This window comes from Coenobita brevimanus, chromosome 44, assembly GCF_032717465.1.
Source record: "Coenobita brevimanus isolate Jiangsu-jjx chromosome 44, ASM3271746v2, whole genome shotgun sequence".
Classification (NCBI taxonomy): Eukaryota; Metazoa; Arthropoda; class Malacostraca; order Decapoda; family Coenobitidae; genus Coenobita; species Coenobita brevimanus.
In genome coordinates this window covers 49,568,026-49,640,114 of record NC_136997.1, presented here as the reverse complement: position 1 = coordinate 49,640,114, position 72,089 = coordinate 49,568,026, and the positions used below count along the sequence as shown (strand labels likewise).

The window sequence follows — 72,089 nt, the reverse complement described above, 5'->3', positions numbered from 1 at the left end:
GTAACTGCAGGCTCAGCTGGATGTGAACCTGAGGATGACAGAACTCTGCCACTTCAATCAGTTGCTCCAAAAGACAATGCTGAGGCTATGGTGGAAGATTGTCTGTGTTGTGATCCGTGTGATGTGTATCCTAAACTCCACCAATGAACATATCAGAACTTACAAGCAATGCAGCCAGGTAAACTGTGAATAATCCTGACCTTTAAAAAAATAATAATAATAAAAAAATAAAAGCATATTCTGAAAAAAATAAAAAAATCCACACATCTAAAAACTCACCCCCCCTCAAACCCCTGAAATCTTAATGAACAATGAACACCATCTCTGGCATGAAGGAAAAGGCAAACAATTAACTAAAAATATGCTGTAACACCAATCTTAAAAAAAAAATAATAAAAAATAAAAATAATACAGGTAACACACAAATACCCTCCCCATTAACCTCAAAACAATTCCAGGAAAAAATATGGTTGAAAAAAAATTCCAAACAGAACCAGACCACATCACAACAATCCATCTAAAACACAGCAGCCCCTGACTTGTAAATACCCTCAATGATATTTTCAACTTTTCCTAAACTCATTTAACCTTGTGACTCAAAAAGACGCAATCATTCCCATACTTAAACCATGCAAAATTCCTCACTACTGTAGTCCATCACTGTGAAGACCAATAACTCTGCTTCATATGCTATTTCAAATCATGGAAAGACTGACCTTCCTATCACCCTCCCCCCACATTCCTGTCCTATTTAATTTCCAACAAGGACTTTGACACAAGCACTCAACCACTACACACCTTTTTAAAGCTGATAAACTAATTTTAAATGGTTTAAACAGAAAAAAAAAAAATGTAAACAAAGATATCACTACAGTAGCAAGCCATACCCAGACAGCCAAAATCTCATATGGGGAAGAATGACAAGATGTGACTCTCTCTAGCCAACAGCCCCAAAGTACTTTACCAAATTCTATCAATCATCAACAGCCAGATGCCCAAAGCCCGGAAAAGGTGGTCACAAATAATCACCTCTATGCAGCCCTGTCCTCCACCATCAAACTGCTCTCCCTCCAACTCACACCATCTATAATAATGTACATGTCCATCCCAACCCCTTCTTTCATCCCTGGTCTTCCCCTCACCATCAACCCCTTCCATCCCATTCATATACATACTCCTATGCATTTTTTCTCATCGAGTAAGAAGGCTCCCTAACACAACTTCCTAACAGATTTATTTGTTTATTGCACTGTATTACACTTTTCTGTGTTACATCCTTTTAATATATCCATAATTTTCATAAATAATGTACAAAAGTTTATTAACCATACCCAAAAATAAATCACCATTGCAGAGGTACTAGGGAACTTCCTTAATGAGAGAGAATATGGGCCCTAGTCTATCTCATTCTCCATTTTCTCCGTACAAGGTACTTCTTACACTTTTTGAGCAGATCCATATGAACACTGCAATGATCTTTTTTATTTTTCCCATCTCTCTCTCACCACAAACTCTTCTCATTTCCACTCGTGTCCTTCCAAAATAATCCAGGCTTTTCTGCCATCACAAAACTCTCATACAACAGCTACCTTACTTCCATGCTCACTTCCCTATTCCTTTTCACTGCCCTCAATGTGCCTGCAACCTTCTCTGCTACACATTTTCTTGCATTTCATCCTCATTATTTCCATTCCTGATCATCAAACTGCCTAAACATTTGAAGACTGTCATTCTCCACTTCTTGAACATTCAGCCTCTATACACTCTTAGGCTTCATGTAATTCAAAGACCATTACTGTACTCTTTGAGATATTCACCTGCATATTCCACTTCTCAAACACACTTCCAAACTCATTAACCAAACCTTGCAACGCTCACTCTTCTTAACACGCACAGTGCCACCAGCAAAGAACAGTAAAGGCAAATTCCAAATTCTACCCTCTCACAAAAGGCACTCCATCATCCCTGTCCTACCTTTTATTATCTTTCATAACACCATCCACATACCACACATACTGAACATGCACAATGACAAAAACCAAAGCAACAAATTCAGGACACTACCCAAGTGTCCAAGGCCCCTGCTTTTCAACATTTTCCAGCACAACCTACCAACCTCCCCACCTTAATGACAGCACAGTTCTATGCTGACAACCAAGCACTAACTTCACAACACTGTAAAACCCAACTAGCAGTGGGTGCAGTTCAACATCACCTATATTCACTAGAAAACTGGACATCTAAATCAACTACTGCTGTTCACTCTAGACATGAATCTCGATTACATCTTCAAGTCTCCCTATTAACCCTTTGGGATTTTCAGCTATCTGCGATTGTGTTCGTGCCAGATTCAGCCAGGCGCACATACATAATCGGCCATTGTACACTAACTTTTTATGGTAGATTAATGAATGTTGTACCGCTTTAAAGCTAAATAGTTCTCTTTATCGTAGCATGGTTGAAAATGGTAAGTATGACAGCTAAAGGGCCAATAGGACGCGCAGAAGCTGAAAAGGAAAAATTGCACACTTCCGCAGAAAAATATTTCTTAAAAAAAAAAAAAAAAAAAAAAAAAAAAAAAAAAGTATTAGAGTTACATGAAATCTGATAACACCACGTCAATCTACAGTAAATTCCACTTCTATCGATATACAGGTTATGGCAATTTATGTTAGTTTTCACAGATAAAAGTGAAAGCTCTCGCTGTCATGCTGGCAAATATCCATGCTGGTAATAACAATATTATTCACGGTAAAAACCTATTTATTATGCATATCTATCCGATGTACTCGTCACTGTAAAAACAAATAGTTGGAAAAGGATAAACAGGATAGTGTATGTGGAACACAGTCATATAGGAGATGGAAAACATGCAAAAAAAGATATATATAATATATAAGGTTTCATATGACTAGAATTTGTGTCATCAGAATCTCAACGGTTGGATTTATGATGATGCAAAATTGCGTCGTTGGAATCTCAAAGGGCTAAACCAATCAGTCTTTGGAGAGAAAGAGAAAGAGAGAGAGAGAGAGAGAGAGAGAGAGAGAGAATCCCTCAATTCTTTCAGGATACTTTGGATACACACATGACTCAACATACAAGTAACCTTAACATAAAGGCATCCCTTATGTCTGACATCAAGAGAACACTTACAGAAATTACACAGACCTGTTGTTTTATTTGATGTAGGATATTTTTATTTTCTACTTCAGCAGATAATGTGCTTTTAATATCACATGACTCTGTTCACTCTCATTTCCCTACATGACACCAATATCATTCCACACAGTACATCTGTCTGATTACATTACTGGTAAGTGGTGCCAACTATCATCCACTCACTTGGCGTGCTGCCTACTTCCTGAAGTGACCCTCCACAGAGAGACAATATAATGGTAACCTGTAACCTAGGAAACCACTTATATAGCTGGGTGGTAAACATACAACCACATAATGGGGTGATGTTCAAGATGCCTCTGTTATCTGGGTGGAGACACAAATATGCCATTCTTCCAGTTACCAAACCTTTACAATCTTCCTTGCACTTCACTGTGGCAAAGTGCTGTCCACCACAAAGGAACATCAGTACATTGCATGGGACAGCCATGAAGGGTCAATTGTTTGCCCGTGGTTGATGGATCTGTTCTGCCAGACAGACCAGTTACTCTACTACTACTATATCACTGCCACACCTGTCTTTACCCAGCCACCATTTTTCTTCCAGTCTTACTCATGCAGTGGTGATGAGTGGAAATGTGGATTACTGTACCACTATGCCACAAACTTATAGTGTTTAACTACAAGTATAAAAGTAAAAAGACTTTGGTTTTAATTTGTGTAGTTTGTTTGACCTTGAGGCTTGTGTCTGCACGTCAAAGAGAAGTTCCTTTCAATTGGTTAGATGTTCGGATGTGGTTTTACTGACGAGAAATGTATCCCCTACAACACAATAAATACAAAGCTCCAACAAGCTTGCACTCATCAGCCTTGGCCATTCAACAGCAACTCTCCACACTGCTCAATCTCTAGCATTCTCTCTATTCAGACGCTTAGAAAATCCATCAATCCATTAAATTCTGCATTTACTGTAGCCTGAAATACACTAGGTGCATGAAGTATTCTCTTAAACTGCCACTGACTGATTGGAATGCTGAACAAGTTCCTGGTGAGGAATTTTCCTCAGTTACAACCTGCCAATATCAACTTAGAAGGTCCAAAGAAAATACACAATTGTTCTGTCCTAACACCTCAAGCAATTCAGGGAACAGGTTATGAATAAGTCAAGTACACATAGTGCATTAACTTGCTGATAACTGACCACTTGTCTAAATTCGCTTTCTAAAAAACGAGAAACACTGAGGAGCTACAGAAAGTCAATGATTCAATTACATCCTGCTCTGTCATATCAGCTATAAGTCTATTAGCAATGGTGCACAGACAAATGGGAAGTCATTACATGTATGATGGGATATAAAATGGTTAAGCATTCAGAACTAGTGAAATGCTGAAGCTAAAATAGTCCCTTCTGTTGGCTCTCCTGACCAAGCAAGAGCATTACAGCGGCAACATGGTAGTGTCTCCTGGGACAATGTTAGTCGCTGGATACATATAATATACACTGCTGTACATACTTCATTGCTTTTTAAGATGGAAAGTTATCAGAGCCAAAATTGCTCATTTAAGTTTTACACAATTTTCTAAGCCAAATACTCAGTTCCATTAATCTGCAGATACAGCTGCACCAAAAAAGTTGATATTTTAGAAAAAACTGTCAATAACTAACAAGGGCTTACTATACCACAAAATCACACACTTTTGTTCTCATATGAGCTTGACAGGGCACTAGTATTGTTAAGAACACAAATAAATGTCATGCCTCCGTCACCGATAGAACATGCAACTGACTCAAAGATGACACCAATTACGCAAAGATTCACACAGGGTTAGTGCATCCACACCTTCAGTTGCATCTATAACACAAACTGAGACATCTGTGAATTCATGCTGCTGTAAATGTGCGCATCACTTACAACAGCACCACACATCTCAGTGTGTGCCAATGAAAAATGGGAGTCAGAATGTGTATGCTCAAAGAGGGAGGTGACAGATGGATTGTTTGTGGTTTCAAAATGACCAGCAAGCTATCACTCAGTCCCAGATGTCACCTACAACATAAATAATCAGGATCATGGCCTGCTCAAGAGGTACTCTATTTATGGCTGATATGAAGCGAGTATTAAAAGTGATGTCATTCTGGGTATGTAACGATCACACAGTTATTCTCAGCTATTGCGTAGAAGCCCATTAACACGTCCCTGGGAAAGCAAAACATTGGATTCTTGTATCCCTATGTTATGATTGCAAAATGTTCACTTGTTGGTCCATGTAGGCTTACAGTGACTGAAAAACTCCAGCTAATTGCACTCCTAGAAGGGTATAAGCAGTGGCAGTAGACACAAAAACATTTACGCAGGAGTGGACCTACTTGTATTTTCAGAGGAAGGGTAGTTAACAGTATACAATACCTTCTGATCTGGAATGAGAGACTCAGTAGGGAAGGGGCTCAAGACTACAACACACTGAGAGATGCCATAAAGAGAAAAAAACCTACACATACTAGCATGGGTCAACAGTGTCTAAGCATAGTGTACTATGTTTCATCTTTTTGTTAACTAAATTTTCTGGTTATGCTAATGCCTAAGCAATTTGAGAAGGCCAAAAAAAATCCCCTTCAGAACTGAAAGACTAAACAATCTTACTACAATTAAAGAATTAGCCATACTGAATCAGTAAGTTTAAATAATAAGGTCATCTTTACTGTAGAATTCTATCCCATAAGTACAGTGGTTACACCTCAAGGTCAAATGTAAGAGTGCCTATTTAAAAAAAAAAAAAAAAAAAAAAAAAAAAAAAAAAAAAGTCATTTCAATTATTAGCCTCCCAATAATGGCACCAGTATAAATGCTTATAAGTCACTCTAACTAATAAGCAATTACTTCACACAGCAGTAAAGTTACAGGCCACATGTCCACTGCCAACCACCATCAATCTCATTCACAGCTACACATCCATACTTGTACTCCACAAACACAAACACAACCTCTCCCTCTCAGTACTGTTTGTCACTCAGCCCCCCCCACTTTTTCTATACCCTACAACATAACTGCACCACTCCCCAGATTCGGGTACTGTGTCTGTATACCTCTAACAATCATATGCTATCTCCTGCTCATCCTGGAGAAACTGAGGGTACAAGGCAAATCACTGATTCTTTAAGTCACAACTAGAAAATTCTCATAATCACTCTAACAACCCTTCCCAATTTCCTACCATCAATTTTTACAGCAAATGAGACATCCTGGAAGTTATGCAGACTATTGTGTCCTTGCATGGAAATGTTCAGGCTAAATCATACATAAATTCACTATACTTATGCCTGCAAAATTTTAACAGCCACACCACCTCAATCACCATCCAAAATTCATGAAACGTTAGTGTGATATTTATAAATATGAATATGCTGCATGATGTACATCACCATTATATCAATAGGAAGAAAATTATTTTAGTCATTACCAGGTGACTGTTAGAAGGCATAACTCTACAGACAAGTTGGCAGGAATGGAGCAATACAAGCAAGTCAGATGCAATTAGATAATTATACTGTCTGCATTAAAGTTTTGACCTACTGCTGGTAAGCATAAACTCTATATGCTGAAGTTAACAATTGTATACAGATCAGTCCGCTGCCACATCTGACATACCACTGGCCAGAATACACTCATTTGGCTGGACTCTTTAACTGTATGTACAAGCAAGTCCACCTAACTGCTGATCAGTAAGAACTCAGAAGTCTAGATTCAAGATCCTGAACTCTGTAGGCAGAACTCAAGGTGTGTGGCTTAGTTAATCTTCATAGATACTGATTCACTTCTATTAAATCACATCATAAAAGCTGAAGCTCCAAATGAAACATATGGACTGCGGATTTACCATTTCAGTACTAGAGATGGATTCAGATAATAAAATTAATATTCCATCCATCCATCATCCAATCCTACGTTGCCAAACGAGGACCGTAGAAGCCCGGGGCTAGGGCAGTCGGTCCTGACATTTAAGATGAGACGGACCAGCCTGACTCATCCCTGAGTGGCATTACGTGAACCATAAACCCCAACCACCCCTTGGATATAAACCTTCACTGGCTCAATCCAACTAGAACACCAGAATTACCCACTAAACCACCACGTGCCATAATTTGGTTATATAGTTAACACCCAGCGTAGTAAATGGTTTTCTGGCGTACAGGAAACCATTTGACTTGCAATTCAATGTAGAGTCATCCATGGGCAGATGGAAGAGGAAAGAAAAAAGGAAATATAGAAGAGGGAGTGTAAAGTCACCCGTAGGCTGAAGGACAAGAAAAGAATGAAGTAAAGAAAGACAGAGGAGGAAGGAAAGAAAGAAGGTAGGAGGAAAGGAAAATGCAATACTGTAGCAAAAGGAATCACTGAAAAGTCCATAACCATTTCATTCTAACAACAATGAATTCCGGGCGGATTATGTCTGTGCTTGAGTTAGCTGCTCTCGCGCTGACCCACATCTTCACACTGCAATATTTTTCTCTTGATCACTGTGTAAAAACACTTTTAATGATAGAATGATGGTTTTGGTGTCATTTTAAAGCTGAATAGTTGAACTTTATCATACTTGGTGTCATTTTAAAGCTGAATAGTTGAACTTTATCATACTATGTTAAAAAAAGAACAAAAAAATGAAATGTCAAAATGACACATTAAAGTTAGGCAAAAACCAAAAATTTTATACCTTGACAGAAAAAAAAAAAAAAAAAAAAAAAAAAAAAAAATCTGGTTTAAACCATGCAAAACTACAATTACCTTTATAATGATATACAGATTATGGTTGTTTCGGCATTTTACAGTGCATTAATGCAAAAGGCAAAAGATGCACAGTTTTTTGAGAGTCTTGGCCGCATATTCGCTTCGGTCTTTTTTTTTTTTCTTTTTTTTTTGATCAGTGTAAATAAATTTTTTATGATGTGATGCTGGTTGTGGTGTTATTTTGAAGCTGAACAGTTGTACTTTATCATAATATGTTCAAAAAGAAAAACAAAGAAAATAAAAAAATGACGAGTTGAAGTTAGGGAAAACCTGAAAATTTTACACCTTGCTAGGAAAAAAAAAAAAAACTAATTGATATACAGTATAGGTCTGGTTTAAACCATGCAAAACTACTGTCCGTTATGCACAGAGCAAGCATTTCATGACATCATGCCCGAGTCTCTTTGTTATGACACGTAAACGTGATTTACGTTGAATATTTTACAAAATAATGATGCATTAATATGTCATCGGAATCTCCAAAGTTGGACTTGAAACGACGCGAAAGCACGTTACTGGAATCTCAAAGGGTTAATCATGTTCAAACTGGATCCCCACCTTGACCACAAACATGAAAATGTCTTGTTGTCATCATCCTGCACCTTTCCCAACCAAAAATGGAGTGAGGTGGATCAGATGGCAAGGAGAGAGAGAGAGAGAGAGAGAGAGAGAGAGAATGTGGAAAACTAATTAACAACATGCCAAATGAAATGGGCCAATCACACATTCATTCACCATTCAGGCCCCGAGAATCCTCTACCTCGCAGCAACACCTTTCTACACACATGCTTCATAGTTACTTACCAGACAATAAAAGGCCAAAAACACTTGTCAAGCAGCCCACACAAAATTCATCCAACCAGCTTGATCCCTTGTCAGTTCCCTGGCCTCATCAATCCCCACACCTTGCTTCTCACACACATTTCCCAAAATTTAGCCATCTTCTTAGTCTCCCATACCCTCTCAAACCTTCAAATCCTTCAAATCCCCACATACACTCTTTTCGCCACTTCATACCCATTCTCACCATAACACCACGCATGCATTCCTACTCCATCCACTGACTTCCTTAATCTACATCTTTCAAGAATAACTCCTTCCCCACTGCTCTAATTGTTGACTTTTTGTTTATATACCATACCGAAATCTCACACCGATGTTAAAATGGGCACAACTCCTTCACACAATCCTCTTGCAGCAGACACACTCAAAACCTGCTTTGAATCAAGGCCTTCATAACACCAGCCTCCTTTCTTCCCTGTGCCATTCATTTTTTTTTTTTTTAAATATAACTACACCCAGGTACTTAGATACTCATTAATTTAAGACTTTCACTATTAACTAGAACACCACACCAAAGAGTCACCTTCTCAACAACCACCAACTTACTCCTAGCGACATTTACTTACAATGCATGATGCTCAGAGACATCAACAAAACTCTGTACGTCTACAAAAGTTCTTGTTCATGAGCCGCAAGTAGCAACGCATCATCTGCATTCAAGAGATATGAAATACTTCATCCTTCACCATTCATTATTACTCTCATCCCCTCTCCAAAACTATCAGTACATAAAAAAAAAGTTAATAACAGGGCGAACAGACTCTAAGGTTGAAATGGAGGGATGAGGTGAGAGGTATGAGTGAAGGTGGTGTGAACTGGAGGGAGGGCAGTTTGCTGGTGAAGGCCAGGGTTAGATGGAGTAAATCTGTCTGTGGCCATTCCTTCAAAGATTACAGCATCTGACTGCAGATATATAACAAGATAAATACCACAAATACAGATCATCTGCACCAATAAAGAAAAGTACTCCCAATCAAGGACCCCATGAACCTGAGAAACTACATTGCACCACCCACCATGAAGAAGAAAGAAATAACAGGTAACTTCGAAGATTAAGAAAGAATTCAACATTTCTCCTATTTCCATCCAACACTACACTGCATAAACACAGCCACCAAAGCTATCCAAACCGTCAAACCAAACTACATTCTTTATTAGCACAGACATTCATCCTTCAAAAACTAAACTATCTTTCCCACAAACGTGCTACCATCTGGCCAGACAACAAAATGGCCACTGCCCTTCCTGGCTGCACTATCAACACAAAGTATAATAAAAACAATCAACCATGCCCTCTCTATAATGCAGCCCTTCACATCTCAAAATTCATGCACCTCACTAACAACAATCCTCCACCATAAGCTCAATAAAAGATTTCTGAGAACGATAGACAGGGGTGGCTGAGTTCCTGCAATCCACTGAGTTCATGTCCAGATGAGCCTGAGATAACAAGAACAAAATGCACCAGTGAATTTTGCTTAACTGCAGTAGGGCTTCTGGTAGTGATGAAGTTACTGACTGATTAAAACAAGATATTAAACAATGATTATATATATATATATATATATATATATATATATATATATATATATATATATATCACAAAATTAAACAAGCAAAAACATTCCTTATGAAGGCTTTACCAACAACTTCCAGTACAAAAACTCCTAAGCTAAATCAAACTGTCAATAGGTAGCAAGACTAAATTAAAGTCATCAGATGGAAGGGGTTAAACATATCACACGTGTAGATCACAAGTGTCCTTGCTGGTGAGTGGCTGAGGTGGATACAGGTACTTTACAGGTACCAACACTGTCATCCTGTAATAACAAAGGTCAATATATAGACAAAATGTGCACATCATATAGTGTAACGACACCCATTGGACAACTTTTTCACCTTTTCCAGACATGCAGTTCTGCCTTCTGTCTATTATTAAAGATGATACATAATTTCACTCCTTCCCTTACCTCCACTCCAAGTTCATCACTGCTCCATATATCTCAGCAATGGTAGAATGTCACACAGAGCATTTACCACACCAAGCAGCATCACAAGTACCAACACAGCATGCAGCACCACACCAGGCAAGAACACAGCAAGCTGCACCACACCAGGCAGGAATACAGCACACCACACTGCAAGACAATCATGCTTAAGATGTCCAAGTACTGTATGTCAAAAGAAATCATCACCTGTATCTTAGTCTTGCTATTACCAATTTTATTCTGCCTAGGAGGGGACCCTAGAAATGAAGGAGTTAATGAAGGCTATATTTAACAGTACATGTATTTTACAGCTGTTGCAACCAGACAAGTATGAGGTTAAGTTATTCAGCTCAGGCAAGATCCCTGGTAGTAAAATGGTTAATGAAGGGAGCAACACTATCTATATATCTATTGCCAGATGCCATAATCAACACACTGGAGATATTTCAAATCCTTTCTCTTAGCAGGATGCCTATCCTCAAAGCTCTCCTTCTGCTACCTCTTAATCAACGGACGTCCTTACACGACACTTAAACAGAATCCACATTCTTTACCCTATTCCTTCAGAGTTCAAATTCCTCTGTTCTTTCTCTAGTTTTGAACTCGTCTAATGAGGGCACAAATACACACATACAGCAACATCTGAAGGAATTTGACCTATGTGCGAGGTTCACATCTCATGAAATTTATCTTCTGGATAAAGTGAAATGTTACTATGGTATTGTACATGAGTGGATATAACAGGCAGGAGTACAGGATACCTAAATATATTACAGTACTGTATGTGACAAAGTAAACTAACCTTGCCTACCCCATTCTTCCCTATGCTTCATCAATATTTGTACCAAGTTACATGTAAAAATCTACTCTATTCCAGTAAAACCTTACTTTGTCAAAACCGTAACAAAGTACCAGTACAGTACCAGCATTAAGTTTCCAAAAGGCAACTGAAGTTTTTTCTGTCACAATGCCACCAAGCCTTGAGTTACTAAACTTTATTCATTTTTTTTTTTAATTTTTATTTATATGGCAGCTTGCTGATGGCTGAGTTGGCATCACCATCTGCAATTACCATTCACACTGAACTGTGGGACATCATATCACCCTCACATAACTACCTTAATACGGTACCGTATTTCTAAAATGAAAAGCCACAGAGAAATTCCCAACAGAAAGGCTGTGTCAAATTCTTAACAAGTCCCTACCAACCTGGCACTTTCACAGGATTTAACTTTGCATCACTTTCCTTTAACTATCCTAATATCTCAAAATGGAATGTAACTGAGGAAATTTTGTACAGTAAGAGAAGTGAAGTTACCAATAGGACTAAACCAACCTGACAGCTTCATAAGAACTCGTCTAAATGTCAACTGATGTGGGTTTCACTGAACGACTGTAAACAGGTGACAATGGCTGCTTCAGGATGGGTGAGTTGGCATCATCATCATTAGTGGACATTTAAACTAGCCTGTTGGATGATAGCAAAGATTAAGTGCCATTGATGAAATTTCTCAAATTCTGTGGATATAATTAATATGATGACAATAATATTTTGTGCATATAACTAACATGATTCTGCAGTTGGAACCAATGAATGCTGCTTTCATGGTTAAGTTAGGTTATGTCAGGCTTGGTTTACAAGTAAAATTGATAGTCCTTAATTTCAAAATTAGCACATTCATAACCCAAACCATACCAAACTGTTGTAAGACTGGGAGTTCTCTTGTTTTCTTCATACTGTACTTTCAGTCAACTCATATTGTGTATTATTTCATTATCAAAGCCGGAAACTCTATGTGAATAAAGCTTTGTGTGTGTGTTTCTGTCTGTCTGTCTGTGTCCACATTTGACATCCTCGGATTTCAAAGTGTCATACATAAAAAGATGCAGAACAATGAGCTGACAAAGATGGTGTAATTTATAACTGCAAGCAGTTGGTTGTGCGCAAGCCATGCGCAATCTGTGCCCAATTTTTCACCAGACATTGGTACCATCCCTGACTACAGGTTATACTGCTAAATGGAATGAGTTGAAACTTTGCATGGGCATGCCCGGTATGTCAGAGAAGGGCCATGTCAAGTTTGGTGTCAGTGCGTGTTTCGGGCTGGGTGGCAGGTATGAATATGTGGAGTATCTACAAGCGTAAATATTCGGCAGCGTGAAAATGACTGGCCGCAAAGACCCTGTCATTTTCAAATAATCTAATGACATGAGAGCCAGCTGATGTTGCTCAATTTCCCAAGATGAGTGCTTTCATTTGACTGAGGTATACATGGCACTGTAAGCCTGGCTGGGAGATTGTGAAATCCTGTTGAAGGTACTGTCTGGCATGAAACTGTGCCAGCACTGAGGTCAGCATTCAAAATGTGCCAAGAATAGTCAGTCAGTAGCTACCTGGTACTCCAAACCCCACATGTGCCGTTAAATCATCAAGACTACTATGTACTGAACCCAAAGCCTAGGGGATTTGTTCTTCTTTACAACTGAACGGGCAATAACCAGGACCCTACACTCAGTGGCACTGTGCACCCTGGGTGGAACAGCCTCAGCATCCACCCAAGAGCCAAACCACCTCATATTTTTGCACCTTGCCATAGGTGGGACCCTGATTTGACCCTGGTGAGGCACTACCTACCACATGGGGGCACCCGATCCCTAAAGCGTTATGTACTGCATGGTACCTATAAAACGGCCCCACAGAACCACTTGCTAACCGACATCAATGGGCATGCTAGGCCGGAATGAACAGGATTAAGCAATAATAAAATTGGCCTGAATTTCTTTCAGTTTTTAAAAATCAATCCTGTACTCTGCAAACTGCAGTGAGCAGTCATGAGAGGATTTGGCTTTTGTGTGATTCAAAGTACTGCATCTAAACCATCATTCTGCATAAAAAAAAAAATAAATAAGATAAAGAAACTGCAAGTATACATAGGCCCCTCAGCTCCAGGTAAGGGATGAAATATTTACCATAACACCATAAAGAAGAGTATGTAACTGATGGAGTTCAATACCAGTACTTAAGTTTAGGCATAGGCTACCACTTTAACACCCTGCTTTCAAACTCTTAACACTAACTTTTACTTGTGCTTCCTGTACTTCAGAACAACATTAAACTAACAAATTTTTCATGAAACTGGAGTAAAAAAAAAAAAAAAAGTAATGATGGAGCAATTAAATGCCTTCCCTGGCTGAATCTCCGTCGTCACCCCAGTTACTCTTCCTCCCTGTACATACATGATACTGAAATTATACATCTTAATAAATTTGGCAAGTATTCGGATGAAAAATGGGAGGAAGTATGCAACTGGAGGTGCATAACGTAAAGAACATACCCATCGACTCCTTACGTAACTACGGGGCTGAGAAGCACTCATTTCTCATCCCTCTCGCCTCCTTCTAGTTCTATACTGTACATAAATCTCACTCTAAGATACTCCAACTAAATACCTCTTCACCTGCCCAGAGAATCGATGAGACGCTGGAGAATAAGATGGAAAATCCAGGAACAAAAGGTTAAACATTCATCCTCCACGCATCAAAGAGTTAAAGGGACCGTCATGGCGGCTACAGGTGACGCTGCTGGCCTTTAAATTTCACTAATATCCTTAATTTGGCTATTAAAAATATCTAGTATATTCCAAAATATAAATAACTCTATGAAATCCCTAGGAAAATAGATAATTCCTCGAATGGCAGTAAATCTTTTTTTAACACACCAGCCAAATTGACACCTCTCCAGCTCACACTTTGGTAAATTTTTACTTTTACTCCCGCACGCCATTTTTGCATGGAATTTTCATTTTCCTAGTATTTTCAGTGTAATTCATTTGAATTTGACCTTCATTTCTGTCGGAAATCACTCGTTTTTGAGTTACACCCCCCCACCCCCAATGTTTCACTGTTGAACAGGAGGTTCTGGCAGGTTGGATTACGCAAAAACGAGTGATTTCCGACAGAAATGAAGGTCAAATTCAAATGAATTACACTGAAAATACTGGGAAAATGAAAATTCCATGCAAAAGCCTAACCTTGCTGAAATAAACCTAACCTAACCATACTTAAACCGGTAAATTTTTACAAGTGGACAATACACCCCCTAGGTAGTGCAATATATTTTTCTGGCAGTTTTTGATGCGATATCGAATGTTTCTGACCTTCATTTTCGTCGGAAATGCCTCATTTCCCCTCTTTTCCAATCATGAACTTTGGACAAGTAGGTGAAATCAAGCATTTTCCCAAAAAAGTGAAGTAAAAAACAACTCAAATCGCATAAAAAACCACAGAAAAATATAATTTTAAGCTTCTTATCGAACTTGTTTCCTAACTGGGGGGCTCCGTCCCCCAGACCCCCCAGCCTGGCCGTTTCCTAACTGGGGGGCTCCGCCCCCCAGACCCCCCTGACATTAACCTAACCTAACCTATCCTAGGGGAGTGCTTACCTTGAGATACCATGGTCCAGGACGAGAGTCGTCCGTTTCTTGCGTCTTTTCTTGGTCTTATTCAAATAAAAAGTATGCCTGCACCGCCAGATCTTGTCTTTTTCTGTATTATGTTCTGAGCACTTTGGAACTGTAGATCTAATTACTTCATGGTCTTTCAAGAACGATATGGCACTATCTTCGTTTTCATAAAACGTTGCGAAAGCTTTCATGTAATTTAACTCGCACCAATTACAGACCGCCAGAGCGCAATGACTTAGTTCAGGGGACTGACGTAGTTTCAAAATTTGAAATTCGAGGGGAAATGAAAAGGATGCACTTGATTGGCTATTGTCTATTGAATGTGATTGGTTGAAGCCGACTTACATGCGCAGTTCAGCGGTAACGCACGTACTAACACACACCCTACCCTTGCTAACGCACGCACGAACACACATAATATCCTAGCCTCCACTCCGTCAACATGTCCGCCCGCCTCTGTCAGGTACATTAGTTAGTGGTTAATTAAACTAGTAAAATGAAATTTGTGACGGGTAGGACACACTCTGCGTTGCTAAGTATCATATTCAAAGTAAGATAATGGAAGAAAATGTGTCCGGTGCCGTACGGGAGTAATTATACAATAATACCCACACTTTAATGGCGCAATATTTAAAACGCTACGTGCGCTTGTTATGAAGGACATTTAAACCGCTGGGTATTTAACACCATGCGGATCAACCATGCGTTCGTTGGGCCGCCAGCGTTATCCTCTGTTTTTCGTGAGTCACCTATACTTCAGCGTTACCTTACGTTCTGCCTTTTACCCATACCCTGCTATTAGTTTCCCAGCCATTGATAACCAAGAATAAGTCTTACGTACCTTGGATTACCGTAGATACCATAGCACTAACCCGTACACTCCCACAACGTCATCACCGCCATCTGTAACTGAATTCGAAACTGAACCAATGTTTACACAAAAATATTTTTAAAATAATTGAATCGGTTATAAAATTTCCTTGTTTTTCTTGATTTGTTCATATATATCTTTATTAGAAAAGCCTTTTCCAAATAAAAACAAAATCTTAGATGCTTAAACGCTCATTATTTTATTCACTTCGTAACGAAACCATCCTCTGAGCTGATTAAAATCGTCTGTGAACTCCTATTTCAATATAATTGTAATGAAAGAAATACAACAGACTGTTTATAACTGAGTTAGTTTCTGCCATTCTCTCTGGTGCTATACTTAGATAGGGACGCCTTCACGTAGTGGCACAGCACAGATATGACTAAGCGGTGGAAGTGAACGGTTGCACAGACTTCTCTCAATCCCCTTTCGATCCCCAGAAAGGAAGATAAACTGCCAAAGAAGAGCTTTTTTTTGTCCTGCCGTCCACATGATTTGCGTTTAAATGAGCTTGTGGTACCACTGGAATGTATTTATTCTAACCTGACAAAGATTCCTAACACCTTTCAGCTCAAATGAGGGCTAAATGTAATAAGTCTGGAGGGTTGATATCAGTAGTAACCAAGGAGACTTATTCCTACCTCATTACAAAGGCACATTGAAAATACAATCACAATTTTTTTTAATTTATGTTGCACCCAGTTCCCCATAATTACAACAGGCTGACTAAATTACTACTACTACTACTACCGCTCTCTCTCTCCCATATACTTTCTCTTCTCTCCTCGGCCAAATTCAGTAAGTGAAATATGGAAGTGAACACCGTAGACTTTATTAAGATGTACTGGGTGCCGTAACAGCTTGTTGATAGGGCAATGTTCAGTTTAAGAATACAGTTTCGTTTGTCTATCTGTCTATCCATCTATCTATCTGTCATTATCTTTTATATGCTACCTGTCTGTCATCAGGTCAGCCACTGTTCTGCTGCTGGCACCATGTAATCAGCAGGAAAATTATAAGTCAAAAGATGATTAAAATGAAAAGCTTGCTGTTTCGTAGTCGCATCGTGAGCGACTAAAACTGAGGAGGGTGGTTAGGCATTCCACATGACGAAATACAAGACCTGTCGAAGGGCGGATGGGCTACCTTAGTTGAAGGTCTTAGAGTAGTGAGTTGATTTGACTAGTAACCAAGGAGACTTACCTTACATCGAAGGCTCAGAATTTCAATGCAACTACAGCAAGGCACTGAAGTTATGGAATTGGCCTAGTTGTCAGGTGAAATTAAATTGACAATAGAAAGGCTCCTAACTTCAAAATAAATCAACCACAAACGCTAAAAACGTTCCTTATATTCTTTACAGCACGATTTAACCTTACTTTTACGTTTTTGCTCTCATTACACTCACCACTGCTCTCATTATTATTTTCATCACTGCTGTCATCATTATTATCATCACTGTTTTCATCATTATTTTCATCAAAGCTGTCATCATTATTTTCATCACCGCTTTCATTATTACTTTCATTACTGGTATCATTATTAACATCACTGCTATCATCACTGTCATCATTACTTTCATTATCATCACTGCTATCATCATTACTTTCATCATTACTATCGTTATCATCACTGCTATCTTTATTACTTTCATCATTACTATAGTTATCATCACTGCCATCATCATCACTCATCATTACCATCATTATCATCACTGCCATCATCATCACTCATCATTACTATCATTATCATCACTGCCATCATTATCACCCATCATTACTATCATTATCATCACTACCATCATCATCACTCATCATTACTATCATTATCATCACTCATCATTACTATCATTATCATCACTGCTATCATCATCACTCATCATTACTATCACTATCATCACTACCATCATCATCACTCGTCATTACCATCATTATCATCACTACCATCATCATCACTCATCATTACCGTTATTATCATCACTGCTGTCCTCATTACTATCATCATTACTATCATTATCATCACTACCATCATCATCACTCATCATTACTATTATTATCATCAATGCCATCTTCATCACTTATCATTACTATCATTATCATCACTACTATCACTCATCATTACTATCATTATCATCACTACTATCACTCATCATTACTATCATTATCATCACTACTATCACTCGTCATTACTATCATTATCATCACTACTATCACTCATCATTACTATCATTATCATCACTACTATCACTCATCATTACTATCATTATCATCACTACTATCACTCATCATTACTATCATTATCATCACTACTATCACTCATCATTACTATCATTATCATCAATGCCATCCTCATCACTCATCATTACCATCACTGCCATCATCATTCATATTCCCTGTTCAATATGTTCCAGGTTTACTTAAATATACTATGGTTTAAACCTGTACCCACTGATCATTTACGCATCTATTCTCTGGGTCTCCTTTGTTAGGGATCTTAACATTCTAAAAAGGTAACTATAAAACACATTCAAGGTACTGTTCAAAAGACCATAAGTAGCGCAACAGTACTGTGTGATTTTGATCAATAAGTTACGCTTCATTCAGCGATGCACAATATTCGTAATAAATTACACAGTTTGGTGTGGTGGCTGGGGGTGGCGGTGGCGGTGGGCGTGGGTGTGGTTGTGGGTGTGACAATATGGTGGGTGTGGCTGACCCACCAACATGAAGCGATCGCTGCTCAGGTGGCGGAGTTGGAGGAAGCTGTGGCCTGGGAGAAGAAGTGGGGCGGCCTGCTGAGTGTGAGGTGTCTGAAGGGTGTGTTGCCGGCTCCGTCCACACCCTCGTTGCTGCCCTCAGTGGCCCAGGGATCTGGTGCCTTGCCATTCATTGGTTTGCCCATCAGGGTCATGCGTCTGCGTCATCTTAGGCAGCACCTGATGGAGCAACTGGTGCAGGAGCAGCACCGCCTCCATGCATCCGCCCTCCTGCCTCATCTAGTCTGTGTTGTTATGGCAGTGGAGCTGTTGCTGTTAGCTCGATATTGGACAAAAATAGTGGCTCAATGTTGGCTGCTGGCTTCGTGGGTGAAGCAGCTGGGGATGGTGGCTAAAATACACTTGGATTGTAACAGAATATTCCTACGACTGGTGTCTCATCACGCGGTGGAGGTGTGGTTAGGCAGGAGGGCGGACAGTGTGCAGGCTGGATGGCCGGGGCGGCCGGGGTATGTTGTGATAGAACGACATGACTTGCCATTGGGCCGTCCCCTGGGAATTAATGGCACATCCACCCTGGATCTGCCGGGTGCACCACCTCTGATGGTCAGATACATCCAATACTGGGGTGCTGGCCGCACTGAGGACGACATGTGGCAGAGAGTCCTCACCGAGGCACGGTTCAACAACCATCTGGCTGGACTGCCTGGAATCCCTCGGGTGTACGCTGTCATACGTCGTCCCAAAATTGCTGTCATCATGGATAGGGCAGGGCAAAACCCTTGGATGAGTGTGTGAGGTGGCATAAGTGCCTCAGACCATTCCTAAAAATTTGCAAGATTATGGAAAAGTTACTCTTGTGTGTCCTGTGGCAGAGAATCCAGTCAGACACGCCCAGTCCAGTAACCTAGGTCCAGTACGATTATGGAAAAGTTACTCTTGTGTGTCCTGTGGCAGAGAATCCAGTCAGACACGCCCAGTCCAGTAACCTAGGTCCAGTACGATTATGGAAAAGTTACTCTTGTGTGTCCTGTGACAGAGAGTCCAGTCAGACACGCCCAGTCCAGTAAGCTGCGTCCAGTACGATTATGGAAAAGTTACTCTTGTGTGTCCTGTGGCAGAGAGTCCAGTCAGACACGCCCAGTCCAGTAAGCTGCGTCCAGTACGATTATGGAAAAGTTACTCTTGTGTGTCCCGTGGCAGAGAGTCCAGTCAGACACGCCCAGTCCAGTAAGCTGAGTCCAGTACGATTATGGAAAAGTTACTCTTGTGTGTCCTGTGGCAGAGAATCCAGTCAGACACGCCCAGTCCAGTAACCTAGGTCCAGTACGATTATGGAAAAGTTACTCTTGTGTGTCCTGTGACAGAGAGTCCAGTCAGACACGCCCAGTCCAGTAAGCTGCGTCCAGTACGATTATGGAAAAGTTACTCTCGTGTGTCCTGTGGCAGAGAGTCCAGTCAGACACGCCCAGTCCAGTAAGCTGAGTCCAGTACGATTATGGAAAAGTTACTCTTGTGTGTCCTGTGGCAGAGAATCCAGTCAGTCACGCCCAGTCCAGTAAGCTGCGTCCAGTACGATTATGGAAAAGTTACTCTTGTGTGTCCTGTGGCAGAGAGTCCAGTCAGACACGCCCAGTCCAGTAAGCTGAGTCCAATACGATTATGGAAAAGTTACTCTTGTGTGTCCTGTGGCAGAGAGTCCAGTCAGACACGCCCAGTCCAGTAAGCTGCGTCCAGTACGATTATGGAAAAGTTACTCTTGTGTGTCCTGTGGCAGAGAATCCAGTCAGACACGCCCAGTCCAGTAAGCTGCGTCCAGTACGATTATGGAAAAGTTACTCTTGTGTGTCCTGTGGCAGAGAATCCAGTCAGACACGCCCAGTCCAGTAAGCTGCGTCCAGTACGATTATGGAAAAGTTACTCTTGTGTGTCCTGTGGCAGAGAATCCAGTCAGACAAGCCCAGTCCAGTACGCTAGGTCCAGTACGATTATGGAAGTTACTCTCGTAGGATTTAGATCCAATGCAAGAAATATTTGCTGCCCAAAATATGCCAGATCTTCAGACCATTAGTATGGGACTTTTCAAACAGAACAGTTTCAAGAATATTATTCGAAAGCAACTTATATCCATTAACAATTCTCCCCCGTGGCAGCCACCTTGTCGTGGTGGGGGAGCTTACGTATCCTAGTGGTCCTGGCAGGGTCTCCCATGCCAGACACCTTGCTAGTGAGGGCACAACCAAGAGCTGCCACCCCCCTGGGGAGGGGGGAAAGATTACTTCCCCAGATTCCCAGCTTGTCGTAAGGGGCGACTAAGAGGGACCTTTTCGTCTCCAACGTTTCTCTCCTTACTGTCCTTTTCTGCTCTTCTATTCCACCTCTCTTCTTGATATTCCGCGTCTCTTTAGGTCTTTATTTTCCCTCTACTCCTACAGTGTCATATAACCATATTGTGATTATATGACGTATTATAGCTATATGATATTATTCCTTCTCCCTGGGGAGGGAGGGGGAGAAAACATCCCCGGTATCCCTGCCGGTCATAAAGGGCGACTAAAGGGAATCAACAGCACAGTGACTATAGTTTATTAATTTTTACTAGGCGGAGATTTTCGTAATTTCGTGGCTAATTTCCCGCAGCTCAGTGGCAGAATAAGACAGTAAAACGGCTGTACCTCTTTCCCATAGGACTTCGTGACTCGCACCATAATATAGTGTTAATCCCATTACAACTAATCATTCAAAATCATTTTAGGAGTACAATTGCCCCTCTCTGTTTTCAGTTTAACATGGCCCAGAATTTAAACCTTTTGCAACTATTAATTTAATTTTAGGGATTAATCCCCGAGCTAGACCTCATCAGATCATATAGCCCTGCTAGGGTTACAGGAGAGCGCTACCCCTCCCAGCACGGCAGCCACCGGGCGGGGCGCGAACTCGCAACCTCGCGATATTTGCAACTATTAACACGCAGGTTAGGGAAAAAAAAGAAAAAATCTTTCCCATATAACTTCTTCATGCTTGGCACTGTATCCTAGTTTTATTTATCGTTGCAGTTTAACACTCAAGATAGAAAGATGGCAATTTTAGGCCAGGTTAAAGTAAACAAGGAATAGACAGCTCAAACTGAGTGGAAATAATTTGACGGGGAAATGTTTTAATCAGGAAAATTGCTCGTCAGGCCCGACTGGCCCGGGTAGGATGTAGTAAAACAGTCTTTACCCTGAGGAAGGTGCGATGAACCTCCACAATAACAGTGATAAGGCATTTTTTGATAAGGAAAAACCCATGGTGAGAATGTACAGTGGTCTGAAGGCTCACAACCAGGAAAACTGACACATAATCAGTGTATGACATTTCGTAAGTGGAGTGTAGTCAGCGCAAAGTGGAAAGGCATTTTGGTAATTTTCAAGGTTACATAAGACCACCCTTTAAAAATTATCACAAATTTTTACCTATCTTTGAATTGATGCTGTGACTTCGTAAAGGTGTACAAAAGTGCTGGTAATATTATAGTTTCAGCCAAAAACACAGTTACAAGATTTTGATTCATTTTTTTCGGTATTTTGACAGTTTTAAGACACTTCTTCAGTAGTAATACCGAGTGCTTTTTGTAATAGTGACAGTGTTTGCTGAAATCACTGTTTGGAAGAGTGAAAGATTTAATTGAAATAAAAAGCTACAGTTTATCAGTGTTCATTATTATTATTATTATTATTATTAATATTTTTTATTACCATACTGTAGGCTTCAGTGAATCTCTCCATTTATATTTTAAAGGCCTTAGCCATAGGCCACCCTACTATAGTTCTTTAGCTTTAACTTGTCCCAGTTTTCCTTTATCCCATTTGCATCTTTTTTCACATAGCTAAGTGACATAATAAGACAATACTGTGGCTCTGCATTCCATCCATAACACTGGTTCTGTATTCTTTCCATAGCACTTTTGAATTAACTAGCACCATAATCATATGTTAATCTCTTGTTGCAGTCCAGCATTCAGTAGCAGAGTTGGTAGTTTTAAGCCAAGTTAGAGTAAAAAGGATATGGCATGTGTAAGGCATAATCATTCAATGGGTACTCTTTAGGCTTAAGCAGCATCTCTTGGTTTTTGAAGTATTATAATATCAGTAATTCAGGAACTGCCAATACAGTCTAATACACTGTTATATTTAGAAAGGATTTTGTGTACTGTATATGATAAGTTGAAATATCATTACTGTATCTGTACCACAGACAGGAAAGAAAGTTAAAGAAAATAAAAAATGGTACATATTTTGTATAACTGAACAATTTGCAGCTTCACACAGGCAGATATTGTATGTTAGTGTTCGTAATATTCATTGTATGGTATATGTAAAATAAAATTGCTTTCTTTTCTGTACAGTTCTCCAACAGCTAAGCTTTAATTTCCCCCAATGTGCCTGTTTGTGTACACTGTTAGTGGTGATCTGCATAGAGACCATCACTGTACCATTGTTTTTGCCTCATTTTCAGCCCTTTGTAAAGGCCTTTGGTTCCTTCTTCCTCGCATAAAAAAAAAAAAAAAAAAAAAGGTACAAGATTAGGACTGTGAGATTGCCCCATCCATATTACCTTAATTGTATAACAGTTTGTGACAGAAATTATTACCGTATCAAAGTTGAATAAATCACACGGTAAACTAAGGTATATATACAGGTATACTGAGAAATCCTGAACTTCATTAGAAGAAAATCTCTTTGCAAAACTGCAAATTAAACATAACTTCACTTACCTAGTACATATTATATGTGAGGAGCCAACTAGCTCAGTTGTTAATTACAGTAAGTAATTGTATTTTTGACTACCAGTCCAATTTATAAATCTTTCTCTTTTGAATAGAGAAGCTAATAATGTAAAAATTGGTGCAATGTCACCGAGAAGAATGTAAATACCCACTGGCACAATAATCTCATTAAAGTTATCCACTTTTCAGATAAGTCTTCTTTAGTCAAGTCTCTGCTACTGTACATTCTTTAAGAAACAGTACCAGAACAAGACCCATAATAAAAGAACTAAGACCATCCAGAAGGCAGGTTGTGACAGCATCAGCTTACCATACACCAACAGAGATAGCAAGATGGCTAAAGCTTCTATTGCCTCCTTGTATGCCATCACACCCAAACATCTTGGTCCAGGTAATATTGCTGTGGAACCTGTGTTGTTCAGTGATAATTTGAATCTGTAGATATAGTTGTAGATAGCAAGAATTTTTTTTTTCATAATGTTACAGCAGTGTTAGTATCATTACCAGTTCCCTTGCTCTTTCCTGGGAATGCCTCGACATGAGATGACCATGGCAGAACCATCTCCAGGGTACCAGTACTCTGTCCCCCACATATCTCGCCCACTCTCGGACATTTCTCTTCCTTTTCTTTCACAAGTATACTACAGTACCGTACCCTCTTCTTCCGTACCACATAAGGTTTGCCTCTTCCTGCAGTACCCTCAGTCTCACTTTAAGGAACCATCTTTGGAACTATCTGTGTGCATTATTTTAATTTTTATATGCCCCATACCATCTCAGTGTATTTCATTTTAGTGCATCAGGGATTGATAAATCTTGCCAGGTACAGAGCTTTGTTTCAACCACAAAGATCTTAGGACATGAACATCCATTATGAAGTGTGCAGTACCACCAGGCTGCCACAGCACAGTCATACTTCAATAAAAAATGGTGTATAATTCCACATTCAAAATTACAGTTGTTATGTTAATTTTATGCTTTTAATTCCACTGTAAATTATGTTGATTGCTTATTAAATTTTCATTTCTGTTTTAAAGCTAATTTGCCAGTTTCCCCTATTTTACAGTACCATCTTCATTGAAAAAGCTTTAATGTCTTGGAATATATAAGGCAGTATGTTAAGCAACGTTGGGTCTGGTTAGTACTTGGATGGGTGACCGCCTGGGAACACCAGATGCTGTTGGCATCCCTACGTGTCAGGTGGGGTTGGTGGAGGATTAGTGCCCCTCCCTGTAAAACAATTAACTCTAAGCCATTGGCCACCCCGTCTGGGATACATGGCGTCTGGCAATGAATGAAAAAAAAAAGAATGTTCAGTGTATACCGGTATGGGTAGGAAGGTAGGCAAAGATCATAAGTAAGAATAGCCATGTGACTGGAAAAACCTCATGCCAAGTGGTTGTTGGAGGAATTGTTCTGTGTGACCAGATTATACCAGACTACTGTAGTCGTAAACAAAACATTAAAAGGAGGAGTTGGTTGTGTTCAGGCCCATAAGCTTTTAAGTGTGACTGTACATGGACCTAAGTCTTGCTTGAGATGTTACAGGAAGTGATGTTTTTAATCTTTGCAGTGCAATGACTTTTCTTGTTTTTGTCACCAGCAGATGATTACCGGTATATTCAGTTTTGGAGAGACCTTTTATAATGAAGAGATTAGATACATTCTCAGCCCCAGTATGATGACATATTTTATTCCTCCTACTGTCAATGGATGTATTTCAGTGTAGGTTAAACCCCTTGACCTGAATGGATTAAAAAATAGATATGTTGTGTAACTATCATGATAGTTTGTTACTTGTATTTTTCAGGGTCAGTATGTCCACCACTTACGGCAGGGGTAATGCGCTGCTACACCAACAAATACTGTCCCTTTGCTCAGCGGGCCCACCTTGTCCTTGCTGCTAAGCAAGTCAAGTAAGTATTTCTGCATGGCACAGTTATGGTCTCAGTGTCTAGGTATTACTAGTGGCCACAGTGACCCAGTCAGAGTGAACTCCAGATTGTGATGGATGTCTTTTTATCATGTAATGCCTCCAAGGGGAGTACACAGGTCATCTACCCTTCATTTTATCTTACTGGGTTTCATTTAACATATACTCAGGCCTGCACACTTCAAAGAAAGCATTATATGGTTGGCTGGTGTAATTTTTTGTACAGATTGGTTCTGTGTGTCCAAGTTTTCCTACTGTAAAAAATATTGTTTCATAGCCTATACTGCAAAAACTTTGTGTCCGTATTTTTTTAAAATTATCCTCTATAATGGCACACCACTTACCTCAGAGTCACTCAGATCTCAGATGGTTGACTCTCTTAGGGGAGGCAATTCTTTCTGCACAGCAAATTACATAACCATCGCTTCACACATGTATCTCCAGTTTGTTTCACTGACAGTAGGATCCACCAACCTAAGAGTTCTGTATCATCAGTATCGTCAGCCGGGGTCCAGTTTATGATCTCAGAGACACATCCATTCAAGGGTGGGTTACTATTTCTTCCAAGACAACACATGGAGAGTAGGTTGGCCTGTTGGAGATACATAAGAGTAACTCAAAAAAACCCACAGTTGCTGACCTCTTTATAACAGAGAATGCTGTTAAGTCCACCAGGATCTGCTTTGCAATATATATTACCTCTGGGGTTGCCTGGACAGTGATACATGGACTTGCTAAATATCATTGCTACTCTTCCAGGATCCTCAGAAAACCTGTACAGTATGCTTTAAGGCATGGTGATCTGACTGTTACACATTCCTCTTGCTGAAAATTTCTGTTTGGATGCTGTTTCTTTACATAAGAGTAACATGGTCCTGTGCACCATACATGCTTTGGAGAATCTCTTGAGTCACCAGTCTTGATAAACCCTCATGTTGAGAGTCTGTCCAGCCACAGACTTCATGTGGCAGAGTCTCACATTCACAGTAGTTATTCTGTCAGCATGGGAAATTTTTCATTGCTGCTGCACGAATAAAATAAAATGTGCATCGTCAGCTAGAGTAGTTCATTCTTTTGTTACAGACATGAATTTGTGCTTGTTAATCTGAAGGCCAAACCTGAGTGGCTGTTTGAGAAGAACCCGCGTGGAAAGGTGCCGGTGCTGGAGCACAATGGTCGCATTTTGTATGAATCTTTAGTTATCTGTGACTACCTGGAGGAAGCATACCCCAACCCTCCCCTCTACCCATCAGATCCTTGGGCACGGGCTCGTGAACGATTGCTGGCACATCTGTGGTCAAAGGTAGCACACATTTACAGTGTTCCAGGAGCTTGAATGAAATGTGATCTATTGATATGCCTGTGATAGTTCTCCCACTGTCATACTTCTCTTGCTGGTATATTTAAGAACAAAAGTAACAGTTACTTCTGGAATTACTATAATTTTTGTTTTTTCCTGTGTGTTTGACTCGGGTATAGACATAACACTCTCTCCCCTGTGGCCTAGCATTCCTCCTGTGTAGCTGCCCAACATTTTCACTTGTTACCACTTTTGCACTAATACCATACCCACAGTACCCACAGTTCTTACATGCAGTGGTGCAGTGGTAACGCTCTCGCCTAGCATCTGCTAAGACGGGGGTTCGCGCCTTGCTCGGGTTGTGAAAAAGTTTCACTGACAAAGCGGGTGGTTACTGTCCTCCTTGAGCAAGAGGATGGGTGTGTGCATGTGTGAAGGTCAAGGCTTTGCCCTTAGATCGGACTATATGAGCTCTCAGCTCTCTTCCGGGAGGGTAAAATGCCGATGATCACAAAAAAAAAACCACCACGTGATCCTGACCAACCCGATGCAAGTGCTGTCTTATTCACTTACTCGTCCACCCCTCTACTCATTGGTTTTATAGGCAGCTTACATGAACATGTACTGGCACACCTATTGTCAGAGGTGGCAGTCATTTTTCGTATTCCAAGGGCTTGCATGATGTGTAAGTGATTGTCTGGGTTTTCTGTCATTAATTCTCCCACTTTCAAACAGTTTCTTGTTAGTAATGCTCACTTACTCATTTTCCAGTATTCCAGTTTCTTGAATGATATGGGAAATGATTGTCTGGCTCATTCAGTTGGGTATAAATAGTTCTCCCACTTCCTTTCTCTTAGTGGTACAACTCTGCCTGAAGGTTGCACTCATTTCCAGGATTCCAAGTGCTTAAATGATGTGTGAATGATTGTGTGGCCCATATCAGTGATAATTCTCATATTTTCATACTTGCTCTTTCCTTGTCTCTGGATCCTGCCTTATTACATCCTTAATGGGTAAAATGCTCATGGATGATGATGATGATGATAAACTGATAATGATGTGAAGTGAAAGAACTTCCTTCCTTGACTCACCCATGATTGCCTTCACAGTTGTTAGTATAGGTACAGTACCAGCTATATAACCATTTCTCAGGTGATAGAAGTGACCAGCAAGCAAGTGAAAATGAATCATTATACAAATGTTTCCCTAATTTTTGATGTCCCTTTATTATATTGGGGTTTAATAAAATGTTGACATTATTATTTTCTGTACTATACTGTATATATGTGTGGTTTTGAGTAACTGTATAATACTGTAATATGCTTTTTCCAGTCTGACAATGATCCCTTTACTCCTTTCAGTTCAGTTTATGGTCAGATGTAGTCAGATTGGAGAGACAGTTGAACTAGTAACCGAGGAGATTCATTCCAACCTCTTAAGTAAGGCTAATTGAATTTCCTAACACCAAAGTGTTGTTGTTGGTGTGACTCAGTTCCATCACATAAAAAAACAAACTGACAGTAGCTAATGAAACTGTATTACACTTTTCGAGGGGAGTTTTGCCCTGCACAAACTACTTTTCGCCAATGGTGATGATGAGGTGGAGGCAGCAGCAGTTGCAGAGTTGCAGACTTCACTTGATGTGTACGAGAAAGAACTGAAGCAGCGAGGCACCACATTCTTTGGGGGTAATAAACCAGGTAAGATGTTGCATTTTTTTGGGGTAGTTTTCATGATAATAACCTCATTTTGTCCATGGATGTAATTTTTATTTATTTATGTATGTACTTATTTATTTATTGCTGCCATCAGATAATTTTATTCAGCTTAAGAGAGTGTCCTAGCAGCAGTAGTAGTAGTAATAGTAAGAGTACAAGTAGTAGTAACAGTATCAGTACAAGTAGTACTAACAGTAATAGTAGTAGTAATAGTAGTAGTAGTACAAGTAGTAGTAACAATAGCAGTAGTAACAGTAGTATTGTAGTAGTAGTGGTAGTAGTAGTAGTAGTAACAGTCTCGGGCTCATCTGAATGTGAACCCAGTGGACATAATGTGGCATAAGTTTTTGTTCTCCTTCAGTCCACCATCCTCATTCTGGGGGATAGGGACGTAACTGAGAGATATTTATCATGAGGTACTTGAGCCTCCTGGTTATATCACAGCCACCACATGAGGCTTTCCCTCTCCAGCACCAGCACTCTTGAAGGGAAGGGGATGAAGGCTGTACAGTATCTAATGCCATCTGTTTGAATATCTCCCTTAACCTGAATTAAGTTTTCTCTTCAGGGCAGCTCAATCTAGATTTTGAAGGCAAGGGCGATCAGACTCCCCCTGAGAACCAGTTTGTGAAATGCGAACTCCATCCACCCCCTTCGATGCGAACCATTATTATTATCCACTACAGATATATGAGATTTCTTTGTCATATTATATAGCTTAAGAGTGAGTAGTAGTGTCCAGTGACTTTTTTTTTATCAATAAAGTCTTTTACCATCTGATGATGTGTGGGAAGATTAAATGAGGGTGAAAATGGGGACTGTGCAATAATATGTGGAATGTTATGAAAAATGTATTCTGCCCCCCTCCCTCTTTTTTTTTTGTTGCATAGTGTCTTGTAAATTATTTCATGGGCACGCTGTTGGTACTTTTTCCATTTATGCTGTTTCTTTTCTTGCATCTGGATCCCTTCTCAAGCCATCCATAGCTGGGGAAAAAAGATGATGATGATGATGATATAAAACACTGTTGTCAGGTATGCTGGACTATATGGTGTGGCCGTGGGCAGAGAGGTTCCAACTAGCCAATCAGGTTGTGGGGGACGAGGGGCTGCTTCCTGCTAATCGCTTCCCAACCTTGGTAAACAAACACACTACCTTTTGTTTTACTCTAAACTGCAGAATAAATAATCATATTTTAATAGATATACAGTATATACACGGCACTTCAATAATCACACGTAACACCTCCTGTCTTACTGTAGATTGCTGACTAAACACTTGTGTCATGAAGAGCTTACCCCCAAACTTCATCCCAGAGCAGTTAAGTCCAGGTGTTACAGATTTTTTAATGAATGGAGGGCACCTGTATTCTGGTGTTTGGAGTTTTTTCTTCTTCATCTATTTGTCTTTTGTAAAGGGTAAAAAAAAGATATACAGTATTACAGAATACCTTAGTTACCTTTTTTTTTTTTCATTTCTTATAATCTCCAGTCATTTTAGATTCATGGTTGCCAGGGATCTCGAATTGAAATGATCTTGATCAACTTTCTTCGGAAGGATCAACTTCTGTTGGCTTCCACCCTTTTAAATTCCTTCATTTTGCAAAACTATCACAAGTATACTTGATATATGCTTTATATACACAGTACGTGAGTGTCCACGTTGGGCAAAATAGAGCTGGAATGCCAGGCTTTCACCAGTTTCGTAAGACTTTGAAAAGTCCTGAGATATAGATGAAAGGTTGGCAAGGAATTTAATTTTCTGCAATGTCCTGATCCTCCTTGATAGTTGAGATGACACATAATCTACTTCTTATAACCTCCCTTTTTTTTTTAAACTCTAAATTGGCCTAAAATTGCCATCTCTCCTTCAGTGCTTACTTGTAACAATTGGATGCTAGTCATAAGGACGTGATGTGGGAAGGATGTAGTGCAGCATTGTTCGGTTTATCTGCCACTGAGCTGTGTGAAGTTAGCTGCAAAAAGATGGAAATGTGGGCCAGGTTAGAGTTAAACCAGCATAGTGTATTTATCTATTCTTGTCACTGACAGATGCATTGGACAGCGGTCATGATGAGGGACCCAGTGGTATTGGCCACATATCTGCCGCCTGAGGAACATGCCAGGTTCTACAATTCATTTGAAGGCAACCGACTGACCATGAAGAGTGCACTTTAACACCTATAGCATGGTGATATACAGGATGGTCCATATATAACACTCCTCTTCCATTCTACGGGTGATTTCTCAGGCGTCAGGGGGATGGCCAAGTTGGTGGTACCTATGTTGAACCTGTATCATTTATTCATTTCCTGCTCCAACTGCCACACCTGTCCCCACATCAGCAGACTGAACCATCCTAATGCATAAGATACTGCCAGGTGAGTCTGTAATGGAGTGCTATTTATGAACTACCCTGTATGTACTGGATATATTTACCACATTTAGACAATACTGTTTTTGAATGGTGTAGAATAGTTATGGTCTTTTGAATAGTAGCTACCTTGATTGGTTGTTTTATAGTTACCTTTTTGAAATGTTAAGATCCCTAATGAATTAAACATAAGAGAGTAGATGCATATATGATTAGCAGATTCAGATTTAAATCCAACAGTACTAAAGTAGACCTGGAACAAATTGAACAGGGAAATATAGGCAGTGGATGGCAGTGGTGTGATGGGAAACACCTTTGCCTCTACCAAAACAACCAGTATACTCTACTGAATAAGTAAGAGTGGCTTTGTTGGGTTGAAGTGAAAGAAGATATATGTAAAATGGAAGTTAAGATGAGCTTAGAGTAGGTGAATGTACCCCATTATTGATGAGAGTAATGATGGTAATAGTGATGATAGGATGAGAAGGTGAATGTATTCCATTACTGATGATAGGAATGATGATAGGATGACAGCTGCTATGATGGGGATGATAGTGGTGATGATTGCAGTGTTGATAGGGATGCTAGTAATATTGACAGCAGTGGCTGTAGGATGATGATGATGATAAGAGCAATGATTATGATGACAACAGTGATGGTAGGGATGAGGAAAGTCTATCTATCTGTTGCCAGATGATGATAGAGAATATAGCTGTGATGATACAGTAAGTTTTAACAACTTCTAACTCTCACAGTTGATCTAGCTTCTGCACCAGCAAGCAACAGTTATGTCTTCCATGTAGCAAAATTCACTCATATGACGTATCCCCAGTGTTATTCTCATCTCTTCTTGACTAAATCACATGCTTTCAGGGCTCTTGTTTGGTGAGCCACAGCTCGCAAATGCGAGTATTTTTTCCCTTCGGCGAACAAATTTTACATGCAAGTCGCCTTTTGACAAGGAGAAAATACATCCATTTCAAAACCCAGTAAACTACAAAATAAGTAAATCTCACTTAAATGAACAAAAAGCAAGTTGTGATCGATTATTAAGTCTTTCCTTGTCGCCATTGTGAATGTTTAAAAATAGACAGTGTGTAAATAAATAAATAAATATATTTTTTGCTTGTAAAATATTTCGGCGTGTAGCCAGTTTGGCAACTAAAAATTTATTTGGCTTGTAAATCTGAAACCTTAGGAGCCAAATGACTCACAACCATCGGCAGTTAGCAGAGCCCTGGCTTTCCCTTGCACTTTTTATTGGTTATACAATATCTTGCAATTTACCTTTCATACCACTGTATCTGTTATGTACCAGTATGTCACACCTGACCTGGTACAGCCATCTGTGCATAGCAGATGTCTCAGCAGTTGGTATATCTTACAACTATAGTACTGTACTCAATTACATTTGTTGGTGGCAGAAGCAGGAATGATTGAGGATACCAATTATTAGCTGAAATGGCAAAGTATCTGTGATGCATGATTATCAGTAAGTGCTGCTGTGCCTTTCACCCTGATAGTGTCTCAGGCTCAAGTGTAGCATATTGTACCTAGTGGTGTAGTAAGAAGGAAGCCACCCCCAGCCACTTCTAAAGTATGCCTGGCCACCCCAAATTTCTGGGCAATATCCCTGGGCAGAATTGATGAAGGCACAAAGGGAGAGGTAAATAATAAAAATTATTTAGGTTAATGATCCTTGATTTAATAAAAAAATACCCAATTTGTCAACTGTCTTATACATGAAATTGGAACAATGTTCAGTACATGAGTCAAACCCACAAGTAAAGAACAAATTTCATGAAATCAGGAAGAATCTGAAATAATAATAATAATAAAAAAAATAAAAATAAAAGTGCTTAATCCTGTCAGGATCATCAGTAAATTTCTCAATGCTCTTCAGACTATAATACATGTTTTTTATATTTCATTATCATCATCTTTTTCTCACCTAAGGATGGGGTGAATGTGAACAGGAGAGCTCTGTATGATACAGTAAAACCCTAAATGTAAATTATAACTGATATTTCACTAAAAATGATAGGTGATTAGATGAATTATAAGCAACCTTGTAACATCTTGGTATACTAGTAGGTGAAGTAAGCTCTTGTTCAAAGAGATATGGCTTATTTTTATTTTTTGTTCTCTAACTTTTTTATAATTCTCCTTACAGATAAAATTCTTTTGTTCTTTTTTCCCTTTTGTTCAATCAACATTCTTATCAAGTAAAAGAAACAAACTTGCATCTCAGCACACCAAAAATCCATTTAATGCTGCATAATTATATACTAAATCTTTCATATAAACTAATTCTTGACATATAAATTTACTATCATCCTTGTACAGTAATACTTTTAACCCTTTCACTGCTATGTAGGAACAAATGCATAATGCCAGATTCTAAAATCTGATTAGTTGACAGAAAATGGAACTGCCTGTGAATGAAAAGAATAACATCATCATCTCTGGACCTCCTTTCCCACCCAAGGGCAGGGTGAGGAAAAGAATAACCAAACCAAAATTACACATAAGTACTGCGCTTACTCTGAACCCAAGACTAAAACCCTGAACAAGGTAGAGAGATGGCGTATGTGAGGAGGGTGGTGTGTACAGTATTGGGAAGGGGTTGTTACTGGGAAGGGATAAAATTCATTATCATCTTGACCCTCTCTCCAACTGGAAGAGGGGGCAGGGTGGCTCATGGTAGAGTGCTTGACTCGAGATCATGAGGTTGAGAGTTCGCACCACGCCTGGGTGGCTACTCAGTTGGGAGAGGTAGCGCTTTCCTGTCACCTAGCACGGCTATATGATCTATCAAGGTCTAGCTCGGGGAATTTATATTCGTACTGGAAGATGGGGCGAGGTAAGATCCAGAAACAGGGAAAGAAAGCACAACAGCAGGATAGCAATAACACACACACATGCACACAAATAGGTTCATGTATTAGGGAGGATGATGTGTTGTGGAAAGTGGATGTTACTGCATATGAACAGAAATGCCACACTTGTACTGTACTTCTGTAGAAAAAGATGGAGAGTAGACATGAATTTTTTGTAAAGGTGGTAGGGTTGTGAAGAAAGCATATTACTGAGTAGGGACAAAACAGCATAGAGGTCCTTCTGTTGAGGACGTCCCACAGAATCTGGCATCAGGCAACAGACAAGCAGACTGACCTAATGTATCAATGGAGTGAAAATTTTTGTTCCAGTTTTACCTATTATCTGTACATTTAAACCTTTCAGCTTAAGGACATAATTTTTCTTTCATTTCTGCCACCGGATGATTTGATCCAACTCAAGGGAGATTTTCAAGTTGGAGGGGTTAAATGTAGCCTTCATTAACCCCTCTTGTATAAGGTTTTTCTGTACTTAAATAAAATCATCCTGAGGTGGCACTGAATAAAACACATGACATCCTCATATCCAAACTGACAACAGATTAATCCCTTTTGCATAATGAATTCTTTGAAAAATGTTCTGGCACAAACCTGATAATTCTACTCAGCATAGGAAAGACAGTCTTGGGGCTGAAGTAGATGAACTGAACAAAACATGAGGAAATTGTACAAAGCAGTCTAAGTAAGGGGTGAGTTCAAGATCACACAGTATTTTCCACTCAATTGTTGCTGCATTTTGGGAGGGATTGGCAAATTAGCTTTCAAAGCAGCAACAGTGATCTGCAATGGGCAATTTTTCTGTTGTATAATGTGGACTTAGCCATACCTCCAGACAATTTAATTTAGCTTAGGAAAACCCACTCATATCTGAAGTTATAGCTTTAAGGTTATATGTAACCACCTCCTGAAAAAACAAATGAATAAAATAAAAATCCTAAGCTGAACAAAGTCATCTAATGGAAGCAGGAATAAAGATAATAATACATAAGTAAAAAAATTGGTATCAACAATAAACATCAAAAGATGCTGAAGATAATGTTTGGAGATACTTTTTAGTTTCCTTAAGATTTTGGCCCTGATATTACCTGTACTGTAGTGATATGGCAACAATTCAAAAGGGGATGACTTCTTAATTGTATATAAACTGATGGGATTCTGATAGACTTCTTTGACTAAAATTGTCTTCTATTGATTAAAGTGGTACAAACAGGCATGAATGTAGCCAACTAATATGGATTTTAAATAAAATATTAGGATAATTTGCAACATGGACACTAGCATACATAAAATTCCCTATGAGACCATCATATGGCATTAAGTCTTTCAGTGGTTGAGGTCATTTAAGAATTTAATCCTGGCTGAAACCAAATAATATTTCAATCACGGGAAATTCCCATTAGTGACAGGGATTGCACTGAAAGGCTTTCACACTTTCTCACGTCTTAGAGCAAACTGTAAATAAATGGCGCTTAATAAAATGGCAAGTGAATGTAGAGAAGAAAAACATATTTACATAACCCAAACAAAGCTATGCTTTCTCTTAATCTCTTCAGCACAATAAAGTTTCATATATTACTCTTCCTACATTTAACTATTTTATTTAGCTTATGAGACCCTTCATAGTGAATGAGTTAAGAAACCCCTATACAGAAACTGGGCACTGAACAGGTTGTTTTTGTTGAACAACTCCAGTCTGTCTGTTTGAAGAGACCCATCTGCCACAGGCGAGCAACTGCCCCTGTGGGGTCATCCCACATTGTTGGGGTCATCCCACAGAGTAAAACAATGTTCCCTTGTGGCAGACAGTACCTTGCCACAGCAAGGTGTAGGGAAAAGCATGGGGGTTTGGTTTGGCTCACTGAACAAGTGATGGTTATTAATAAGCTGGCACTTTAATCACATGTGAGTACCACTTAATTACTTGTAACAGCTGAGAAAAATAAACCTTGCAAGTGTAATAAGACTTGTAACACTGGGTCATATTCAAGTCAGCTTCTCCCATATAGCCTGGAGATGTTCTTTTTATTCTTGCTATTTCCTGAAAATGTTACTGAGTTACTGACAAGATTTTAGACTGACTGGGTTAGATGAAACCTTAATATATGCCTTACAATGTCAGAGGCCCTTCCAGTTTAATGCAATTATCTGGTAATAGAAAAAAAGTCACCCAAATTCTCTTCCTTCATTATTTATTCTATATATTACATCTTTTTATCTCCTTGTATTACCATGAGACACAGTTTAGCTGACAATGAAGACCTTTGTACAGTATTTTATTTCAATTTGCTACGGCCAATTTTTCTTCCCCCTTCAGCTTGCTGAAACTCACACAACCAGAGGATTTACATGTTTATGCATAACCTTTTCAACAGCGAGGAATAGATACAGCCTTCATTAACCTCTTTCAAAGATTATGTTTTGTTCTTGCTATCAATGGACAATGTTAACAAGATGAGGTGAGACTTCCCTAACTGGAGGGGTTAGGTGTAGCTAACACCAACCCATTTCAATACAAGATCCTTGGTGAACTGAATAAAATTGCTTGGTAATGGGAAGAGCAAATAATAAGAAAGATGCCACTCAACTGTACATGTTATGGTAATACAACCCAGGGGCGATGGGACCAAACACTTACTACCTTAATTTACAAACAGACATAAACATACTTATATATTTATAAAATAAATAAAAATAAAAATCACCTTTCAGGTATTCAGATTCTGGCTATCAATTACCACTGAATAAATAATCTGCACATTACAGTATAATAAAATTTTTCCTACATGTACTATTAGTATTCTCTCTTTGTTATTTAAAATAAAAAAACTGTTCAACACTACAGGTTTGTTCTAAGGAAGAGTACTGCCCCTCATTTATGGCCATTATATTAAAACCAAGTGTTCAAAGGTGTAATCAAGTCACCTAATATTTCATGGCCCAAAAGTTTGATGGTCACTTATGAAACATCTGTAACTGTTAGCTGTGATCAACCTGCATCCCACACTACTCAATGCAGCCAGCAATGATATGGAAGGGATATGGCCTGTTCTATCATAATCACATGTTTCAGAAATTTTTGGCAAACAATGGGGACTTGATCATACCTTCATGCTATCAGTTTTAACCCGTTGAATCCAGTGAGATATTTTTTATTCTATTCTTGCTATCTCCTGACAATTTTTTTCAAGCTTTGGAGAGACTATCTTTCATGATGGGTTAGAAAGCATTAATAAACCCCTTCACTAATAAGCTCCTTCCCAAGTTAAATAAAACTGCCTGGAGATAGCACGAAAGATATGAAAAATAACATCACCAGATGGGAACAGATTATAATGTGGGTTTAGAGCTGGAGGTCAGTGAGGTACTTCTTGATGGCTTGCTGGTCCCGGTTAAGCCAGGCAGCGTTAAGTCTGATGGTCTCAAGGCTCTGCTGGACTGTGCGCTCAGTGCCAGGGATCTGCCGCTCACGGAAGAACGTCTCCACCTCCCTTGCCATGTCTTCACTGGCAAAGTTCTCGGTGATGTACTTGATCAGCCGAGTCACAAGGTACCCTCCCTGGATGAATGCCAGAATTTATACATCAATGATAATAAAGATAAATAAAATACACTGCTGATTATGGCATTTTTTCCCCCCAGTCTGAAAAGTATCTCTAACCTCTTTCAGCTTGTGTGAAATGGATTACAATATAATAACTGACATCAGGTTCAATTGTTACATAAGTATATAAGGTACATGTATATAAAAGATAAATACTGTATTACACTACATATACGGTACACAGATGGCAAATACTGTATTATGTAGCTCTTACTTATTCTTGGACTTATACCTCATATCTATCCACCAGTTCCTGATGATGGGTTTTGAAGAAAGCCCAAGCAGCAGAACGGCCGGGTGCAGTCATGGCAACGCTGATTATCACAAAAATTGTATCCTGGTTCCGCACTTCACTCTGAATACATAACACTACATCAGTACAATAATAAGGACAAAGATACACAGCATACAAGATATTCACTTACAAACTTTTTCTTTTAACTGATCCCAAATTACAGTAACCACATGGAAAAATTATGAGTATCCATCTATCCATCATCCAATCCTATGTCACCCCATAAAGAGCGTAGGAGCCTGGGGCTAGGCAAGTTGGTACTGACATTTAAGATGTCAGTGACCAGCCTCACTCATCCCTGAATGGCATTATGTGCGCAATAAACCCCAACCACCCCTTGGATATAAACCTACACTGGCTCAATCTGACTGGAGCACCTTAATTACCCACTAAACCAACAGGTGAGTATTTTAATCTAAATCACTTTTGTCATTAACACAAAGGAGAATACCACATTTGATTATTGATATTTTTTCCTAAATCATATCCTAGACCTTACAAAAATTAAAAGGATTTTTTCTGGGGAAAAAAAAAAAAAAAAAAAAAAAAAAAAAAAAAAAACTTCCATAGGGAGCCATATGGACATTGTGCTTTTACTTTACTGGCAGTATGGCAGTTTGAAAAAAAAAAAATAATGAAAATAAAAAAAATAAAGCATTTATATATAAATACAGTACATGCATTTTGTACAGCAGTGTTCTACGATGCATGGTCCCATTCAAGTTCCCTCAACCACAGCTTAACTTGTTTTTCCTTGGACATTTAGCAGGGGCTGTCCTTTCACATTAAGGCCTATACTGAACTACACCCAGTTACTGTCACACATTCCCTCCACTCATCCAAACCATCTTAGCTTACCATATGCAACAGTTCACTACCACACTCAGTGCTTAAATGTCCTCTTATACTTGCACATGTTTTATCAGTGCAACATTATACACTATCACTTCATCGCACTTAAAAATGAATGCATGTTCCTCTGTTACTGCCCATGTTTCACTATAATACAGAACCATACTTTGCATACAGGAAGCATAATGATTCCCTTTCACACTCTGAGTGTATTTTTCACTGCTGGTAAGGGCAACAACTCTCATTTTCTTCCAATCACCTCCATAGGCGGATCTAGACGGCTATTTGGGGGGAGAGGAGCAAGAAAGGGGTGCCATAGACAGCTATTCTGGGGGGGGGGGCAAGCATGAAAGGGGCGCCAAAGACGGCTGTTCTGGGGGGTGGGTGGGAACAAGCAAGAAAGGGGCGCCATAGACAGCTATTCTGGGGGTGGGTGGGAACAAGCACGAAAGGGGCGCCAAAGACGGCTATTCTGGGGGTGGGTGGGAACAAGCAAGAAAGGGGCACCACAGACAGCTATTCTGGGGGGGAAGGAGGCAAGCAAGAAAGGGGCACCCGCTAGTAGCCAGCTTATTTAAATTTTCACTACTTATTACGTATACAGTATATCTAATTTTTATGAGTAACTTTTGGAAGGTTAGGTTAGACATACAGTGAATGTTTTCTATAGGAAAACGTTCACTAACGTCCCCATTTCCACACACACACACAAACACATGTATTAAAAGAGACTGTGTGTGCAGCATCTATATGTCTGGGCGAGGGTGAGGTGCCCGACGCCTCTTCTTGCCTATGGCCCTAAGAGTTGAAAGGAACAAGAGGCGCAGTAAACAACTGGAAGGAATTACAGAGGGGTGCCAACATACCTCCTGGGGGGTGCCATGGCCCCAAATGCCCCCTCCCCTATATCTGCCAGTGATCACCTGCCAGTTCACACAACTGAGCTACCCTCTTTATCATCCCCTACTCTAATCATATCCCCCAAGTAGCAAAACTCAATATACATAAAAACCACATCTACCACAGTTAATGCACACAGTCTCCTTTGTATACGGCACACCTTACAATAGGTTATACCTTGAAATTTATCTTTCACATCACCACATCTCGTAAGTACCCGCCCACAAACACCACAAAAGATCTAGTTACCTCAACCCCTTTCCTGCATAATACATAAGGCCAATAACCTCTCTCTACCAATAAGTCTCTGTCCACCCTCCTAACGATAAACTTTGTCCCCCCCGTTGTTACTCTCAAAGTCTTAGATTGCTTACCCTCCCACACAAATTTCACGGCAACCCATGGGAATTTTTTTTTTTCTCAAAAACTTGTTGTCTAAGGATGAAGATAGTTATACGCAAAAATAACACAAAAACTCACATCATAAAATTAAATGAATGACCTGCAAGCAACTGTAAGCTGATAAGATTACCAATTTACCAATGCTGTAGGCTGCAATATATGCAATGAGTAACAATGAGCATTATCACACAAGGTAACGGGACTTGAAAGTAAAATAAATAAATAGGAGTGTGTCATACATACAGACATGGCGAACTGGAGTACACGCTGTATGAGGTTGGGGTCTCTGGTGGCACCGAGGGACCGAGAAATGCGATCCTTTTCCTCATGTAGGTCAGCTTCTCGGTACAGCTACAGGTAAAGTGAGGCAGAAACAGTGTTATGGCATGAATGATCAGGAAATCTGCATGATCAGTACTTCCTCATTAAAACCCTTCACCTATTTCTCCTATCTTTCGTGTCACTACTTATTCCTTTTCTTTCTTTTCAGGTGGCTTTACATTGAGTGACAAGCCAAATGGTTTCCTGTAAGCCAAGAAACCATTTACAAAGCTGGGTGGTAACCATATAACCAAACCATACGTGCTCCCTACGTGTCAACAAGTGGGTTGGTGGAGGGTTGGTGCCCCTCCCTGTAAAACAACTAACTCGGTGTCAAATGGCTACCCTTTACGGGATTATGGTGTCTGGCATTAGATAGATAGATAGACTACCAATTTAGTGTTCTAGACATATTTCCAAAGACAAATAAAATTATCTGGAGGTAGCAAGAATAAACTTGTACTGTACTTTATGTCACCTGATTCAAGGAGCTAATACTATAGATTTTCTCCTAAAAGCTAGTGTTATGCAAACTCATATTCAAAGGTGCATGCAACCATGAAAAGGCATGCAATATTCAGATAAAGTTAATCTCTGGTACTTCTATCTGCATGTATGTTTTTGTTGTTCCTGTTGTGACTCCTGGCTCATCTGAACATGAACCTATTGGACTGCAGGCTGAAGCTGCTCTTTTCCTGTAGTTCACCATCCTCTTTTTGGGTATGAGGAGGGAGCTACGGAACATTTGTGGAGCAGCCAGCTCTTCAGTGCCATTAGCTGAAGGCATCCCTCTCTAGCAATGTATTAAATGCTAAGAGTCCATAATCTGTATGAAATAAGAATTGGTTTACCAAGATAAATGCTAGTGTGAGCTATTTCAACCTTGACTATTATACATTCACCTTTCATTCACTATTTCATAATAATATCAGCAGTTCTTGTCATAAGCCAGGGATGTGTTTCAAAATATCACAACTTTTCCATATTCTATATTTAGGGGACACCAAAAAGGTTGTTTTGGAGACATCAGTTTAACTAACCAATCAATTTATTGGTAATTTACAAAGTACTGGCACTTAAAAAACAGAATTACTGCACTCTACAAGATATTTAGAAAAAATAACCACTGCCTCTACCTTCTGCATCTGTTCATTTATCATCTCATCAGCCTGAGCCATAACTGTCTTGTATAAATATGAATGCAGATCGAACAATATATCTAAACTAATTTACATGCACCTTTCCTTCCTATTTCATGTACTGTTGATGCAGCTTAGAGAGAAAGAGAAAAAATGCCTGTGTACCTTGAGCATCTGTTCATATGTCTTCTCATCCGCCTGTGCCACAACTGTCTTGTATACTGGTGAGCGTAGGTCAGCTGGCAGTGTGGTGGTGTGTGCTACATGTGCTGCCAGGCGCTTCCGAGCTTCAGCCACCACTTGCTCATCCCCATACAGGCCAAGTTGACCCAGCACAAGTGACCGCAATAGTGTGTCAAGGTGTTCTGAGGATTGGGTACGGGAGGTGAGAGAATTACAACACAAGTTGCTAATATATTAACGGCAACACTTCATAGATATGCTGTACTGCACAAGTGACTGATACACTGTACTGGGTCTTCCCAGAGAAAGACTTGACTTTCAGAAGCATATAAAACTTATCAGTGTCCTGTAATTTTGCTCAAAGATTCAGTACATGAGTCACCATAGTGTATTCAAACAAATGCTTTGGCATACAAAGAACAAACGATCAAAGGACAAAAACAGCCACTTGGTGGTTTGAGACCAAATCTCTAAATGCTGCCTACTATTTTGTGGATTTGGAGAAGGCATCTGATGTTGGACAGTGGGTGGAGTCAAGTGAGGAGTTTACAATGATGGTGGCTGTGTATCAGGTAGCTGTTTTGAGCCTCCCTTCATCACAGGATTTCAGTTTGTACGATTTCAGGTTGCTCGCCATATACAACAGATATCATGCAAGAAGGACATGGTTCTTAAGTGTCATGATGAGTTTTGCTGTTTATGGGACACGATTAAAATGAAGAGGAAATGCACAGCTTAGTTCAGTTACAACAGTCAGTAATGCGTGGAAGATGTAATGAGAGCAACTGCTCCCACTGACAATGAAATGAATCTGATTTAGGAAACTTTATGTTCACTGTTTGCAGTGTGATGATGTATGGTAGTGAAAAATGGGTCATAACAGAAGGCCAATGTCTGCAGAATTTAATTAATGAGAATGACTAGGTGGTTTTGTACTACCACACTGAGGTATGATAAAAAAAAGGTGCAAATATAAGACAGTGTTATGGCACTGAATGTGCTGGTGATGTGCATGGCCAGGTTGGGGTGGTTTGGGTATATGGAGTGAATATATGAAAAGTTAAAGCGGGAGTGGTTGCAGTTCAAGGCCATAAACAGGTATGGAGATCTCAGTCTTGGTTCACTAAGGCCCTGTTCACACAAGTCGTTTTTAAACGCGGCATCTACACCAGGGAAATGCGGCGGTAGATGCCGTGTTTCCCTGGCAGAAATAGTCAACCATATGAAAACCTCGAACTGCTGAACAAACACACAGTAGGAAGGGAAATGTCAGATCGCGCGTTTGGACCACCGGTTGAGAAAAAGGTGCGGTAGCGTGTGTACAGTCTAATACATTACCACTGTCTTTGCTAATGTGCATTTGAAAATGCCTCGTGTGAACAGGGCCTAACCCATGCCAATGAACAGAAATTTGTGAAATTTTAGAGAGAATTTCAATGCCATCCACCCATCATCCAATCCTATGTAGCCCCACGAGGAGTGAAGAAGCCCGGGGTTAGGCAAGTTGGTCCTGACAATTAGGATGAGAGTGACCAGCCTCACTCATCCCTGAGTGGCATAACATGAGCAATGAACACCAACCACCCCTTGGATATAAACCAACACAGGCTCAATCTGACTGGAGCACCTTAATTACCTACAAAACTACCAAGCGCCATAATTTTGTTATATGGCTACCATCCAGAATAGTAAATGGTTTCCTGGCATACAGGAAACCATTTGGCTTGTCACTCGGTGTACAGTCAACCATAGGCAGAAGGATGAGGAAAGAATGAAGGAAAGAATGACAGAAGAGGGAGTATAAAGTCACCCATAGGCTGAAGGAAGAGGAAAGAATGAAGGAAGGAAAGATGGAAGAGGAAGCAAGAAAGAGAGGAAAGGGCAGACACCAAAAGCAGCAGTATACTGAGTGAGTGGATGGTGAGCGCTCCCACCTGCCACAGAAATTTTATAAATATACTGGACTTATAGCACCTTTTTCCTTATCCTTGGCTATGTTATGATAAAATTCATCACTCCAAATGTGTAAGTGTGTGGTAGGTTTTAAAGAGCTCATCAATCTAACATTTTATAAAAGACTGCGGGGAGTGAAAAATAGTGTGCTAAACATTCAACAAAATAAGCACTGCTTTTACAATGTGATTTTCATATCATTATCTTTCTGATATTAAGAATACTGTAAGAATGAAAGCTGAAAAATCCTCATCCTGTCTATTTCTTTTTCACATACTGTGCCTAATGATGGGGTGACAATAAAAATCCATTAGTGTTTATCTGTTGTTCCTGTTGTTGTGGCCCCAGGTTCATCAGGATGAGAACTTAGTGGACTACAAGCTAAAGTTGCCCTTTTCCTGTAGTTCACCATCCGTTTCTCAGGGGACAGGGGAGAAGGTGAAGGTCATTTGCATTACTGAGCCTGAGAAGACTGGTTATATACCACCATATGAAGGTGATCCCACTCTAGCACCTAAGTTCATTTATAATTACTCACTCTCTCCTGGCTTAGCCTCCCAGCCAAGCTTCTGTCCAATCCGAGAGAAGAGATGTCGAACAAAGGCAGCAAAGGCAGGATGGAAGTCAGTGTGAGACAGGAGCTGGTTAAGTCTGGCTACACAGTTATGCACTGCTGACCACACAGTGAAGTCATGCTCATCTTCAAAAGCACGCAGCACCTTCAGAACCTCCACGGTGCTCGTGTGTCCGGCTTGAACCTGAGGATATATTGAGGAAAGTTCAGTGCATTAAGATGGTGAATGTGGTTACTGCAGCAACCCCAAGGTCATCTGAACATGAACCCACTGAACTGTGGAAACTAGCCACTTCATCCAATCACTCCCGGAAGTTTTTTGCTGAAGGCCTGACTGTGCTGTGCATGAGTTGTGTAAAAAGTATGTTGATGAAGTATATTAACCATTTTAGTCAGATGCTGTCTATTTGTAATACTACCTTGCTGCTATTAGACAATTTTATTAAGCTTAAAAAGAGTTCCTTGGTTCTGAAGTGATTAGCAGTGGTTGCATCTGACAGCTCCAATTCAAAAAGTCTATGCTACTTAACTGAAACTGGCAGGAGATACAAAGAGTAAAATTAATATGATATACCAGGCTGATGGGATTAAATAAAACAGTGCCTGAGCTGGGCCAGATTACTGGAGTAACTCCTGCCTGATTCACTGCTTATGAATGGATATGAAACTCATTTTTTATCTCTCTCTCTCTTTACTCAGCTGTCCAAAGCACTTCTGGCAATACATTTTAAGATGTCCACATGAATTTCCATTTACAAACTAATTAACCCTATGATATTTATTTCACAGAGAACAGATAGGCCAGCTACAAAGAACCATCAGTGAAGGCCTTACCATTGAGAAGAGATCATTGAAGACACCCAAACGGTCAAGAGGAGGGAGGCATTTGTCCTGTATGGCTGGAATCAGTTGTGTCAACATCTCCGGTGGGTACTGGGTTCTGTTCAAGATGCCAAGGAAAGAGGGAACTCATTATAGTGTACTGTTTTTAAACTGAGATCCCTAACCTCTTTCAAATAATATGATGACCATATATAGCCAGACCGGAAGGCTAATTTGACTACAGCATGTATTTTCTATCCTAGTGACAACCCCTAATCCCTTCTAGCTAAGTGATGGTTAAGTGTAGGCAGATGGAAGACCCAGTCTGACTATAATGCTTTTTTTTCTTTTCATCCTGATGAGGACCCTAACTCCTTTCAGCTTAACTGATGGCCAAGTGTAGTCACACTAGATGCCTGACTTGAATAGTGAACAAAAAGACTCATTTCTACCTCATAACTAAGGCTCACTGAATTTCATGCACCCATGACTTAGTACAGTATTCATGCTGTGGAAGTGGCTCAGTTCTATCAGGTGAAAACAAACCGACTATAGGGAGACCTGAACATTTACCTGTAGTATCCGACAGTGCCAGGGTTAAGCTTGACCCAAGTGGCTTCAGACACTCCCTCCAACACCACCTGTACTGAGCGCCTCTCCAGCAGCACTTCCTGTGCTACTTTGGAAGGATTTTGTTGTGTTGAGATGCTTACTGGCACCATCCACTGGCTACTGTCATCTGGCAAGGAAACAGGGGGAAAAATGTCAGGCCAGCTGCCGAGGATGAAAGGCTTTGATCTGACTGACTGATGAAACTGATCCTGGCAGCACAAAAGCAAAAGTTATTGTCATCATACAGAAAAAAGAAATCACTGACTAAATTTAAACCACTAAAATTTCACACATTAAAACTAAAACTGATTAATGAAAAGTGTTTCAACAACAAAGGAGCTGTCCCCTCCAATCACATACAACTTTTTCCCTCACACAGCACCATTTCCTGCCTGAAATCTGAAGATCATCAGTGAGCATCACCAAGACTGAGATAGTTAGTACCATACTGACAAGGGGAGCTGACAATGACAGGGAGAATAACAGAGAAATATATAAATGGCAGTTACTGAATTATAAACAGAACCATGACACAACATTGTAAAACGACTCTATATATGTATACGGTAACGTTATAAATTATGGCTATGCTGTGTACTAGTGGCTGTACCCCTAGAAAGAGCTGAGGAGTGAGGGGAGTGCAAAATAAATGTTGTGGTTACACTCCATTTAACCACACCATCATTCTACTGACCTCCCCATCCAAAAAATGAAGCACATACGTACCAGTACAAGCAACTCACACGATAAAACAAGAAAGATCCATTGTCTGACTTCTTGTTAATATGGCTCTTCTATAAATATCACATTAAGCAGCTAGATGTTATATTTTAAACAATAATTTAACTGGAAATAAAAGACTGACTAAAAATAGTGTATAATTACAATACATGGGTTCAGCAGGCCTTCTGTTACACCTTCCTGACAAAAAGAAGCACCTGACCTTTCAGTAGGGGAAATCCCAAGGCAGGAATAAGATTATTACAACATAAAATACACCAGAATAGAAGTTTACATACATTATTTACATTATCATAAGCAAGAGGATGAGATGGAGGGATGGGGTGGAGAGGTATATGAGAGAGGGGGGTGTGAGTTGGGAGCAGGGCAGTGAAATGGCAGGGGACAGGGCGACTTGGAGGCGATTTGTTTGTGGCCACCCCAAACGGGATTGAGGCGTCTGGCAATAGATAGATAGATAGAAGATATACTTATGTCACATACACTCTCCTAATCATTCTCCATCCTCTCTACCAAAGAAAATTACAAAATTCTACGTACCTGTGGATCCATCAGCAAGGAACCTCTGCTGTGTGAGGGTAAGGACTCGGTTATTCCCATCCTGATGAGATTTGACAGTAATCATTGGGAATCCTGTCTGTTTTGTCCAAGTGCTCATCACCTCAGCCACGGGTTTGCTGGACGCTTCACTCAGCGCTGCCCAGAGGTCCTCAGTGTAGGTGTTGGCGTACTGATGCCGTGTCAGGTATTTGTTCATTCCAACTCGAAAGTCCTAAAAGCAAAATATCATCATCACCATCATCCAACAGGAAAATATTAGAAAATGACACATCATCACAGACATCATCCAACTACAGTAGAAAGTCCTAGAAAATGAAACATAATTTTCACCTAATCATTAACCCTGCTCAGGTAGAGCTGGGTCTGAGAGACCCATACCCTGTCCCATTTTCTAGTTCATTAACTTCTAAATACCCGGGGGCCCTGTTCTTCTCAGTAGCTTCCTAACATTGTGTATCCATGCAAGGGGTGAGGGAGGTACTTCAAACACTTTCTCCGGTTCCGCAGTATAAGGGTATGTGAGTATAAGCTGGGGTTGTGAGACCCACGTCTACCTGAGGTGTGTGAGGTGTGTGAGATTTTTTGTTCTCCCTGACTGCAGATATAAATGCAGTGTCTGGCAGCCCCTCTTCACATCACGAAGCACCATTCTATACCAAGCTTTGGAACCACTCAAGCAACTATTTAGAATTTTTTTTCATCATCCTATCCTACATCGCTCCACGAGGGGTGTAGGAGCCCAGGGCTAGGCAAGTTGGTCCTTGCATTTAAGATGACAGAGACCAGCCTCACTCATCCCTGAATTGCATTAAGTGAGCAATATAACCCAACCACCTCTTGAATATAAACCTTCACCGGCTCAATCCGATTGGAGTGCCGTAATTACCCACTAAACCACCAGGCACCAAAAATTTGGTTATATGGTTACCACCCAGCGTAGTAAATGGTTTCCTGGTGTACAGGAAACCATTTGGCTTGTCACTCAGTGTAGAGTCACCCACAGGCAGAAGGAAGAGGAAAGAATGAAGGAAAGAAAGACAGAAGAGGAAGTGTAAAGTCACCCGCAAGCTGAAGCACAAGGAGAGAATGAAGGAAAGAAAGACAGAGGAGAATGGAGGAAAGAAGGATGGAGGAGAGGAAAGGGCAGACACTCAAGAGCAGCACTACATCGAGTGAGTGGATGGTGAGCACCTCCACCTACCACATTCAGATTTTTTAAATAATTTTCTTATAGAAGGCCAAAATTTATTTACTGTTTTTTCTAAAGTTTATTTTTTATTTTTTCAAAAATTTCTCAAAAATATAAAAAGAAATGAACAGTTCATTTTTTTTACATGTTTGTGTTGCAGAAACATTAAATATGTTACTCTATTTTCTGTACTGGAATAAAGGAAACATGAACATTTTTCCCGAATTTTTATATTTTTGGGTCGAGAGATCCATGTCTACCTCCTATGCAACACGCACTGACATCTACCTGAGCAAGGTTAAATTCAAAAGTTCTAGAAAGTGAAATACAATCATCTTAAAAATCATTCTGACGTTTATGCCCACCTAAAGATGGGGTGGGGTAATGTTTACAAGGCATGCCAAGAGAAAGCACAAGGGGAAAATATCAACAGCATATCCAATAATATAAGCCAGCAACTTATCACTCACCATTCAAGCTCCAAAAATCTCATTCCATATCACATGTCTAATCATCAACATATACTAGGTACTAGGTATTTATTTTTCCTTTCTAGATGTGCTTTATATTCCCAGCCAGATAGTCAGTCTGCTGACTCCTTCAGTTCTCTCACCTTAGCCCCATAACTTGCTTTCTCACAGTCTTTTACCATTTTAGCCATCTTCTTCCTGGTTTATGATGTCTCTTTCCACCTTTAAAATCACCTGCATCCTTTTCACCATCCTATTTACATCCTCTCTCGATACGATCATTTCATCTAGGCATACTCTCACCAGCCTCACATTCAATAGTCCTCCTTAATCCATGTCTTTTATGATTATTATTATTTCTTACCCTACGTACTCTACCAAATTCTCACACTTTTATGTTAATGTGGGCAGCAACACACCATCGTGCAATCCTCTTGCAGCCTTCAGAATTAAATTCATCGTCATCCTTAACTAGATTCCCACCTTAAGATGAACTGAGGCATGATCATGAAAAAAGAGATTCCCACCTTAAGATGAACTGAAGCATGATCATGAAAAAAGAGAAAGTATAACAGGGGAAAACTATCAAGAGAATGCCTCGTGAAACGAACGACACAACCATTCACAAATCATTCAAGTCCCAGAATTCTGCCTCCACCTCACAATAGATGCCTGGAAGATAGGACAGTCTCATAATCTTAAATGGTCTGGACTATGATACCCTAGCCTCAGATTCTCTGACATATGGTACTTAGTCCCACAAGGGTCAAAATGGGTAATACAGGATTGACTGTTTGTTGTTGTGGCCCTAAGTTCATCAAGACAAGAACCCAGTGGACAGCATGAAACTGGTCACCTAAGTTGGTGCTTCCAGAGATCTGTTCAGGTAATGCTGAAGGATTATCTGTATCTGTAAAGTGAGAAGCATGAAATGAACAAGTATGGTGTGATGTGGATGCTGAATTACAGCAACAGCATAGCAGATATCCTGTGAGATGTATTTTGCAATAACACTAAAACAAGGGAAGGTTATGGCTACATTGTAGTATAGTTAGGTGCACTTGCATCTCGCTGGAAAGGGCAGTTCTTCTGGGATGAATGTCTGGTGGTGTGTTCACTGGCTACTGACATAAAGCAATCATTTTCTCCAAGACAAACCTTATCTCCTAGGTAGCAGTGCAGCATGCGGATAACAGATGCACCCTTGCTGTAAGAGATGTCATCAAATATTTCATCCACTTCCGAAGGATGTCCAACAGGGACCTCGATGGGGTGAGAGTTTTTGAGGCAGTCCAGCTCCAGGGCTCGCACGTATGTGTTGGTCACAAACTGAGTCCAGATGTCATACTCAGGGAAGAGGTGGTCAACACACAGGAATTCCACAAATGTTGCATAACCCTCATTCAACCATAGATGTGTCCACCATTCCTGTTGGGGCAAACAGAACTTATGTGTATTTTTGCAACTGAGAGGGACAGACCATTTACCAATAAATTCTTGCTCATGAATTATGTACTCTCTTTTCATTCATTCATCATCTAAAACACTGTTGCCCCATGTGAAGCGTAGCAGCCCGGGGCTAGGCAAGTTGGTCCTGACATTTAAGATGAGAGTGACCAGCATCACTCATCCCTGAGTGGCATTACGTGAGCAATAAAACCCAACCTCCCCTTGGAATTAAACCTGCACTGGCCCAATCCAACTGGAGTGCCATGATTACCCACTAAACCACCAGGTGCCATAATTTGGTTATCTGGTTACAATCCTGCATAATAAATGGTTTCCTGGTGTACAGGAAACCAATTGGCTTGTCACTCAGTGTAGAGGCACTCACAGACAGAAGGAAGAGGAACAAGTGAAGGAAACAAAGACATAGGAGGAAAGAAGGAAGGAAGGGAGGAAAGGGCAAGCATCCGAGAGCAGCGCTACATCGAGTGAGTGGACTCTCCCTATTTCTTATATATTATAGGCTACACGGCACCCCAAACCCTCACACCCACATCATATAAACTAAATAAGATGTAGCATACCATTGTGACAAGATTACCAAACCACTGGTGTGCCAACTCGTGGCCCACAACTAGGGCAATCCACTGGCGCTGGCTGGCACTGGTGTTGTGTGGGTCCACCAGCAAGCATGTCTCTCGGTATGTCACCAGACCCCAGTTCTCCATTGCTCCTGTATGCAACACAGAGTACAATGCATATATAAAACAAGGAAGAAAACTGTCATATGGGACATAACTAGATTTTGAATAATCATCATCATTACCCATCCCCGCCCCAGAGGGGCTCGGGGTATTGTTCTCACTCGGTTGGTCTGTCTGTCTGTCCGTTAACAACTTTACGTGAAAAATACTGGCATGATTTTGATTAAACTTACAGGGCTGATGGGACTATGACCTTCTGATCACTTGATTAAATTTTGGGCCAAATTGGGCCAATGCCCAGGCTACAGGCCCCCCTCCCCCTCAGAAAAAAAAAAGCCATAACTCCTTTAAAATTCGCCATATCGACATGAAACTAAAACCTAAATGTGCATCTTTCAAATCTGCATCCTATTACATTCTCACCCTACACTCTTCAGTGCCTTCCACACCTGCACCCACGTAAAGCACTGAGTGGGACACAAATTGATTTATCCAGCTCAATGGCTGGCAAGAATAAATACATAAAATATGTTAATTCAAAGGGTTAAAGTCTAATACTAAATAAAGGGTTTAGTACAGTAGGGATCATGTGAGGTAAACAATAAGTGGATACCAACTTACCTACTGAGAAGTCAGCAATAGCAATGAGGTCCATCTTGGGGAGAGGGTAGGCAATATTAAAGTACTCCTTGTAGTATGGCAGTACTTTTGTTGCCACCTCCAGAGCAAACCTGCCTTGCTCCTGCTTCCCTACTGGTGTGTACACTCGTACCTGTTTGTAGAAGTAAAAATAAAATACGCAATCCTGACCTGCCCTGACCTACATTAACATAACGGTAATCTAGCCTAACTGCAACTGCATAATGAGATAAAAAAAATAGTGTGTGCATAACTTTAGCAACTGAAAATTTTATTCAATTTAGGATAAACTTTTTTGAACAGGAGGGATTAAATATAGACTAAACAAAGGCTGACAATAAAGGAGGCCTTTCCTACACTGAATAAACTTACCTGGCAGCTGCAAGCATAACTAAAAAGGACATGTTAATCTCTACTTTCAGCCCAGGTAACCGTGCTAACTGGGATTTCGAACAAGAACTGACATTCTGAACAATATTTTCATTTCAAGGTACATTTGGTGCAACTGGGGTTCAAATAAAGAATGCAGACTTATAATATCCAAATACATGGAGCACTGTCCACAGCTGGTAATCATGTGACTGGCCCCTCAGCCAAGAAAAAATTCGTGCCAGTTGTAAGTTAACCTTTCTGTAGTACCTTGTGTACAGGTACCGGTAGTAAGAAATGTTGGACAAAATGAATCATCATGATAGTAATACTCCCTAACTTATTGTATCCTAATGCCAAAAGAGGTGTCTTCAAATACACTCCTTGTTTTACCTTTAGGCCATCAGTGGTGTCTCCAAAAATGCACTCTCTAATCTACTGTACCTTTATGCCATAAGAACTTCAATAATACCCTTATGCCATCAGAGGAGGTGTCTTCCACATAATCATATTCTCCCACCACCACAGCCACCAGGTATGTTGACATGAGGGGTGTCCGGGCAAACTTCACCACAATCAAGTTGGAGTCAGATTCGTGGGTTTCCCGGGAGATCTCAGGCTGGGGGAAAGGGACAGCTGTAATGTGAAAGGGTATTAACTCTCTCATGGTTGAGTCAACTCTAGTACACATGGTCCTCACTAGCTATAAGAAAAGGATGTACAGTATTTCAAATTATCATAACAACAATTAGTCTCCCATAGATAGAATAACTCCAGGGCATGTGATCTTCATTATAATTAAAGGATATTTTTAAAAATATCACAACTTTCTCCAAACACCTTAATCTTGACCAACTCAGACTTAACTAGGGAATTCACCTGATTTAATCCGGATATACTCAGTAGCTACTTCAATCCAGATTAGGTTACATTAAGTTAGGATAACAATGGATGCCTGGAAGAACAATATATGGGAAATATGGAAAGCAATAACTAGAAACATCCATCATTAAAAAAAAAAAAAGTGGAAAACAATGAGGAGAATCAACAGGTAAAGTATTTTTGCTACTTAAACATGCATCTCCCTATTTCTCAAGTGCATTAGATAGTTTATCTTAGAAATGAAGTGGCACTAGTGTGTTACCATGATAAATGGCTTATACTCTGCCATATCACTACAGTTCCCTGCAACTTAATTAACTCCATCACCACAATACATTTGTTCTGCATTTCTATCTCTCACAAAGAGCTTGGTTACTCATGATTAATTTAGAGCAAATATGGTCTACCATAATGTTATGTACAGATGGTAATTCTGGATATTAACATACATATAATATTAACACTGTACAATCTCAATTCATTAACTGATAGAGGGTCAGTGTACAACTCAAGTATCCAGTGTGGGGCACCAAGTTACCATGGGATGCAGTATATCTCATTGAGAGAGTGAGTTTCCAGTCTAAATAGATGGATACACTTAGGTAATCCCATTTAAATGGAAAATTTGTGAAAGGAAGCTGACTGGGATCAGTGGGGAGCAGGAGATGGAACCAAATAAAAGAGGTAAAGCAATAAATGCACAAAAAGAAGGACTCAAAGACTGGTTGGACAGAAGGGTTGATTAAAAAAAAAAAGGAGAAAAAGTGTGTAGAAAGCATACATATACATGTGCAAGGGTGCATTTGTGTGTGTAAAATAGTGGTGTGGCTACCATACCATATTAGAGAGAGGGACACGGTCATGTGGCACCACCAAGGTAATGTCAAATGTGGCCTTGAGTGCAGGTTCATCCCAGCAGGGGAAGCAGCGACGGGCATCAGTGGCCTCAAACTGTGTCACAGCAGAGTAGCGCTCCTCACCATTCTCCCTGGACAATCACATGCAAATACATTACTACAATGATTAGCATGAAAGAGAAAGGACGTAATACATCATGGATGGGGTTATATGTACATACTATGCTTAACATGAAGAGTGGGATGTGCGATAATACATGGACAGGTTTACAGTGTCCTGCTTAACCCATGTGGCCTGGTGGCATCTTTGTTTCCTTTCTTTTGGTTGCCAAACAGATAATTTGATACAGTTTAGAGGTTAATGATGGCTGTATCTTCTCTGTTTTTGTGATCCAAAGCTCATCTGAAATGTGGACCTGGTGAACTGTGAGCTTAAAATGCTCTTCTGCAGCCAACCACCCTTCTTTCGAGGGATAGGGATGGAGATCGTTTCGTTTCGTTTTTAAAGGCTCCAACATGCTTGCAAGTGTCGGCCTTGGTCACCTAATGGCGGCTCTCCACGCTGCACGATCCATTGCAGCCTCCCTCTTCAGTCCCTTAACCCTAAGGTCACACTTAATGACCTCGTCCCATGTCTTTCTCGGTCTACCCCTCATAACCCCACCCTCAATATTAACACTTCTCACCTTCCTCACCCAATTATCATCCCCCATCCTCTCCACATGTCCAAACCACCTCAATCTACCTCTCCTCATCACAACACCAATACACTCCAGTCCCATCCTACCTCTCAACTCTTCCATTGTTTATATACCAAGGAGGAAGAACTACATGGTTATAAGCATGAAAGCATCTCTCTCCAGCACCAGACTGTATCTTCCTACTCCCATTCACAGAGTCTCTCAACAGCTATATAACATCCTCCAGAGGCAGCTAAAACTGGAGAAATGAAGAAGAAGAAAAAAAAAAAAGGCCACAAGCTGAAGTGGTAAGTCAGCAATTGTTGTTCAAAAACCCAAGTCAGTTTGGCTGAGTAGATTCATCACTGCAAGTAAGCAGCAGACCCTCCTGGGTCATCCTGTCCAGTGAACTGATATTCCCTTACAGCTCACAGTGCCTTGCCACACTGAGGTGCAGGGAAAAGCGTGGAGGTTTCATTCCTAGAAGGATGTTCCATTTGTGTCTCTCCACCCAACAGGGGCACCACAGTAGGCTCCACTTCACCCCATAATTTTGGTTATATGGTTGCCACTCAGTATTGAAAATGATTTCCTGGGTTACATAAAACCATCAGGTTTGTCACTCAGTGCAGAGCCACCTGAAGTGGAAAGAAGAGGAACAAAAGTGACAGGATGGAAAGAGAGGACAGCATGTAAAGAGACAGAATGGGAAAGGGGAAGGAAATAGTGCGCAGTACTACATCAAGTGAATGGATGAGGGTTACCAACACCTACTGCCTGCAGCTGAGTAAAGCAAAAAAAAAATAAAAAATAGCCATTTTTTTTTCAGACTACTTGTGGCAATTCTTACAGGTACTTGTGCCATTTGTTAGATTACTTATCGTATACTGCCTTTTACTGAGTACTTATGTCATTTCTTACAGCGGACTTATGCTTATGGAGCACTTATAGCTACCATACCATTCCTTATACAGTACTGTACTGATGCTGTTTCTTACAGGGTACTTACGCTGTGTATTTGCTGCGATACATGCCCTTCATCTTATCATTTAACTCGCCACTGAAGGACATGCAGAGAGTGGCAGGCCCAGCTGGCAGGGGTCGCTCGAAGGTGAGAGTAGCAGTTTCTGTGGAAGGGGACATGTCTGTGGAGGCTGGCTTCACCACCTCACCATCGCTCAGCTTCAAACTTATGTCACGCAGGGTAAGCTCCAGTGTGTTGAACTTTATCTCACGAGTGGCTTCTTTGATCTGCGAAAAAAAGTAAGGTACAGAATTATCAGTGCTTAAGTTGGCAATGAAAGCTTTCCATTTGCAAGGAAAATGTAGTTAGAACCATTTATAGGTGTAACAGCAGATACAAGGAGGAGGGTGACTGATGGTGAGATGCCAGTACTGTATGTAAAGACAAGTACAAAAACTGAGTGACTCAAATCATAAATACCCTCTCATGATAGTTCCCAGAAGAAAGCAAGCCATCAAGGATTCTGAAAGATAAATATATAGCTATAGCTATTAAAGGTCAATACATATTACCCCAATCTTGTACAGATATAAAAAAACAATAAAGATATGTACAGTAGCTAAAAAAAATAAGGATCTGATGGGGAAAGTCCAACAACTTCCAAAATTACACAATCATTTAGTTATACCATGGGGAAATATTATGGTCTTGCAAAACTAAATTAGGTTCTAAGTGCTTGTTAATCAAAACATGACATACTGTAAGTATAGGAAAAAAAAAATGATGCTACAAATAGCCATATGGCACCCTCACACGAGTGGACGAACAACCACGTCCCAGCAGCTATTGCCAATGGTCTCATACTGTTTCATACAGAGAATGTACATACTTTTTTTTTAGCTACTGTATAAGCCAAAATTTAACTGTAAATGACTTCTTACATCAAGTGAGACTTCTTCACAGCCCTGGAAGATGCACTTGACCAAATTAGGCTGAAGTGTGATGCTGTAGTGAGTTGGCCGCACTGTTCCTGGCAGGCGTTCAAAAGGTTTTGGCTCCGGCATTTTGATGAGGAATGTGCGTCACACAACACTGTCAAAAAAGCATGCATTACCGGTAATGTCTACACAGTAACAGTATCAAGCATACTGCAACTTACATAAATCTCCAAGCACTAAAACTTATTTAAGCTGTTAAAATAGTTAGCTCCTTCTGTCCAAAGACATCTCTCCTATGCTAAATGTCACCTGGCATTAGCTCATGTATAATGCAAATGAAGTCCTGGAGATGAAGGGGCTGGCAGAAATTAATTCAAACCACTTCAGGCCACTGACATATCTTGTGTGTTGAACACTGTACTGTACTACTGACTGGCAATACTCAGGATGTGATAAGACAGAGATCCTCTGGGCTATGGGTTTAAAGTGTCTACAGCTACCAATACTTTACACCATGAGGAAAACTCCAACTATCCATAGCAAACGGTCAGAGGTTTTGTGTTTTACAGTATTTGAATAAACTTCATTAACTATCAGTTCTAAGTACCAGTACATTTAAACTTTTGGAAGATGGCCTATGCCAACTTACAACCTTTTCCTAGCAGTGTAGGTTTGGAACGTATATATCCATCCAGCCACAGATTGAGACAGAGAGTAACCAAACTCAATTTTACTTCACATAAAATGGATCAGTGCTCTCATTATCATAGAAATGGCCTAAGAAAGTTGAAAATGCAAATTTTGGTGGTACCTTTTAAATTTAAAGAACTTTCTCTATCTTAACCTGGATAACATCTTATGGGTTAGCCTGAATAAAACACTCAGCACATAGGCTAATCAGGATGATGGGGTAATCCTGCCATACATGACCACTGTACAAAGCATGATTCCTTCAGTTCAAGTACACAATTTTTTCTTCATTCTTGTGGTCGCCTGACATTTATTTAGTTTACAATGAACTTTTTGAAAATGGATGCGTTATATACAGCCTTCCTCAACCCAAGCTCAATAAATCTAGCATGAAGTACCACAAGTACACCAATACAGCAGACTTGTTTTGCATAGTTAATGTACCAGTATCCATGAAAACTAAGCACAAAATGAATTGCATCACACTGTTCCACAAGATCCATTGCTTGCTGGTAAATCTGGAGGAGGAAATCCTGAAATTTTCCAGAAGTCTCTGTTTTGACCCTCTTGAAAAATGTGCCCCCCACCAAACACATGCTTAAAAACACATTGATTGTCTTGAGACATCTATAAAGTACTGAATAAACATATCGGGGCTCTTGGACACTTTTAGTTTTAGCACCAGACAGCTTTTTCGGGTTTGGTAGCCATGATTTAACTGGTTTTGCAGGTTTTGCACTGTCACAAACATGGTGGGCCAATTCAATTACAAGGGACTCAGTTGCAAGTGTGGGTCAAGGACACAGGGAATGGTGGGTTTGCAAGCACTAAAACCATGATGTCAATACCACATCATGCAGGTATTTTAAATGCTGGTAGGGATGAACTAAATGTCGGTTAGCTATTCTGCCACGCAAAATGTATTGGTCATCACACAAAACAAGCAGGGGAAAAGATAGATAGTGTTGCATAAACGTGCTTTGCACAATCAGAGTGTGCACAATATAAGGGTCTACCGTATGTTACTGAAATCAAGAGGTTAACAGATCCCAACCTAACTGTGAAAGCAACATCCTTTGGTCCTAACCATAACACCCTTCAGTCCTAACCTTGGCATCTAGATTATCAGAGACTGTTTCATGGCTCTTGCTGACTGCCGATAGTTGCGAGCCATTTGGCTCCTGTGGTTTCAGATTTACGAGCCAAATATATCTTTAGTAGCCAAACTGAGTACCAGTACGATCCGAAACATTTTACGAGCAAATAAATATATTTACTGTATTTTCGTTGGGTCTGGTTAGTACTTGGATGGGTGACCGCCTGGGAACACCAGATGCTGTTGGCATCCCTACGTGTCAAGTGGGGTTGGTGGAGGTTTAGTGCCCCTCCCTGTAAAACAATTAACTCTAAGCCCTTGGCCACCCCGTCTGGGATACATGGCGTCTGGCAATGAATGAATGAATGAACATTTTAGGTGGTAGGTGGTGGTGACCATCAACCACTCACTTGATGTAGTGCTGCCTACTTCTTCCTTAGCCTTTATCATTCTTTTTCTGTGCCTGTCCTCCTCTCTTCCTATTTCTCCCATCTTTCCTTTCACTTCTTATTGCTTTTCTTTCCTTTACAGGTGGCTTTACATTGAGTGACAAGCCAAATATTTCCTGTAAGCCAAGAAACCGTTTACAATGCTGAGTGGTAACCATAAAACCAAACCATATGTGCTCCCTATGTGTCAACAAGTGGGTTGGTAGGGGGCTAGTGCCCCTCCCCGTAATACAAATAACTCAAAGTCAAATGGCCACCCCTTATGGGACTGTGGCGTCTGGTAGTAAACAGTAGTAGATAGATTTACACATTGTCTATTTTCAAACATTCACAAAGGCGACAAGGAAAGACTTAATAATCGATCACAATGTGCTTTTTTGTTAATTTAAGTGAGATTTACTTATTTATAGTTTATATACTGGGTTTTGAAATGGATGTATTTTCTCCTCACCAAAAGGCGACTTGCATGTAAAACTTGTTTGCAAAAGGGAAAAAATACTCGCATTTGCGAGCTGTGGCTTGCCAAACAAGAGCCCTGTATTTATCATATGCTGATGGGAGGATAACAAGGTACATGGAAGATTATATTCACACTTACATGGTTGGATATAGCCTCAATTAAGCCCCCCATCACCACTAAAGATCATCCTCAGGCGGTATAAAATGACTCGTGGCGACAGGAGTAAAAAATAAATAAATCGCTGGAGTAAAGTGGTTCTGGCAAATAATAATACCAGTACCTAAATATGACAACATACAGAAGACAATACTCATGCAATTTATGAAAAATGTCCTTCCCACCTCTTAAAAAATATATTCTTGGTACAGTCTCATTAACTTCTATGGGTAGTTACTGGCTGGTACTTAGCCTATGGTACTACTGCTACCACACTCTTAGACTCACCTCTGAGAGCCCCATGAGTGTAAAGGGGTATATGAAGGCTATATAATTTGGTGTAGAAAATGAGAAGTGTTAATGTTTGGGGTAGGGTAGTGAGAAGCAGACTGAAAAAGACATGGGATGAGGTCATTGAGTGTGACCTCAAGGTTAAGGGACTAAACAGGGAAGCTGCCAGAGATCGAGCTGCATGGAGAGCCACCATTAGGTGACCAAGGCCGATGCATGCAAGGATGTTGGAAACTTCAAAAACGAAAACGATATCTAAACCCTCCACGTCAAAAAGTCTACCTTCAGCTAAATAAAACTATCTGGACATAGCACAAACAATATATGAGGAGATCTTTGGACTGAATGGGTAATGCTGGTGTAGCCATTAAGGGTGCTGCCTTACTCAGACCCAACCTTTCCATCCAAAAGCAAAAAAAAAAAAACTTACTCTCCAAAACCATACATATCGATATATTGTTCCAAGTAGGTAGTATTCATCAATATAACAAGACTTCTCTCTATAGCATTTTCTTTGCAAAATTATTTGAGGTGATTAATAAATTTCTGGGAATGTGGGGGCAAACTCCTGTCAGTTACAGTAATAATTTAAGATAGAATGATAATTCCCCCCACAAAAATGCCAGAAAAATAAGATTTAAAACATAAAATGTGAGTAAGAGTGTGTCTAGAAAAATTTATCTATATCTGTCAATAAGGAAAAACAGCAAAATCATTCAACAGGTCAAATCCATGTGAAAATATGGGGGGAAAATTTGATTTTGGGCATTCAGTTCCACTCCTGATTCTGACGCAAATTTGCTCTAGTCTTATAAAACTGCGAGAATTATAATGGGGCGTTTTCAAGAACCGGAATGTGAAAAGGATGATTTTAATTATGTAGTCTAACTTAGCTAAAGGTACAGTATGTTATTTCTTGTCATGGTCTTTTCACCATATAAGTTTTCCTACGTATAGTCGATAGATTTCTACATTCCCACAGCAATGTGGGTCAAGATATATAACAAAACTAAATGAATGGGCATAAGGCTCCTAAACAACTGCCAAAAAATCGGCATGACAATTGGTTGGGGTCGGAGACAATTGTATTTTCAGGCGATTTTTCGATATTACGTCAGACTGGGTTACCCCAATTTAGATGATGCCCTCACCTTTGGGCAGCTGGGTTTCCTTGGCTTAAAAAAATAAGTTAAATCAACTTACATAATAAAACTGCACAGGTCTACCCTAGCCCTCCGATCGACTGACTGCGGAGGCTCAATATTTACGTCAGAAAACAAATGGTCGTGCCAATGTCAAGTAAGTTTCTCCTCTTCCTCCGTTTTCATTGGCTGGGATGACAGGAGGTCCTCTCAAGTCAATGATTTCATGAGCAGAGAATACCCATGGATCTTTCGGCACTAGCATATTTGGCCTCCTGGATCCGGGCGGCGTCCTTTTTTTTGCTTACTCTTGCTGCTATTAGATAATTTACTTAGCTCAGGAAGTCTGTCGTATTGAAGAGGTTTTCTATTCCTGTACTTATCCCTTCAGAGTGAAAAGTCATGCTGAATAAATCATCTGATAGCTCTTTCGACAGCAATAACTTTAATTGTCAAATACTATGTATATTCTCAAAGAAATTAGTCGTGCTTTTGTTGTACTAATAATCAAATTTTATTTATTGCGACTTTGTATTTTGGGTCCCCCCAAAAAAGTCGTTCTAGCGAGCGCCAGATGTCGAGATGACTATCATGGAAGTGATCTTGACCTGAGTCCGAATAGTTTCAGAGGTATTTTGATGCTTAATATAAGTTTTTCATGTGTGAACACCTCGAGCAGATTTCCTCGTGTGGTTTACTGTTCATTTCAATGTGCATTGCAGAACCGCGTCACGTGTGCCCGGCATCATGTCTGCCCTGGCTCAACCTTGAACAAACCGAACAGCATTTGCCGCATATTTGAGCTGGGACCGGATGCCACCTATCAGGGCCGGTAACCGCACTGCCACGCCCACTTCTCTGTCCACTCCGTGAGTGGAGGATATATATATATATATATATATATATATATATATATATATATATATATATATATATATATATATATATATATATATATAACAGAGGAAGGAAAAACAAAAGAATTAAAAAATAATCCATACACCTGATTACAGGCGTCCTCCACTCAAAAAGAAAAAAAAAAAAGTCTAACAATTGGACTTGAATCGTCTATTTCACATTATCTCTCAAGGAACGTGGGGGCCTGGAGTCAGGCTATCTGAACATTACGCATTGGTCTCAACCCCGATGGTGTTTTAAATGACAAAAACCGGTCACCTTTGGTGCACGAGCTATGACACGTGGGTCACAGCCCATTCCAACTTGACTATAGACCATGACACAAAATCACAACATTAGCTACGTGATGCCATGGCCCAAGATAACAGCTTGGCACCCAACCCAGCCCACGCCATCCCTGGTGCCTATGATTATGAACTGTTTGGGCGCAGTCACCAACAGAGATGGCGGATATCCCACACTGGATTTAAATGTGCCAGTCCCACCTTTCTTCTCCCCTCCCCCGGCTCCTGCACTGAACAAAAATAAAGGCAAGAGGGGTCAACTATGGTCATTTTACATTAAGTTGGCCCAAATGTTTGTCCTTGTGCAGGCTATTTCACGTAGCTCATTGGCAGAACAAGACAATACTACAGCTCTACATCCTTTCTATAGCACTTCTTCAAGACTGGCTCCATATTCTAGTGTTAATCTATCGGTACAACTCAGCATTCAAGATGGAGAGAAGGCAGTTTTAGGCCATGTTAGAGTAAAAAGGGTATTGCAGCCTACAGTGCATTACCTTTCATTTCTCCACCCATTTCCTATTAGTTCCCTTTCAGATTCCATACTTTCCCTTGGCCAGTATTCTCGTCTGTTAAGGAACCTCCCTAACACCTTTTCTTAAGCAATTTATCTTTTTTATTACACCTTACTGTCCTTACGCTCATGTAGACGTGAACCAGGTAAACTACAGACTGAAGTTACAATTTCCTGCAGTCTAGCATCCTCCTTTCGGGGAATAGGGAGGGAGTTGAGGGAAGTTTGGGGAGATAGGAAGGGATATGGAGGGAGTTGAGGGAAGTTTGGGGGGATAGGGAGGGAGTTGAGGGAAGTTTGGGGGGATAGGGAGGGAGTTGAGGGAGTTTAGGGGGACAAGGAGGGAGTTGAGGGAAGTCTGGAGGAATAGGGAGGGAGTTGAGGAAAGTTTAGGGGAATAGGGAGGGAGTTGAGGAAAGTTTAGGGGAATAGGGAGGGAGTTGAGGAAAGTTTAGGGGAATAGGGAGGGAGTTGACGAAAGTTTGTATACCCGGACACCTCCCCTTCCCGGTTGAATCAGTGTAACCCCCTGAAGGCGTCCCTCTTCCCAGCCCCTTTAATCAGGTGGCGTACTGGAATGATTAGTTCTTGGTACCCCTAGTTCAATTTTGAGATTTTTCTAACTGGAGGGGTTAGATACAGCCTTCATGTACCCCTTCGGTGCTGGATAGAGACGCCTTCATGTGGTGGTCATGGATGAGGTGCAAACACGGGATGGAAAGGTGTATGAATGAGGGGGATGTAAGGTGAATCCAGAAAAACGCGATGGGGGACAGGAATTCGTTTAGGTACCCCTTGTGAGATCAGAGTGCTTGGCTATAAGGAAATAGATAGACAGATAAAAGCTAGATACATATATAGAAAGATAGAGAGATAGACAGACAGATAGACTAGATCAGGTGTTGCCAAATAGGAATTTCTCTCTGCTAGGAAATTTGGATATTCCAGGGATAAAATACAGATGATGCCTAAATGGACAAATCACCATTTTGTTTTTTTACTTTGTTGGTTTTAGATTTAACATATTTTATGGACAAATGCTGTTTAGCTCTTAATGTGTGTGTGTGTGTGTGTGTGTGTGTGTGTGTGTGTGTGTGTGTGTGTGTGTGTGTGTGTTTATTTTTTTATATTATGCTAGGAAGAAGGAACCAAAGGCCACGAGCCCGCAAACCGTTCCTTCCAAGAGAAAAACAAAATACAAGAGAGAGCTAAATTCAAGATCCGATCATTTCGAGATGCCTGGACACACTGCTTTTGAAAGTCTGGAGATCATAGGAAGCAAGAAATACAGACAGAGGGAGACAGTTCCAGAGTTGACCTGTAGCATAAGTGAAGGACTGGGAGTAACGGTTAACTCTTGCATTAGAGAGTTGGACAGAAAAGGGATGAGAGTTTGTTGCTCTCTACATACACACACACCTCTCATAAACTCCCCCCTCTCTCTCTCTCTCTCACACACACACACACACACACACACACACACACACACACACACACACACACACACACAGAGATAGGTCACGGAGGACTGAAATAGCTTGAGATCAGGTTCCAGGAAGAAGAATGCTTATCGATATAGGTCAGGTTGTTTGCTGGCTTGAAGGTGTGTACAATAATGCATAGCCAATTTGTAAATCCATCATCTCCGTCTGATCTTAGCATCGACCCAAACCTTTCAAATTATCAGGAAATTGTGGGATTATTATAGTTACGTAATAATAATAATAATAATAATAATAATAATAAAATGCCGAGAACTTGGGCCTCAATCTTTCGACGCAAAAACGTAACTCAGTATTCCTCCGCCAAGCCTTGCTACGGACTCGCCATACAATCTCCATCACTGGGGTCAATGTGGATTGAAATGAGACTGAAGATAAATTAAGTCGACCCCATATGACCTTGATCTTTGACCCTTGGCCTTGCTGACCTAATGTGTTCATTGTCCCTTCATAGTGTATGACTGACAAAAGTTTGATTGAAATCCGTTCAAGGGTTCAGGAGGTATTGTGCCCACACCCATATGACCGTGACCTTTGACCCCTTGACCTCGCTGACCTAATCAATTCATCACCCCTTCGCATATTATCACTGACAAGGTTGGTCTAAATCCGTTGAGGGCTTTAGGAGATATTGTGCCCATATCCATATGACCTTGACCTTTGACCCTTTGGCCTTGTTGACCTAATCAGTTCATCATCCCTTCATATTACATCACTGGCAAAAATTTGGTTGAAATCCGTCGAGGGGTTTAGGAGATACCGCGCCCACAATCATAAACTAAGTCGACCCCATATGACCTTGACATTTGATCCCTTGACCTAGCTGACCCAATCAGTTCATCATCTCCCCATACTGCATCACTGACAAAAGTTTGACGGAAATCCGTTTATGTATTCAGGCGATATGGCGGCCACAAGTGTTTTACGGACGCACGGACCCACGCACGCAAGCACGGAAGCACGGACGGACAGACCAAACAATGCCTCTTCCACTACAGTTGGGCGGAGGCAAAATAATAATCTCGCTCTCCTAACAACTTCATTCATTAGGGTAAACTTATTCAGACTACAGACGTTTAATTCAGCCATCATGAGCCCCATCACTACCAGGGGTTCTCCTAAGCCGAATAAAATCGCCTGCAGATAAAATGAATAAAGCAAAATCGGACTCCTCTCATTTGAAGAAAAACATCTGGTGTTATCTTTTATATATATCGCAGTTGTTTCGACCTTAACCCCTCCAGTTCGATGACATATTTTGTAATTATTTAGCGCATTTCGCTATTTACTCGGCTAGAAAGGATCTCAGTAATGAAGGGGTTAATCAAGGCCATACAAAGTAAATGTACATCAAAAGGAGGTGGTGGGTCTTGCTACAAACTTTCAGCGATAGAGATGGAGTAACATACAATTAATAGATACAGTGTACTACAAAATGCAAAGGAATTTTTGAGATATATCACAAGGAGAGGAAAGTAGCACTAGGGCAATATAGCACCAAAATCTCTAACCTCTCCAGTTCCAAAAGTCTCCAGCAAATTGGATGAATCGTCTGAAAGCTGCAAGAATAAAATGAAAAATACGAAATCGGTCTGAGAGGGTTAAGAAGGTCAACCTGTATTAACACTCAGGACGGGCTGCACAAACGAACTTTCGATCAGTTCCCTGTCGTACGTTTTAATTTGCAGGAAGGACAAGGAAGCTGTCGCATCTTCCTCTGTCTCCTGTTCCAGCTTCGTAGATTTGTTGCGAGACGAACATTACTGTAGGTTACAATTGTTTTCAGCAGGACGCTCATGGAAAGAAGTGCAAAATATTTCCTTGTTTAGTTATTCCTGTAAAAGCATATATAAGTTACGACAGGGAACCGAACGTACACATACTTGAGAATCCCATCCCAGGCCCCTATTATTCACTCTCCGAGGCCTGAGTCTGGTATTATCTGAAAACGAGGCACGAAAGAAAACGCGACCATTAGAGCGGTCACTAGCTTGTTTGTAGGATCACAATACGTACGAGTATATTCTCTTGTGCCCCTCCTGCTTGGCCTTCAGCTTTTCCCGGAGTGCCGAGGCTTGTACTGAATGGTAAATAAAGGATCTAAAAAACAAACAGTACTTATATGAAATGAAATGCTTGTTGTTGTAAAGGGATACGGAGTACATATAAAAGAAAGGAGGTGGTGGGTCTTGCCACACACCTCCTTCAGTAAATATATACTGAGTCAATGAAAACGAACCGCCATATACAGCTGCAATGCTTCGTGTACCGTTGCTTCTTTCCAACACTGATCTGTTCTGGTATGATCATGTAATACAACACCCATCTGAACAAAAAGATTGTCTTTGTTCACGAAGCAGCGTCTTACAGATAAGATTGATCTTTTTACCCCATTCCGTTCGCTGCCTATTGGTGGAAATGGAACCAGGGGCTGTTTTACGTCTAGGATGAAGATTAGATCGTGTGTAGGTGGAATATGGTCTGTTAGTTCTTGAAAGACTGCCAACATGCCATGTTTATCATGCCTTGAACGTCATCATGCCTTAGGGATGCTGGAGGATGGCATGGCGCAACGTGAGGTAGCTCGTAGAATGGGGTGTCATCATTCAGCTATTGTTAGGCTTACCCAGGGGCATCATGAAACAGCCGAAAATAGACTGCGTCCTGGAAGAGTACATATCACAGCAGAACGTCAGTTAAGATCACATCCGGATGCTGCATCTCCGGGACAGATTCCAGTCGGCAGCATAAACATCACTCCTGGTCGACATAATCATCGGATAAGCAAGTCCACCGTACGGCGACGATAGAGGTCGTTTGGCATAAACGCAGGTAGACCTGTGAGGGGTTTGGATTTCTTACTCGCCTATCTCTGGAACACATCATAGTGGTGTAGCCAACATGAACATTGGACCAGTCAGTGGAAAGCTGTTCTCTTCACTGATGAATGTCGTTTCTGTGTGGGATCACACTAACGGACGTCTGCGTGTTTGAAGGCTACGTAATGAACGCTATGTTAAGTGTTGTGTAAGACAGGGTAACCGCTGGGTTGGACCGGCATCATGACATGGGCAGGCATTCCAGCCGACTACGGAACACCTCTAGTGATCATCGAAAGCAACCTGACGGCTCGAGGATATGTCGACAATGTCTCAAGCCCCAGGTCATCCCGTTTCTACGCCATCATCCAGGTGCAACAACGTTCCAACAGGATAACGCTTGTCCATATGCTACTCAAAGTCACGGCTGAGTTTCTGCAGGCTGAGGTGCCGACATATTTGTCATGGTCTGCTTTCTCACCCGATTTAAAGCCAATTGAACATGTGTGTGGTTATCATAAGACGTGCCTATCATCGTGACCCCAAACCACAAAACAGACGCCAACTGATGCAGGCAGCGCAAGAAGAGTGGGACTGAATATAAGGCAGACAGACCATCGCGTTTCCTCAAGACCCATCCCATCCATGTAACTATGTGGCTCCAACTCCCTCCTCCCCCCAAAAGAAGAAGAAGAGGAGGAGGAAGGAGAAGGGGAGGAGAAGGAGGAGAAGAAAATGATGATATCACAGGTGACACAGGGTAAGTGTGTTTAGCTTCACGGGTGTTTCCTAAAGAACCATGAAATATAAAGGGCTCGCTTGCTCACAGTCTCGCTCATCCAGCTTTAACCCTTCACTATGATGACGTCAGTTTTCATTCACGTTATCACCAGACGGTTTTACTTAACGAGAAAAATAAAATAAGAAAATAAGAAAAATGTATCATCAAACTACTACTACTACTACTACTACTAATAGTAGTAGTAGTAGTTGTAGTAATAGTAATAATAGTAATGGTGGTGGTGGTGGTAGTAGTAGTAGTAGTAGTAGTAATGGTGGTGGTGGTGGTAATGGTAGTAGTAGTAGTAGTAGTAGTAGTAGTAGTAGTAACAACCCAAAGCTTATGTGAACATGAACCAGATGGACTGAAGCTGCCACAGTCCACCATCCTCCTTCCAGGGAACAGCGAGTGAATCAAGGAAACTCTATATAATCTGCCAGCTTCACCGCCAGTCATATGGGTGCATATTTTACATTAATCACAGTCATTTGTTTTGCGACCTTGTGTAAATTATCTCATGGGTTGTTCGAATTTTAGGATGGTTCATTTCGAAGCTCCGGAGCCGAACTATAGTTAAGTGGGTGAGGTTCGATGCTTAGTATTGGACTTTGATGCATGGTCGTGGAGAGTGTAGACGTGTTTCTCTGGCTCTCCTCTAGCTGCAGGGTTGCCTCACCGGCTTTAGCTTTGTTTTCTCCGCCACTAGGGCGTTTTTCAATAAAGTTAGGTTAGCTAGTACTAATTCTCCTCCCAGCCCTTTAGAGATATAGTAAGTGTCTATATCTGTTTCCTGAGATTGCCTTTGCTTACTCACCTCTGGAGTGTACCCCCCACTGATCGCTCTGGGGTGTGAGTTACACACGGGCGCGTCCTCCCGAGAGTGGTTTGAGAGGGTAATCTCAGATTAGGTGTGTGTTCCCCGGGCAATTCTCCCTTGGTCGTTTTTCTCTCTTCCCACTTCCCCCTCACGGGGGAAGTGGTAACTATGGCGGACGCCACTGCTGCCTCCCTCCCCTTCAGGGGGGGAGGTAGTCCTGACCGACCCCCGACTGACTCACGGACTGACTACCCCCAGACTGAACGGCCCCAGACACGTACCCGTCTTGACATCAATTATAGAAACGCCGAGTTTGTACAGATCCACGCGGTTGGTCCCACTCCCCTGTCCAGCCTCAATCCCTTTATCATCAAGAAGGTGATTGACGGGTGTGCAGGTGAGGTGGAACAAGTGAAAAAACTTGCGAGTGGAGATCTTCTCGTTAAAACTAGAAACTCAAGTCAGGTAAAGGATTTGCTAAAACTGAGCAAGTTCCATTGTTATGATGTTCAGTCCACGATCCCTCACTCCATGAATTCCTGCAAAGGTGTGATCACCTGCAGAGATCTAGTAGTCATGGAGGAGGAAGAGATCGTACAGGAACTTGCACAGCAGGATGTTATAGAGGCACGTTTTATAACTAGATTCTCGGAAGGCAGGAAGACGAAGACCGCCACAGTTGTCCTAACGTTCGGCAAAGTTGCTTTACCTTCCAACATCAGAATTGGATATGAAATTCTTAACGTCAGACCATATATCCCGAACCCCTTGCGTTGCTTAAAATGCCAGATTTATGGGCATCATGAAAAGGCTTGTAGGGCTTCCCAGCCAGTGTGTGGTAGGTGCGCGAATGTGGGACATTCTGCTGAACACTGTACATCTGAGACGGAGTGCTGCTTTCACTGCAAGGATGCTCACTCCACTTCCTCGAGGAGCTTGCCCCCAAGTGGAAGGAGGAGAAAGAGGTCTGCACAGTGAAGGCAACCGAGGGCATTTCCTTTTACGATGCTAGGAAGAAGGTGAAGGAGTTGCATGCAACTCCCAAACCTAATGTCTCCTATGCATCGGCGGTTGTGTCCCGTCCCGTGATGTGCACCGTTGAAACACAGACTGACCTTACATTCGCTCCTCATGCCCCGCCATACCTCTCAGCCTAAGCCTCCTGTACGTTCCAACTCTCTGACAGACATCCCAATTGCCACTTCATACTCTCAAGCTGCCGCTGCTCCTTCGCAGTCAGTGCGGTCAAAACAGAAGCCTGACAAGTCAGATAAAATTAACTTGACCACCCTCACCAAACAGTCACGTCCTCATGTCCTTCCTGCTCCTGGTCGGAGAGGGAGAGAAAGAATAGCTCTCCCTCGATGGAATCTGGGAGCCTCGTTATTGATGAGACTATGGAGATCTCCACAAACAAGCACCGGGATAGGTCCCCCGGTAGCCACTCGCCTGGTCGCGGGGGGCATAAAAAGACTAAGCACACTGGCCACCCTCGAAAATCTTAAACCGCCGCATTCACTATACTGCAGTGGAATTGTAGAGGTATTGGGAATAAGTTACATAATATAGCTATCTTGCTTTCACTACACAGGCCAGATGTTGTTTGTTTACAGGAGACGCGCCTGGAGGATCATCCTGATCCTTCACAGTTCAGACACTACCACTCGTATAGAAGATATGAAGGTCACGGAGTTGCCATTTACACACACAAATCACACCCACAAACGGAAGTGATTCTAAATTCTACTCTGGAAGCTGTCGCGTGCAGAGTAAAATTTAATAACACGTATCTGTCTGTTTGCTCTCTGTACTGTCCCCCACATGGCCCCATTGATAGTGATGCTTTAAATTCACTAGTTGAACATCTGCCTGGAAATAGGTTAGTGCTGGGCGATTTTAACGCCCATCACTATCAATGGGAGTAGCTTGAGGATTGATGGTCGTGGGGAGCAAGTAGCCGACCTAATACTACATTCCAACCTCTGTCTTCTGAACGATGGTAGAGCGACTCGTGTAGATGATCGTACTGGTAACTTTTCGGCCATTGACTTATCTTTGGCCTCCCCTGATATACATCAAGATCTCTCATGGGACCCTTACGACGACTCCTTGGGAAGTGATCATTTACCCATCTGTCTTTCTTATACACGCGACATCATTTCGGACCCTCCACCTCCAAAATTTAACTATAAGAAAGCAGATTGGGGATCCTTCTCAAGGATCGCCAATTTAGATATATCTGGGGAGACCATAGATGTTAAGGTCGAAAATATAACTACTTCCATATTACACGCAGCTGAGGCTGCTATTCCCAAGACTTCTACAGTTCATGCGAAGCATAGAGCACATTGGTGGACGCCGGATTGCCGACAAGCATTAAGAAAACGCAATAGGAGATACAGGATTTTTGATAGTCAGCCCACTGAGAAAAATTTTATTGCATACAAACAGGCACGGGCTGAGGCAAGGAGAATAATAAGAAGGGCCAAACGTGACTCCTGGCGGTCCTTTGTGTCCACGGTGACTCGTACAACACCATTACGTAAAGTCTGGTCCACCATAAGAATATTAAATAATAAAGGCCCATATTTCCCAGTCACCACCCTTCAGGTGAATAATAACATCTATGACGAGCCCGTGGACGTTGCTAACATCCTCGCCAGGAGTTTTTCTCATGTAAGTAGCTCAGCCAATTATGACCCGCGTTTCCAACATCATAAACGCACGGCTGAGCTACAGATATTAGACTTTGCCACAGAAGACGTAAACTCCCCGTACAACCAAGAGTTTACGCTAGATGAACTGCTCCTTGCCCTTAAATCCTGTAAAGACACCAGCCCTGGCCCAGACACCATCACGTACGGTATGATCCAGCATCTTAATCAGGACAACCTGATTAAGATGTTAACGCATTGTACAATGAGATTTGGGCGTCTCGAACGTTCCCAAACTCATGGCACTTTGCGCACGTCATACCGATACCCAAGAGGCTGGTCGTCTTATGAATCCCACTTCATTTCGTCCTATTGTGTTGACTTCTTGTCTATGTAAGGTCATGGAACGAATGGTTAACAATAGGCTTCTTTTTTGTTTTAGAGTCGAAGAATTTGTTAAATGATCAACAATGTGGCTTCCGTAAATACGAAGTTCACTAGATCATTTAATGAATTTGGAGCATTGTATTGCAGAGGCATTTGCCAATAAAGAATTCATGATAGGGGTGTTCTTGGACATCCATAAAGCCTATGACATGACATGGCGACACGGTATACTAATGAAGCTCTATGCTTATGGTTTATAGGAAATTTACCTGTTTTTATTTCAAATTTCTTAAGGGACAGAACTTTCTCTCTCAAATTGCCCCGTAACGTAACATCGGATATATTTATCCAGGAAAACGGGGTGCCACAGGAAGTGTGCTTAGTCCTACTTTATTTAGTATTATGATCAATGATATTCTGTCATCAGCTCCCATCCCGAGGAATCTTAAATACTCACTCTACGCTGACGATTGTGCAATATGGCACTCTTCCCGTAATGCACAATTTTCGGCTGGGCGGATTCAAGCAGCCCTTGACTCCGTCCACCAATGGGCCTTGCAGTGGGGATTTAAGTTTTCCGTACGTAAGTGTGCCGCTATAGTTTTCACTAATCGTAACGTACCTAATTTGTGCTTAACTTTGGATAATCAGGCGGTACCTTTTCAAAATTCTGTAAAATTTTTAGGAATACATTTTGATCGTAGAATGAATTTTAAACTTCACGTTAATACTTTGCTTGCTCGTTGTCATAAACCGTTAAATGTCCTCAAGTACCTAGCGGGTACTACCTGGGGTGCCGACAGAAAATCTTTATTAATGGTGTATAAGTCCCTTATTCGATCAAAGCTAGACTATGGCGCACAGGTGTATGGCTCGGCATCTGATGCCACGCTGAAAGGATTGGATGTGTTACAGAATAAATGCTTGCGAATGTGTCTTGGAGCTGTACGGTGTACCCGTGTGGCTCGTATGGAAGTGGAGGCGAATGTGCCTCCCCTCCGTATTCGCCGTGACCACCTGGCATTTTCCTATGGTGTAAGGACATTTAGGAAATGTAATATCGGCAATGTGGCCTGTACCCCCCTGCATCAATACCACCACCTTCTGCGGGGGGTGCGTCGGCCACTTGCCGCTCGCCTCCACTTACTGACTCAGGAGCTTGGTGTCGACCCCAGTGACTGTGACAAGTTGGTGCTAAAAAATATAGCGCCTTGGGAGCCACCCGGCTTTACAGTCGATGTCACATGGCTCCCAGCACCAA

At 40.8% G+C, this 72,089-nt stretch overlaps 2 protein-coding genes across 2 annotated transcripts; one reads left to right on the top strand and one right to left on the bottom strand.

The window, feature by feature from the left end:
* The first annotated feature begins 23,873 nt into the window (after positions 1 to 23,873).
* LOC145398114 (pyrimidodiazepine synthase-like) lies at positions 23,874 to 30,681 on the top strand. The gene is made up of 6 exons (XM_080271068.1): positions 23,874 to 23,944; positions 25,364 to 25,469; positions 26,570 to 26,789; positions 28,339 to 28,486; positions 29,539 to 29,642; positions 30,556 to 30,681. Exons 1-6 carry the CDS (start codon positions 23,887 to 23,889, stop codon positions 30,679 to 30,681), a joined length of 762 nt encoding a protein of 253 aa, XP_080127194.1. The 5' UTR covers positions 23,874 to 23,886.
* A 1,899-nt stretch (positions 30,682 to 32,580) lies between these two features.
* Positions 32,581 to 56,016, bottom strand: Psa (puromycin-sensitive aminopeptidase). The gene is made up of 15 exons (XM_080271150.1): positions 55,872 to 56,016; positions 54,976 to 55,217; positions 53,267 to 53,417; positions 52,020 to 52,166; positions 51,161 to 51,311; positions 50,420 to 50,568; positions 49,548 to 49,817; positions 46,710 to 46,941; positions 45,390 to 45,555; positions 44,829 to 44,934; positions 43,959 to 44,178; positions 41,450 to 41,649; positions 40,068 to 40,175; positions 37,608 to 37,730; positions 32,581 to 37,330 (listed from the first exon to the last, which is right to left on the bottom strand). Exons 1-15 carry the CDS (start codon positions 55,992 to 55,994, stop codon positions 37,115 to 37,117), a joined length of 2,604 nt encoding a protein of 867 aa, XP_080127276.1. The 5' UTR covers positions 55,995 to 56,016; the 3' UTR covers positions 32,581 to 37,114.
* Between the last annotated feature and the right edge of the window lie 16,073 nt (positions 56,017 to 72,089).

Excerpts from the sequence above, each read along its gene's own strand:
- LOC145398114 (XM_080271068.1), top strand. The coding sequence starts at position 23,887 with ATGGCTAAAGCTTCTATTGCCTCCTTGTATGCCATCACACCCAAACAT. Across the intron at positions 26,790-28,338 it reads TGGCACATCTGTGGTCAAAG|GGGAGTTTTGCCCTGCACAA; the intron begins GTAGCACACATT and ends ACACTTTTCGAG. Across the intron at positions 29,643-30,555 it reads CTAATCGCTTCCCAACCTTG|ATGCATTGGACAGCGGTCAT; the intron begins GTAAACAAACAC and ends TGTCACTGACAG.
- Psa (XM_080271150.1), bottom strand. The coding sequence starts at position 55,994 with ATGCCGGAGCCAAAACCTTTTGAACGCCTGCCAGGAACAGTGCGGCCA. Across the intron at positions 50,569-51,160 it reads TATTGCTGACTTCTCAGTAG|GAGCAATGGAGAACTGGGGT; the intron begins GTAAGTTGGTAT and ends TGTTGCATACAG. Across the intron at positions 45,556-46,709 it reads CCTTGCTGATGGATCCACAG|ATGACAGTAGCCAGTGGATG; the intron begins GTACGTAGAATT and ends TTTCCTTGCCAG.